The 72,089-nt window shown below is 34.3% G+C and overlaps 6 protein-coding genes and 1 pseudogene across 10 annotated transcripts; 4 read left to right on the forward strand and 3 right to left on the reverse strand.

Moving 5' to 3' along the window:
• Window positions 1–10,654: 10,654 nt before the first annotated feature.
• LOC114386889 lies at window positions 10,655–11,942 on the reverse strand (annotated as a pseudogene).
• A 7,469-nt stretch (window positions 11,943–19,411) lies between these two features.
• LOC114385703 lies at window positions 19,412–29,137 on the forward strand. 3 transcript variants are annotated; one of them, XM_028345741.1, is made up of 12 exons: window positions 19,412–19,543; window positions 21,962–22,052; window positions 25,918–26,206; window positions 26,305–26,517; window positions 26,609–26,875; window positions 26,974–27,669; window positions 27,768–28,021; window positions 28,110–28,277; window positions 28,349–28,453; window positions 28,554–28,626; window positions 28,724–28,819; window positions 28,920–29,137. In XM_028345741.1, exons 3-12 carry the CDS (start codon window positions 25,922–25,924, stop codon window positions 29,025–29,027), a joined length of 2,265 nt encoding a protein of 754 aa, XP_028201542.1. In that variant the 5' UTR covers window positions 19,412–19,543; window positions 21,962–22,052; window positions 25,918–25,921; the 3' UTR covers window positions 29,028–29,137. The 3 variants fall into 3 exon arrangements, 2 of the variants coding, with proteins under 2 accessions (XP_028201542.1, XP_028201543.1); XM_028345742.1 differs by lacking the exons at window positions 19,412–19,543; window positions 21,962–22,052 and having other exon boundaries at window positions 25,886–26,206; XR_003660999.1 differs by lacking the exons at window positions 21,962–22,052; window positions 25,918–26,206; window positions 26,305–26,517; ... (6 more) ...; window positions 28,724–28,819; window positions 28,920–29,137 and adding an exon at window positions 19,863–19,936.
• On the forward strand, window positions 22,588–24,777 carry LOC114386254. The gene is made up of 2 exons (XM_028346217.1): window positions 22,588–24,163; window positions 24,239–24,777. The coding sequence occupies exons 1-2, from the start codon at window positions 22,588–22,590 to the stop codon at window positions 24,775–24,777; spliced, it is 2,115 nt and encodes a 704-aa protein (XP_028202018.1).
• LOC114386255 (WD repeat-containing protein 91 homolog) lies at window positions 29,073–31,836 on the forward strand. The gene is made up of 9 exons (XM_028346218.1): window positions 29,073–29,090; window positions 29,458–29,568; window positions 29,671–29,765; window positions 29,878–29,940; window positions 30,121–30,196; window positions 30,271–30,379; window positions 30,789–30,901; window positions 30,980–31,038; window positions 31,690–31,836. Exons 1-9 carry the CDS (start codon window positions 29,073–29,075, stop codon window positions 31,817–31,819), a joined length of 774 nt encoding a protein of 257 aa, XP_028202019.1. The 3' UTR covers window positions 31,820–31,836.
• A 2,289-nt stretch (window positions 31,837–34,125) lies between these two features.
• Window positions 34,126–36,349, forward strand: LOC114385704 (light-mediated development protein DET1-like). 2 transcript variants are annotated; one of them, XM_028345743.1, is made up of 5 exons: window positions 34,126–34,544; window positions 34,617–34,781; window positions 35,598–35,708; window positions 36,001–36,077; window positions 36,158–36,349. In XM_028345743.1, exons 1-4 carry the CDS (start codon window positions 34,512–34,514, stop codon window positions 36,013–36,015), a joined length of 324 nt encoding a protein of 107 aa, XP_028201544.1. In that variant the 5' UTR covers window positions 34,126–34,511; the 3' UTR covers window positions 36,016–36,077; window positions 36,158–36,349. The 2 variants fall into 2 exon arrangements, with proteins under 2 accessions (XP_028201544.1, XP_028201545.1); XM_028345744.1 differs by lacking the exons at window positions 34,126–34,544; window positions 34,617–34,781 and adding exons at window positions 35,265–35,344; window positions 35,422–35,522.
• Window positions 36,350–43,684: 7,335 nt separating this feature from the next.
• On the reverse strand, window positions 43,685–49,960 carry LOC114387504 (homeobox protein KNOX3-like). Of its 2 annotated transcripts, XM_028347702.1 has the most exons (4): window positions 48,398–49,960; window positions 47,836–47,941; window positions 46,518–46,756; window positions 43,685–44,306 (listed from the first exon to the last, which is right to left on the reverse strand). In XM_028347702.1, exons 2-4 carry the CDS (start codon window positions 47,861–47,863, stop codon window positions 44,115–44,117), a joined length of 459 nt encoding a protein of 152 aa, XP_028203503.1. In that variant the 5' UTR covers window positions 47,864–47,941; window positions 48,398–49,960; the 3' UTR covers window positions 43,685–44,114. The 2 variants fall into 2 exon arrangements, with proteins under 2 accessions (XP_028203503.1, XP_028203504.1); XM_028347703.1 differs by having other exon boundaries at window positions 47,836–49,960.
• A 9,402-nt stretch (window positions 49,961–59,362) lies between these two features.
• Window positions 59,363–59,683, reverse strand: LOC114386256 (scopoletin 8-hydroxylase-like). Its single transcript, XM_028346220.1, has one exon. It carries the CDS (start codon window positions 59,681–59,683, stop codon window positions 59,363–59,365), a length of 321 nt encoding a protein of 106 aa, XP_028202021.1.
• Window positions 59,684–72,089: the final 12,406 nt, after the last annotated feature.

Below are 72,089 nucleotides of genomic sequence, written 5' to 3' on the forward strand. Positions count from 1 at the left end.
GTCCGTTTACCCATCCCTAATTCTAAGACGGTTCTGCATAACCGTCTTAGAATGTGCGTTGTAAAAAGACATATTTTTAGTAGTGTCTTGTTGTTTAAATAGTATCATGTTAATATACAAAAATGAAAGATATATGAGTAAAATTTCGAAAAATAAAAGTATTTATGAGTAAAAATATATACAATATATAAATCAAGAGAAGCAAATTAGTGTTAAAAATGCCACTGTAATTATCCATTTATCCCTAATATTGTAATCATACCGTGCGAAAGCCTCACTATTGTTACGCTCGTTTTGTTGTCCTTACTTACAAATATTATATTAGAAACTTTTATAAAATATCCTAGTCATTACAAGAGAAAAAAACTAACACTTGCGAATTATAAAGAAATCGTGCAACTTAAAATATCCTGGAAATTTCTACCCGGAATTTTTGAAAACGATGTATTTTGAATGATTATATATATATAAGTATTATTCAGTGTATATGCATATATGTTCTTGGTAGAAATAGGAGTAGTGGGGGCAAGATACGCGGGTTAGGCTAATTAAGAAAGAGAAATCCATAACTGGGAGGTTATGGGTTAATTCTTAAGTAATTAGTCTAAAAATCATCGTTTTACGTGCGACTTAAAATTTAACGAAACCAACCTATGAACCACGCTCGGGGTTTTATTCTGAGCATTTTGATATATATATTGCGTACTTTCGAAAATTGGCCTTGACGGACGCAGAGAAACGCGAGGAACTGGAACCAGAGAAACGACACGCAAACCGAGGCAGGATTTTAGCGTTTCAAAGGTCAGATTTTTCTCACTTTTGTGGCTGAGTATGGGTCACAGCCAAAAGGGAAAGTGGGCCCTTTTTGCTCCACTCAAATGGAGACATGTGGCATTGCTTAAATAAAATAATAGAAAAAGAGAAAACCCTTTTATTTAAAACCAAAAAGCTATGTTCTCTCTCCTCACTCAGCCCCAAAAAAATTCAGAGGCCTTTTCTCTCCCTCTCTCACGTGGCTTTCTCTCTTCTTCCTCCACCATTGAAGCTCCACACAAAGCTTCAACCTTTGGTGCCCATTTCCGCTCCAAATCGCAAAAGGAGGGCATTTCCGGAGTCGTGAAGTGCGGGTCTACGAGTGGGACTTCGAAACTTCAGGTTTGGGTGGACTTCTTTCTCCTTTGATTTTCGTGGGTATGGGGTTTTGGGAGACATGATGGTTAGTCTTGCTAGGTTTCTGTTTTATGATGATTATTTGTGAAGAAATTTGTGGAAAGCATGTTGAAATTGCCATGTTTGGATGAGTTAAACATACCCATTCTGTTTTAGGGTTTTTATGATGATGCTTGTGATGTTCATGTGCTGAAATTGCTTATGGAAAACTGTTAGAGATGAAGGGTAGAACTAACCTAGGGTTAGAAAGTGAGAATGTGGTGTTAGGAGTGGAAAAAGATTGAATTTTTGAGGGCTGGAAGGCCAAATCTGGAATTGGTAGTATTTAGAGGTTAGAGTGAGTTAATCTTAGCTTGAAATGCCATTTAGGACTTATGAGAAAGGTTAGGCTGTGCTAGAGAGAAAAACAAATGACCAAAGTGAACAAAGAGTCATTTCTAGGGCAAATTTGGGTGTTGAAGAGTCAAATTTTGATTCGGTGAGATTTTAAGCGTAAATCCAGTTTGAGCAAGTTTAGATTGATGTTATGGACTGGTGTGAGGTGAGAGTTTGCTTCAAATTTACCTCATTCTCAATTTCACTTTTCAAACCTAGAAAACCCATTGAATTGAGGGGTATTGGACACATAGATTCTATGTTGCTGTGTTTTGAAGCTTGACTTTGGGTTAGACATGATTGATACATGATTTGGGACTTGTAGGAATTGATTTGGGCAAGATTGGATGAGGGGAAGTGTGATTTTCGAAATCTGCACTTATGCAGAATTTTGCTGTCAAAATAGGTGCAACAGGATTTTGGCTTTGTGCAGAAAAATGCTTGTGTGTGATTGGCTGTGAAAAGAGTAGTGCAGAATGAGTTCTGGATGTTTTCTAGTAGATCCCAACGGTCAAAATGTAGGCTCATGTACTAGAGACTTCCAGTAAAATTTTGGAGTCGATCCAACGGTTAACGAATTGGAACGAAGGCATTGTTACTGGGGTCTTTGAGTGAGAAAAGCTGTGATTTTGGTTGGTGTTTTGGCAGAGTTTTCTGCCTTTGCTCTGTTTTACTTGGCTGTGATAGCTTGTGCTGTTTGAATGTTGTATTACTTTGATGTTGGGGAAGCTTGGGAGGATTGATGGGGACCTGGTGTTGAGAGAAACGAGGATATGGGCTATGTGGGAGTACGTGAGCTCAGTTGGAGGTGGGCAACAGGGGATGGTGGGTTTATGCGCGCTTTGTGGATGTGGAAAACTTGTTGTGCACCATCGCCCGACCGCCACCTAGTACCACATGTGATGGGTACCCCATAATCCTACAAGCTTGAGATGAGGAAGTGTTGAAGGGTGAAACTTCCTGCTTTTATTCGTTGACCACAGAGTGGTACCTGGAGATATGTCGCGGGGGTCAGGAGACCTTGGGGACGTCAGGTGGGGTGCTATTGCCCAAAACCAAGCTTGACCAATCCCGACCCAACCCGGGCATAGTCAGTCAGTGAGAACCTGTGATGTACCTAAACAGGCGAGCTCCTGGCAGTCAACAGATAAAAGGAACAAAGACCACAAAGCAAGGAGGCTTGTGGTGGCTGGCCAGCTATGAACTTGTTTGATGTGTGAGATATGGCCTCTGGTAATCGATTACCAAGGGTGGGTAATCGATTACAAGGCTTAAAAATGAAGACAGGAGGCTAAGATGGTCTCTGGTAATCGATTACCACAGGGTGTAATCGATTACCAGGCTTGAAAACGAGGTCAGGAAACTAGGGAAGCCTCTGGTAATCGATTACCAGCCTGTGTAATCGATTACACAGAGGAATGGGTCACTGGTAATCGATTACCAGGTATGTGTAATCGATTACACAATGCATTTTTGCATATTTCATGTCCTGAGGCTGTGTAATTCGAGTTTAGCCTCTGGTAATCGATTACCAAGGCTGTGTAATCGATTACCAGAGATGAAAAGCCTTAAGATACCCCTTTTACTTGCATGTAGTGGTTATGAGACAAATTGTGTGCGGCGCAGTTAGACGTTCGTGAAAGAGTCTACCCCTTTCTTTTCTTTCTTGTAGATCGTGATGGCGGCGCAGCTAATCCATGATCGAGTGGAGATGGAGTGCCTAGAGGGAGCTTGGGAGACCCTCGAAGGCAACACGAGGTGCCGATTTCGGGGCACCATTCGATTCACGGCTACTTCTTTGGTGCATCTAAATGAACCTGCACGGACGCTTCAGCGCACTGTGGGGTGGATACTACCCACGCCTACACCATATCGTCTAGTGGAGCCAGTCTAAGTGATCGAGGTGACGTCATCCGAGGAAGACCCTGAGGAGGATCCCGAGGAGCTACCTCCCGAGCCTGCTGTGGATGCTCTTGACTTTCTAGAGGGTGATGAGGACCCACTTCCTGAGGTGGATTCTCCCGAGGAAGTCATGTCGGCATCTGAGGCAGACTTTACGGAGGATAGTGGCCCGGGGGAGATGGCGATCAGCGGAGGCTCTTCATCCTAGTGGACAACTCTTTGGATTAGTTTTGTATACTTTTGAGGGTGGGTGTATCTAGGACTGACTGTTAGGTTTACCTTTTTGTTTTTGTATGGGTAGACCTGTTGTATAGGAATTTGATGATTGTATACATGTGGCTGAAGCCACCACTATGGACACCTTTGCTCTGGATGACACTGTGTATTTTGTAAAATTCCCACATTTTTGGACAGCTTTAAATGATGAATGCATTTATGATCAATCTTGTTATTTGAAAAGAAAGCATTAGCAAATTTATTTGTAAAAGAGTTTATCGACCGTATTTTATTCTTTTATTTTCACGTGACGACCTAAAGTAATGGCTGATACATTCTTCCTTTTGAAACATCAAAATAGTTTAGAGATTATGAGCGGTAAGAAAGAAATGACTCCGAATAGAGTTGTGAACTGGCCATTCAGGACTCTATAGTGAGGACTTTCCTTCTAAACCTAGTTATGGTGAAAAGAGAAAGAAATGAAAAAGAAAAAGAAGAAAAAAAAATTTACCATGGTTTTTGTTATTTAAATTATTACTATTAAACCAGTCATTAATTTAGGGACGCCACAGGAGGCCCACGATCCAAGGCCTACGAAGGTTTGTATGAAAAGGGAATAATCCCTAAGTAAAGACATTGTTCAATTATAAAGTATGATATACTCTATTGACTATTTGTACATATCGCTCTCAGTCGAATCCTGACTAGAACGTTAGAGTGTCTTTTGGAGGTACCCCTTTTCAGCTACCACATTCGGACCAAGAAGGAGAAAAAGAGAAGCGTGAAGACCCCTCGACAGAAGGGAAACAATTCGATCAACATTTGACAAAAAATGCTATAACAATCAAAACTGTCAAGTTTCAAGTATGGTACCATACTATATTGTGCTACTCCAATACTGTTGTAGTGCTGCAACATTTTTTATAGAGGTGGACGTGAGTCAGTTTGGGTTGGGTTTGGCTAAGCCTGTGTGTGACCTTATCCAATCAAATTTGAACAGGTTGGTTTGGATCGGTTTTCCAAAAAAAATGAAACCCAATACAAACCAACCCGTTTGTAAACGATTTGGGTTGAGTTGAGTCAAAGGGTCAAAACATTTAATTTTACATATTCTTTTGAAAATGCAATATTTTTTATAAGCTAAATTTTTTATTAAATGAATTACTATAATACATTACTTATAATTGTTAGGTGTAGTCAAATAGGAAAAAAAAATCACGGGAGGAATCACATTGCTGTCAATTTGTCATTATCATCATATAGACTAACATACTATGTTAAACATGGTTTAAAAATTGAAATATAATAAACAAACACCACACCCACAAAGCCTAAAAACTCATAAACTAAAACTATTACATCATAGTTTGGAAATTTCAATGTTCTCAAATAATAAAATGAGTAATGCAATTGAAATTTTAACTAAAACTATAATAGTTTGAAACAAATTAAAAAGTGAAATAGATGTTCTACAACCATCTTTGTTGTACCATAATTGAACTAATTACTTATATTATATATATATATATATATATATATATATATATATATATATATATATATATATATATATATATATATATAATTTAATACAAATTAACGAGCCAATGGACCGATTAGTGGATGTAGCTATTAAAATTCGTGACCCAATCCAAAATTCAACTGGTTTGATTGATTCGGTTTGGGTCTGATCCAAACACAAAAATTATGGTTTGGATCAATTTGAATTTGTGGTTGTGGACACTCCTAATTTTGTAGCCAATGATACCAATAAAAATTATTGTCAAAAAGTTAAAAACCGTGGATAAAAATATAAACAATATGTTTATGATTTTTTAGTTATATCTCAAGTATTCTTTACATTTATTACCAATAATTGAAGATTTAATGGTCTATTGAACACATAATAAGTAAATAATATTATTTTATTTTTTCTCATAAAAAATATTATTTTAATTTTTAATATAATATATCAAGCGATATTAAACAAAAAGAAAAACTCAAATTTAATGTCATAATTCATGACTCATGATATATGTAATATTCAAATTTAACATGAAAGTTATTAAATTAAGTTAGACTTATTGTTATAGCTTGATTTAGTGTCAGCTATATAGTTATTTTTTACCTCATGTATTATGAAGCATTAGACTTTAGGAATCCATTATGTAAAACTTTTCTTAGAGCGGGTTCGATATTGCTCTATCTGTTGTCAAGTCTTCTATATTAAAACCAAAGATATTGGATGATCTTTAAATAAAAAATTATGATTTTAGATGATAATAAATGTATTAAATTTTATATAGACTAATGAATTTTATTGAGCTTTACATGAAACATATCATTCAATATACACAAAAGTTTGATACTGAAATCGTAACCTAGCCTCCATATACATATGTCTCACTAAACGTCCAAACACATAGGAACCTTTTTTTTATATAAATAGACCGTCCATATACACTAGAAGGCCGAGCTCTGATGTCACTTAAAGTATCTCCATATATATATGGACCTATTATAAACAAGACTCTTATACATTGTGGAAGAGATGAAAATCCAACATATCATATTTCCATCTCTTAGGATGCCAATGTTTCATCTTGAATACTAAGGATAATCTTGGTAAATTTGATTTTAAGTGTGATAATGGAATGTTGTTGGGATATTCTGAAACTTCAATGACATGCAAATTTATGACTCTAGAAACTTAGTTGTAGAAGAAACAATCCATGTGAAGTTCAATGACATAAAATCTGATAAGGAATTATCACAGCTAGATGAACCATTTATCTCAGATTGAATAGTGGTCTAAACTCAACAGACAAGGACAAGTCCAATAATGAGCAATAAGTTGAAGAGTCTAAGATACCCCTGGACGGTCCAGTAGAAGAACAAAGAGAACCAATTGGACGCAACTGTCAAATGAACCATCCGGACACAACCAAATAATTGGGAGCCCACAAGACAAAGTATGAACAAGGCCATCATTTCAACAAGGCAAGAGTGCTCTCATCTTAGAAGTAGAACCAAAGACAGTGAATAATGCCTTGGAAGGTGAAAGATGGGTCAAAACAATGCAAGAAGAACTTGACCTGTTTCATAAGAATGATGTTTAAAAGCTTGTAGAAATACTACCCCAAGACAAAATCGTTGTAGGAGTAAAATGGATGTTTAGAAACAAATTGGAGGAAACATGTAAGGTTTTGAGAAACAATATTAGGCATGTAACAAAAGGTTACTCACAACAAAAAGATATAAATTATAATGATACTTATCCACTAATTGCTAGACTTGATATAATTTGCATTCTATTGTCATGTGTTTTGCTCATAGTGATATGAAACTATATCAAATGGATGTAAAAAGGAAGTCCATGGTGCAATTGCTCATATGTTGTTCATGTAATTTTTTAAAACTCAAGAAAAAAAATAATATAATAGTAAAAAAATACATATAAATAGTATAATAGTAATATTTATGAACATTTAAACAAGATTCAATATTGTTGATAGATGAATGAGTTTCTTAAATATGTTGACAGACGTTTGATTCTCTGATCATGCATATAAAAAAGACTTTATTAGGAAATATAAAATTTACTTTCGGGATCTCTAAATCATATCTAGAGGATAAGTCTCATGATTCAGATGTGGAGATACATTGCTTCCATAAAAAAATGATTTACAAACACTTGGAATATCATTCGAAAATCAGCAGCTTGGGATAGAATCATTGGAACAGCCAGTTTGAATCTGTTGATTTCATGCGATACACTATTTCTAGCTCGGAATCAATCAAAGTCCTCGATCATGTTTGCTGGTTGTAAATATTATTGTTATTATTAATTTGGAAAACTAAAGACCCATATTCGCATCTAGATTTCTAGATTTAGCAACTTTAACATAAGTAGTTCAAAAGATAAAGTCAAAGATACATCTGAGAGACGACTTGATTGAGAATCTGCCAAAAAAGTTTATTAGTAGGTGACGAAGGTGAAAAGGTCATGGTTCTCCACTTCTCCGTCAAAGAGCATGATTGAAGAAATTAGTTTCCGAGAGGAACCTTCTGCTTCTGATTTCTGAAGAGTAGACTATTCTTGTTCGGTTTTAATAATATTATTACTTTTTTAAGAAAATCATAATTGTGTAGTGGGAACTGAGTCAGAGAAGATTCTTGCGTAAGAACTGAAATATTCACTACCAAGCTTTTTTTTTTTTTAACAAAAATGTGTAACTCGCTTTAGGTTCCAATTATAATATAAAACTATTTAAATATTTTATTTAACCTTTTAAATTTTTAGAATAATTAGTTCATGATATAACAAAGTTTTTGTGAACTAATGATATTGAATTTAATGCCAATGATTCTTCCGTTTTTCTAATAAAAAAAACGTTAATTTGTCATATATAAGTGAATTTTGGCTTTGTTCATGATTTGAAATTTAATTTGAATTCAAAGAATTTTGGACACATTATATATAATTAAATATGAAGGATTATACATTGGTCAAAATATTTGAAGGAGTTTCTAGAAATTCTCGGAGCAAAGAGTTAGACTTTGGATCTCCCTGTTCCTGTCGCAATCCTGTACGCCTACACAAACACAATAAAACATCTCTTTTCTTGATAAAAGGAAAAAGGTTGGACTTTATCGCCATTATCGAGATTTTTGTGCAAAAATCCAAACATTGTCTACGTAGTTTTGTCGACTAGAAAGAAGACCCAGAAAAGGAAGGATACGATTTTCAATTTTGGGTAACTAGTGTCCAGTATGGTACGTCTTAGTCACTCAATTTTATTTTTTATTTTTTACTTTTTAGAGTTGTTAAATAGCACTACTAGAAAAATGGCTTTTTAAGACACGCGATTTACGACGGTTATTTGAGGAACCGCTTTAGAAAGTGGTGCGGTGGCATTTTTGTAATTATTGTGTAACAAATTTCATTTTACGACGCACTTTCTAAGGCGGTTATTGAAAACCGCCTTAGAATGTTATGTTTTATAAAATTTAAGCCGGTTTTTAGAAAAAAACCGTCGTAGTTGTAAAAACAAATAAGGGAAATTGCTCCTAGACCTCACGGGTGTGCACGTTTCTGCTAGCTTTCGAGATTGCGCTGCTTTGAACCCTAGACCTTTGTGCTTGCTCCTTCGTTTTCTGCTTTGAATCCTAGACCTTTGTGTTTGAACCCTATTGATTTTCGCTTTCTGCTTGCATGAACCCTACTGATTTTCGGTTTCTGCTTGCTCCTTCTTCCATTGAAGCTCCTTCACCTGTTCTTCCATTGAAGCTTCTACCCCTTCTTCCATTGAAGCTCCTTCAGCTCTTCGACTTCATCGCTCCAACTTCTCCGCTCGAAGCTTCGTGAAGACAGAGATTGGTTAGTCAGTTACTAACTTTGTTAGGTTAAGCTTATTTTAACCTTGTTTTAGGTTAATTGGTTCGTGTACTGTTGAAGAAAGGTCACGGGTTCCATGTAATTTCTTTTAATGGTGTTGTAATGGTGTTGTAAAGATAGTTTTTTGGCTGAAATTTAGTTTGCTTTCATCTGAAAGCTGAAAAATAGGGTAATTCGGAAAGGACATAAGAAGTGTTATAAATTATTGTTTAACAATCAAGAGAGATTGAAGATACTGTAATCCTATTTGGAGTTGGGAATTTTATGCTTTTGTGGGATTTAAGAACTCTGTTTTGTACTCTTTGGTTTAAAAAAAAAAAAAAGAGTTAAATAACCCCAAATTCATGCTTAATTGCCCCTAGTTTTGTTTGGATAATGTTGGAGCTTGAATTGGAGTTTACTTTTACACCAAAATAGCTTTTAGGACAAAAGTTCTGTAGTGTGAAAATTTGGAGGGGTTAATCAGGTTTTGATGTTTTCTTATTCCTTCCTGTGAATATTCCTCTAGGAATGAATGACTCTAGATAGTATTCTTCTGTATCTATCATGCTAACTTGACTTATTTTTCTTTCTTCCTAACATGAACCTTTGTTTGCATTTGCTTGTAGGCTTGAGGTCTTTGACCGCGAGAAGTTTAACAATTGGGTGGAGAAGGGTGTAACTCCAGCCATTGAACCCAGTTTAAAGCTCTATGAAGATGTTTTGAATCTGGGATTCAAGGTTATTCTACTGACAGGACGGAGTGAAAGGCGCAGGAGTGTCACTGTTGATAATTTGATCAATGCTGGGTTTAAGGAATGGGACCAGCTCATACTAAGGTAATTCCCAAAACATATTTGCTAATTTTAGCAGAGCAAATGAAGTTTGTATATTAAATAAATGTTGTAAGATTGGAATATATGTGTATGTTCTGCAACCAGTTCTGTTTTACATGAACAATTTAATGCTTTTGTAATCTGGATAAATTTTGTTATTTTGTGTTTAAACCACCATATTGGCATATTTTGTGAATGACTAGATGCTGTTGTTGGATGATATTTCAGAAAGCTATTGAATGGTTATTATATTTTAGGTAGATGATGATATATTTGTCTTAATATCTTTGGAGAGCTAATGTTAAAATTTATTAATTAATTTAATGATACATTCTCGATTGTTTTAAGTAAAACAAATTTCTCTCCTTGGCATATTATCTCATTGTTGTCTGCGAATTTGTGTTTTCGTACACTGATAGAACTAATCCATATCATATTTTTGGGCCGGGATGCTGACAATACATACATATATTATCTATGGGAAAGCATTATAAGTTATGAAACTGATTCATATATACTTCTTATCAAGGGAATGAGTACAAATGTGGCCAGTCTTGTCTTGTATTTTCCCCTTATTTTGAGATGTTTCTCTTCAGCGATTCATGATATAGGGTCATATTTTCCTTTTCATTTGAATCATATGCCTTTAATATATGTTCTTTGTTGTGTCTGTAAATTCTGTATGGTTTGCCTTCATGTAGATTTTTTGGATTAGGCTTCACTGTTGCTGTTAATAAATTAACTTGCTATTATAAAATGGGAAAAAACAGGAAAAAAAATAAGAATAAATTTAACGCATTCCACTATAGCACCCTCTACAATATTTACATTCCTTATTTCCTTTCATAATTGATTCTTTCTAAGCAATTCATTTCCAGAATTTCAGAGTTCCACAACCTCTTCTGTTTGTTCTGTGCTGGCATAGACCTTTAATCAGATCTTTTATGGATCGATGAATGTTCTGAAATTTTGTTCAAGTGGACTGAAATACTCAATTTTTATGGATGAATTGCGAAGATACCTGAAATTTAGCCCTTTATAGTACAATTTTGCATCTCAATTTAGAGTAGGTTAGATGAATAGATTTTAATTAATTTTGTCATGTTTCCTAATCATAGGATTGGATTAATTGGCAGGGGAGATTAGATGTCCCAAACTCTATATCATGATTATATATAATGTAGACAGTTTATAGGGGTACACAAGGTAATGATAGTTGTCTACTTATTACCAGAAATAACTACATCATAGTCCACTTGTATTCTGGAGTCTTCTTCATATCTTTAGCTGAAGTGAGCCCTTATCTTTTTCTTGAAGTGAGTCCTCCAATAATTCTTTATCTCATTGTCAGTTCTTCCTGGCAAGCTTCTTGCAATTGTTGACCACCTGAAGTGATTAATTTTGATTTAGCTTCGCAGATTTATTATAAAAACATGCAAGTTCAAAGAGATTTGGAATTCATTTTTTTTTACCTGTTTCCCCACCTAGCATGCAGCTCTAGAATTATGCTTTCTTCTTGTGGTGTTATTTGACCCTTCTCGAGGTCTGGCCTCAGGTAATTCACCCATCTCAATCTGCAGCTCTTCCCATTTCTTTTTAGTCCTGTTAAGAGAATAATAAATGATCAATCATTTGGACAAAAAAAAAGATGATAAAAACAATTATGAAGAATGATACTCAAGAGTCAAGAGTTAAGAATAATAAATAACATGATCCCAAAAGGCCAAAAGAAAAACTTATGGTAAAGGGTAGTCAATTTACTGAGTTGAAGTTGGAAGCAATTTAATTGTTGTGTCACTTGTATTGTCAAAGTCAATTGATATTAGACTTAGGTGTAAACTATGTTAGGAATTAAGGAGCAAGACATATATAGTGTATAAAGTTTGGTAGGGACCTGCAAGCCTAGCAGCAGAGTTCCATTTGCCCTCACCATGGAACTTGACATACAGAATGAGCAATCTGTCCTCCTCAGAAGTCCAAGGTCCCTTCCTCCATCCCTCCTCTTCTATCACACCCCACCCCATGTTTCCTGCCATAACTTCCTAATACATACAAAAAGGTGCCTAAGTTGGCTCTTGGGTAAACTTTGTCTTCCAAATTCTATGGTACTGATTTGTGTTCAATGTTTGCTGCATATTTATACCTGCAGCTATGACTCAACTTGATCCTATCAGTCAATGTTTGTTGCATATTGATACCATTTTTTTTCATAGCATGCTAGGGTGATCAGATTATAATTTGCAAATGTTAATCCCGACAAAAATGAGTGTTTTAATTAAAATTAATATAAATATCAGGACAAAATCATATAATTCAATGAATGTTTAGAATAAAAGTGTTTTTTTAACCTTATTAGAGTATTTAGTTTCTTTGTAGAATTTTAAAATATTCCTATACAGTTTAGTCCTTTGAACTGGCTATATAATTAAGACTGATATTTAGTTTGATATTTGATCATATTTAAAGTTGTTTATATTTCTCTTTAAACTGTTCTTTATCTATTGAAAACAAGGCTTTTTCTTTATTTGACATTCATAATTTTTTTTTTTTGTATTTTAAGCTCAAAAGTCAAAAGGATATTACGGGCCTCCAAATGAACATAAGTCCATTGCTGAAGAAGTGCTAGAAACTCATAACTTAACCCAGATATTGAAAGCTGTCGTGACATACTTATTTCACCTGTTCGATCACTAGTTATAAACCTTACTTGTGACGTTTACTTAAGGGGAAAAAAAATCTGAACACCACCAAACCTAATAATAATGTTCCCATTCTTTTAAATTTAATAATAACATATAAAAATGTATATATGTACTAGTAATATCCGTGTGTGGTAAGGATATATGGATAATCATCTTAATAAAGTAAAGACCACAATATATATACTTGTACTGCTAAAACACTTTGTTTAACAGCTAAGCATGTGTGCGCACTTAAACGAAATTTTAAAAAACTAAAGGGCGAAAAATTGGATCATATGTGATTTCTTGTGTTTAACATTTTCTTCTTTTGTAGATGTGTAATTTGTTCTTTTTTGGGTGTCTTTTCAACATAGATTAGGATCAACGTTTTGCTATTGTTCGGGGACACTTGAGAGTATTTAAATTGAACCATTATTCTTTCGGACCTAATTGTTTAATACGATACAAATGTGATGTGGCGTGTCTTCTAGAAATCCATTTCTTAATGAGATCAAACTTTGACACTCGCCCAATTAACTTTGCACTTTCATAAAATTTAAAAGTTATGATATTATTTTTCAGATCAATCAGGCTTTTAGAAGATTGTGAATTCATCATCAGCTCAGTTCTAACGTGACTGGTAAGTCAATTCACAGAAAAACCCACTTAGCATGAAGCTTAATTGAGCCAATAATAGTTAACTTGCTTTTAGATTATTAATGGGTGAGAGTAGATGTGATTCAAATTGTTAATTGTATGATATATGATATATGATATGATTGTATCTAAATAGACGAAGTTCTTGTTGCTTAAATAATTTGGCCAGAGATTTTTTTTCTTTTAAAGAGAATAACAAGATTTTATTAGAAAGGGCTAGTAGGGAAGTTGATCTTAAGCCGTGTAAAGGAAACAAGAATGCTAAAAAACCAAACCATAAAAGGTCAAATTGTACAATGTCATAGACCTTTATCCTGTTTCATCTTCCCATAATATTTGGAATGGTATAGAATATAAAAGTTTTTCTAACTAGCGGGACAAATCCAACTTTCTCAGAAGATGGACAGAGTCTATACCATGGATTTTAAATCACTGAACAGTGTAGGAATGAATGACTGCTAGTCTCTGAGTAGGGAAAAGAAAAAACAAGAAAGTAGACAGAACCTTTGTGTGAGTCATGACTTGGTTTGTACATGTGCTACAAATCATATGTGATTAGTTATGTCAAGTGTTGTCCAAACTCTAAATGATGACTTGACCTTTGTGTGAGTGATGTATAATGGATAAGCAAAGGTGTCTGGCAATTAGAAACATGCCTCTTTCTAGAGATTCAATAAGAATTTGGAAGAATAATTTACGTGAATTGACACTACAATAATACAAATAGTAGCATGTCTATGATCTTAAGGTATGGGTTCTTTGCCAACAACAGCTATTCCTTTTAATCAAACTTGTCTGCTTTTATGTGTGATGTTTGGTCTTCATTCTTTTATGCTTAATAGGAACCAACTTTATTATTTGAGACATGCATTTATCAAACTTTTGTAGTATATAGAAAATCTATTATGTTATTAGCTTTACACACTTTCTTTCCAGTTATATCATTATCAAGTTCATAAAAATGTTAAGGAATTATTTTAAAAATATTTTGAGTCTTTATTTTGCATTGGCTAATGTAATTATCCCACAGGAAAAGGGCCGGCCACTTCCAAAATTTGGTGAATAGGATGTCAATCATCCAACCTCAGCTGAGGGTTTCACAGTGATTTTTAATAAGGCCAGGGATGAGAAAAAGACAGGTGGCAACCCAGATTCACCAGGAAAGACTGCCACTGATCCTCATAGCAAACCTGTAGTAGAGCCTGACAAAACTCAAACTGTAAGATGTTCTTGATGAATTCTCTCTCTACTTACCTGACAAACACACCACTGTTTTTATTTTTAATCTGAATACAACATATTTTGGTCCATCTGAACAGGAATTTTAACCATGCAAAAATGCTGATTGTGTTGTGACATGTGTGTCACGTCATGTATGCCTGTGTTCTTTGCATGAGTTGAGAAACTATTGGATGTGACATTTTCAGTAACTTGAGAAAATATGGTAGAACAAGAATACTAGCTTTGGCCTACTAAATTCAAGATGTATTAAAACTCTGATTTATAGTTTGTAAATTATAACCTTTGCTGAGTTTTCTTCCCCCTCTTTGTTAACAATACAAAGCCTTGGCATACTAAATCCATGATGTATTGAAACCATGATTTATAGTTTGTAAATTATAAACTCCTCTGGGTTTTGTTCCCCCTCCTCATTTTGGTATCAATCTCTGCCGACCTACTAAATTCATTCACAGTATTCACTCTTGGTTGAAATATATTTTTTCCTTATTAAGCTGTGATTAAGATCTTGTTAAAAGCATTAAAATGTCCAAAACAAAAAAGGAAAAGATGGCCTTAATTCAATATATCTTGAAGCAACAAGGCATGAAAACAATAGAAACATTGGTTCATCCTTCATACATAAAAGATAAAATATATAATAAAAAATAATTTAAAATATCAAATATTTTATTCATATGTCATTATATAACTAATAATAAAATATTTACATGTCTTAACTAAAATAATTAGTATAAATATTTTTAATTAGATATATTTTTCAACAATAAATATAAGTTATACAATGATTTTATACATATGTGAACTTTACTTAAAAAATCTCATTTTAATTAGTTACTTTTGTAGTAACTAAAAAGGGAATTTTATTATATGCTTCTAAATAAACCAGACAAGTATTTTCATAATTAGGTTAAAAATAAATAAACAATTAGATACATTTTAGTTAATCTGATTTTTCACATTTAAATATATATATATATATATATATATATATATATATATATATATATATATATATATATTTCTTTGAATGTGACTTGGGTCTAATTCAATCTCAAAAATTAGTTAAGAAATAAAAATTGTTTCTTAATTATAACAATTATAAAGTCTAATATAATTGTATTATTAGTCTATATACAACTTGCATTATTTTCAACTATTCTGAAAAGAAGATGTAGGAAAGCGGAAAAACAAAGACCATAAGTTAAGAAGGAAAAACACCAGGCCAAAAGGACAACATGTGGAACTGTGGAAGAGACAAGTAATTAATAGATAGATGGGAATAATAAGAAGGAAAGACTGCGACTCATGAGAGAAAAAGACTATTATTATTTTTCCCCCAAACAAATCCAAAAAGAGAGGGCCCAGAGACAAGCTTCCTAACAACCTCATTGACTCAGATCTTTATAGTTGTACCCAGCACACTTGTTTGAGCATCGTGAGAAGTAAATTCTCATGCTGAGAACATTCAAAACATTTAAGCTGGAACATCTAGAAAATTATAAGCATTTAAGCATGGCCAGGCTATAGATTCCCAATTTAGGGATGTCACCTAACATGAGTGAACTAAAATTACAGTAGTGTGCTGCTTATAGAATTTTGAAGCTGTTAAAGGGGGAAGCATAGCTTGGCCAGAATTTTTCCTCTACCTTAATTATAGGATTGTATTTATGTGGTTTCTCAGATCCCCATTTCAGATTCTTCTTCGGTTGAAGGACAACTTTTATTTTAACCGGTGTTATGAATATAAAGTATCTCCTAATTTTACCAATGATTAATTTCTATCAAAGAATTGATCCATCACTTTTAATAGAATTTCAAAGACACCTTTCTAGAAACAAAAAATTAAAAAAATATAATACAAAATGTGGAAGTCATTGTCTCATAGAGGACTGAAGTTTGAAGGATGCTGACGTTTACTACGAGCCTGCTTCACTGGGATGACAGGTCGATCGAAGTTGGAATTCTCAACTGAGGACGAACTGCTACTTTCAAAAACCGAAACTGGGCTGTAGGTGTAGGTTTGGAATTGATGCAAATCTTTTCCATTGGAAGTGACATTCTGGTGGGGAATGGTCTTTCCATATGCTGGTCCAGGAGCTTTTGCCAGGTTTTTTATTGGGGAAATCCCATTACTCTGCAATGCCAAACAATCATCAAACCAACAAAAAATGAAAAAAAAAAGAGTAAAAAACAAGAATCAGAAGTAACATATACACAATTTCCAGCTGTTTTATTGGGGATATGATTATTTGAATAAATAAGTGAAAGAGGAATCTATGCAATTTCTTCCAACATTTACATTTATACTCCACAAACCTAATCACAAGAAAGCACTGCTACTGTTCTAATATGTATACTTGTATAGTTATCAAGTATCAGATGCTGTCAGTCAAGTCATCATATCAGCGACTAAAGAGCCATAGTCCCTCAAACTACTTGCTGTCTTTTTGCGATTTCAATTTGCAATACTACATAGGATAGTCTTGTCAATTGTCACTTAAGAAAATCGGACTGCAGACAGTGTAAAACATTTTGTTTCATAACCCATTAAACAGTATACACATACACATAGGAAAACCCAATACCTATAATCAGCCACAGCTCACTTATCAACCACCTGACCATATGCAAGGAGTTTCTTCAATTAAATCCATAGGGAGACAGAAGTAGATTTGGGCAACGGATCTGATACTTAGAACTCCACCCCACCACTTACCAAATACAACCACATAAGACACACATTCATCTAATCATCCACTTCTTAGGAAAACAAATTTTTACATCTTTCTATGTTCGCATGTCATCCATTCACCATTCAAAATAACTAAACACTTAAAAATTCCAAGTATTGTTACCAGAACCTAATCACTTTGAGAGAAACACCCCAAATATATGAGAAATGAACTTTGACATATTTTAGGGTCCATGAAACTATTGAATATGTTTTTTCATATAGAATGTTCCATTATAAAATTCCCCTGTCTTCTTGATGGGCTAAAATGAAGTTTCTTTGTCCATGATTAAATGAGAGACTTTGACATCTCTGCCGCTTATTGTGCTTGCTTCTAGTTCTCACACAGTTGTGATTTATTTTCAAACCAAGTAGAGAGAATGATCAAGAAGCATCAAACTACAGAGAATAATTCTTTTGTTTGTCTTACGTCTTGTTTTGCCTGATATAATTTATAATTATTGAGTCATGACTAGTTTGAAAAGTTCAGTTCTAACTCTCAAAAGGTAGCAAACAGACTGATAGAGTCATGGAGCAAATGATTCGAGCCTCTCTGTTTTTGGTTTATACTAACCCTCTTAGACTGCTTTAGCAGCAGAAGGCATTGAATTGTTTTTCTGAAATTTTGCTTGATATTGTCTTACCTAATTTGGCTTATTTTTTTTTTGTGATTTAACAAATTCCTTGATATTATCCTTTGTTAATATACTCCAAGTCCAATGTGTCCTTTCAAAATCAAAGATTAGTCTTGTACGTTATATCCAATGTCATGATGGCGTCAATATCCAATCCATGATGACTTTGTAGCCAACATCATAATGAAGCTCCCACATAAAAAAGCCACTAAATATCAACTAGGAAGAACCAGACCGTAGAACAAGTCTGTAGTTGGATAATGTCCAGAAGAAGAACTGTTAATATTCTTTGAAAGCTCTAGACATGGTTTTATATATATATATATATATATATATATATATAGTGTCCCATTATATCTATCAATCGTTGACCTTTCCATACAGATTAATTCATATTGGAGTAATTCAAGTGTCATAACTTTATCGGATGTCATAATTTGAATGCTTCTCACTATAAACTCTTTAGTGGGGTTTAGTGTATCACATGCTCATAACTTTAACAGATATAGGAGAAGGACCCTACCAACTGGGTTCAGAATTCAGACAATGAATGGACCCAACTCAGCCATCAAAATCCAACCAGATAACGTACGTATTAATCCATCCCCACCAATGCCTACCTAGGTTCACAATCTGTATCTATCCTTTCCCCAAAATTCTCCCGCTCTAGTTTTTCAATATAAACCATTATATTATTTGATCGATAAATTCATAATTCTATTTGTACAACAAAATAACATTGGATGGATAAGATAAAAAATATATGTATCTAATCTAAACTGCAGAGTAGACACATAAAATTAATTTCCCCTCCTTTTTTATTCAAAATTAGCACTTCAGTCCCGGTAACCATTCTGTTCCACAGACCATGATTTTTGGTTCACAGCCATAAAAATCAAAACCCAATACAAGTTTTCAAATTTGCATTATCTACAGGAGAATAGTAGTAGTAAAAGTGAGAGTAACACACTAGCACTGATAGAAGAGCTAATTTTATTACATTGTAAGTATAACTTATTTTCTTTTTTAGGATAATTTTTCTTTTGGTTGAGAATTTTATAGGAATCTCTAATTTAGGAGTTTTAATGTGTGTTTCTTATCCATTTTGATAACCGCAAAAAAGGGAGAGAATGAATAAAATTTACGGAACAATTTCACAAGTCAAAAAGTCGCATTACTCCATAGTGTTGGTGTCTTCAACTGATAGTAATGCACAACACACTCTTATCTTTAGTCAGATTAGCATGCGTATCTAGAAATTTTGGATCGCCGAATTTCTTTTCTAATTTTTTGAAGCGCAAAATTATTAATTAATATTAACTTAGGGTTTATCAAAACCTAGCAACATAGTTTTGGTCGAACAAACAAAAATAATTAACTTCTGCAAATCATCTTGATGGAAAGCAAGTTAACAGGTTGAAGCTTAAAGAAAATAGTCTCATACTGTTTGTGGTTTTTATAAGTTTTCACATAGCAGAATGACTGCAGCACAAGCTATTTTTTTTTTCAAAATAAAATAAAACTTTTGTACTATTTAAATGTTCAATAATCCAACTTTTCTGACACCTCTCTGTATAATGTTGTAGGGTGATCTAAGTGATCATGAAAGCCTTGTTAAGGCAATCAGGCAAGTTGATGTTGTAATATCCACACTAGGTGGACAACAAATAGATGATCAAGTGAAGCTCATAGCAGCAATAAAAGAAGCTGGAAACATCAAGGTACATACATGCACTAGTCTTCTATAACAAAATAATTAACTTAATCACTATGCATGGTACTTCATTTGTCAAATGTACGCATATATTGGTGTATAGTATTAGTAGGTAAATATAAATATTAAGTATAACTCTAGGTGTGACTTGGAGAATAATTTGACAAAATCTTCAGTTTTATTTAAGGATTTTTATCTTACTCTCGATTTTTTCATATTTATTTCTCACGTGACATAGCCGACGAAAATCAAATTTCTTTTCTACCGAGTTAAAATGGATGAACACTTGAATCAGAGATATAAAGTTGTGTTTCTTTGATCATCAGAGGTTCCTCCCGTCTGAATTTGGGCTTGATGTGGAGCGTCACAATGCAGTTGAGCCAGTGACTAGCTTTCTTGAGAAAAAAGTGAAAATCAGTTATGGGAGTCATGGCATCACTAGCTGTCTTTTCATAGAGTCCTTACCTGTAGGCTGTAAGGAATAGAATAGAAGAAAAACCAATACCCTCAAATAATAGATGAGAAACTCACCTAATGCTTGTGCTGCAGTCATTCTTTTCCTTGGATCTTTATTTTGAAGTCTCTTAAAAAGGATTTACAAAAGAAAATTTTAAATTTTTTTGATTTATGTATCAAATTTATTTAGTAGGAAAAAACATGATTTTATTGTGATAAGATAAAACTCTTAAGTTGAAAAGAAAAAAAAGAGAATGCTACCAAAGTTTCAAAGAAAGGGACACAAGCATAATTTGTATAACCGGTTGCATGTAAAAATGAAGGAAAAAAATAACATGCTATGTCCAGGTGCAGTGAGTTGGATGAAACAAGGGCTAGTAAATCCAAAATTTGTTGCCAGCAGCTAAGAATAGACCTGTCTTGGAACGGTACATACATTAATGTGATTAGGTAGGTAGGTAGGTACTTTGTTCCTTTGGAAATCACTATCGACCCGGTCATGATCCCTTGAACATACTTAACATTGGGGAAAAGCTCTGGTATTAGGCCATACCAGTTGGTAAGCCCCATGCACTTGTTAAGTTTTAAGTTGGCCAGCTCAATGCTTATATTTAAAATTCTTGATAATTTTGTAATTGTAAGATGACCTATCTCGTACTCAACATAAATAAATAAATAAAAACTACACACAAAAAACAATAAAAAAATTGCTCTATAAGTAGGCATTGACCGATCACAAACCTCAAATGCACCTATAAGAAAATTGCTCTATTTGTGAATAGTTATATTGTTGACCTTGCCTGCATATTGTTTAGAAATGAGTCAGTTACTTTTAGCCTTTTCATCAAGTGATAAGTAACAGGATAACAAATAAGAAAAGGAAAGAAAGAAGGACATACCTTGAATCTGCAAAACAATGTTTTGGCATCCATAAAGAAGAATGAAAATGAAGATTGACATTTACCTTGGCCAAGAAGAAGAACTAGAAAATAGTTAATGAAATGGAGAAAAGTAAAACCAGAAAGTCATTACCAAAGACGTAGAAGGGCAAAAAAAAAAAGAAGGAAAATCCTAGAAGAAGTGCAGAACACATACTGCATTAAATCTATTAATGCAAAAAATAAACTCCCCTGGATCATGCCATCGTCAGCTAAAAGTCTTTCTATTAAATCTACTCCAAAAAATAAACTTTTTCACGATGGAAATATCATTTCTGAATACAATTTTGTGATGCAAACACCAATTTAACGTTGCTAGGGAAGATTCTTGATATTGACATACTTTATAGGGCAAAACATCAACTCCTCAAGCCTCTATTTTCAGTCCCAAAAAAAATGCTATTTTCTAATTGCTCTTGTCTTTAGTCAACTAGGCCTCTACCCTTTAGAATCAACCCATTGTTTCCGTTGATCTAAAAGCTAGCCAGCTAGGCAGCCAAAAATGGAGCAATCATAAATAATGAAAACAAATGAACAAAAGATATAATAATTTTCAAAGACAATAACAACACAAATGAGCCTCATGTCACTCATGAATGCCCTTACGTACAGGGAATTTAATTACTTGACTTTTGTACATAATTGACATTGTTATACACCTACAAAATCGGGCCTTGGTTAATGGATGTTGTACTGATTGAAGTAATATTTTTGTGTAATTCAAGCTCTAATTCAATGTAATTAAATTAGTGGGCACATAGAAACTCTGGAATGGTATTATTATCATGTGAAAGAAGCTTGTTGCCCTCAACATGTTAAAGAATACATGAGTATGCTTTTCCCTGTTCTGGTCAAGTTAAGATGTTAGGCAAAACTTAATTTGTTTCCATTTGACTAAATATTTAAATTATCCTTATTTCACTTAAAATAAACCTCTTTACTGGTTGTACTATTTTATAAACCTCAAACATGATGCATTGTTATTTGAGTATGATTGATCCAGCTGATAGTTTCCCCCATTGATGGTACAGATTATATGTCGTCATTACAACATTTGTGTTAGTGTTTTCCCTGTAACTGCATCCCCGCACTCGTTGTCATTGACACTGAGCATCTTTCGAGGTATGTCTCTATTTTTAAAAAGTGGTATGATTGTAACATGTCGTTGTTCAAATATCGATATTGTTTCATGTTACTAGTTAGTTGCATTATGAGTGAACCTTAGTTCCCCGTTCGAGATTCGATACATCGATTAATACGGATAGTTTGAATTAATCGATGTATTGATTCTTGAATTGTCCGTTTGGACAGTTTGGGATGACATATTTTTATAGTTGAATCATACGTAGAGGTAAATTATCTTTTGAATGATTTGAATAAATTTTGGTATACTGCATTTGACATTGTTCTTCGGGTGCATATTTGATCGCGGTGATTGTTCACACATTCATCGCTTTCATCTTGTGTACTTGAAGACCAATGCGAAATGCTGCCGAAATTTCATCAAATCACTCGAAAGAGATTTTACTTGTACGTTTGATTCAACTATAAAAAATGTCTTCCTGAATGGGGTAGGGCCACACCTTCAATGCAAAAAAGTGAGTTTAGCATGCATCACAGATAACTTATTCATTGTCATGAATAGCAAATACGAAACATGGATCGAAGTTGGATGAAAGCAAAACGCATCAGTGATGAGTATGAGAACGGGGTGGAACAATTTCTACTGTTTACGCAACTTAATGCTGAAAGTTTGAGGGGCAATTATTTTTGCCCATGTGTTAAATGTCTTAATGGTAGACGACAGTCAGTTGATGAAATCCGATCACATCTGATATGTTACGGCATCATTCCAAATTACACAAAATGGATATGGCATGGGGAATCGGCCGACATTCCAACTGTTTCTCAGTCTCAGGCGGTTCACGAAGACAGCGGAGAGCGTATAGAGGAAATGATCCGTGATCTTGGACAAGAGACTTTTGAGCAAGCGCATGCACCTCTGTATGATACAATAGAACGTGATTCCAACACGCCATTGTATCAGGGGTGCACATCTTTCACGCGGTTGTCAGCTGTGTTAGCTTTGGTAAACTTGAAGGCAAGATTTGGGTGGAGTGATAAAAGCTTCACTGAATTGCTGGTCTTATTGAAGAACATGCTTCCTGAACAAAACACTTTGCCGAAAAATCACTACGAGGCCAAAAAGATTTTGTGTCCAGTGGGAATGGAGTACAAGAAGATCCATGCATGCCCTAATGATTGCATATTGTATAGAAATGAGTATGCTGAACTACGGCAATGCCCCACGTGTGGGGTATCACGATACAAAGTGCAACACGATGAATTAACTGATGATGCAGGAACCAAAAATTGTCGTCCTGCCAAGGTGTGCTGGTATCTTCCAATAATACCAAGGTTTAAGCGATTGTTTGCTAATGCACATGATGCAAAAAACCTTTCATGGCATTCGGATTACCGAAAATCTGATGGATTACTGCGACATCCTGCCGATTCGCCACAGTGGAAGACAATTGATCGTTTGTATCCAGAGTTTGGGGATGAGCCAAGGAACCTAAGGCTTGCTCTTGCTTCTGATGGAATGAATCCTTATGGTAGCTTAAGTAGCAACCACAGTTCCTGGCCTGTTTTACTGATGATTTACAACCTTCCCCCATGGTTGTGCATTTTGCGTAAATACATTATCCTGTGTATGATGATCGCGGGTCCAAGGCAGCCAGGGAATGATATTGATGTGTATCTTACACCATTAATCGAAGACTTGAAACAATTGTGGGAAGAAGGGGTAGATGTGTGGGATGCAAATGTGCAGCAGACGTTCAGGTTACGCACAATGGTGTTTTGTACTATTAATGATTTTCCAGCATATGGAAATTTAAGTGGATACAGTGTGAAAGGGCATCATGCATGTCCTATCTGTGAGAAAAACACAAGCTTCATCCAACTCAAGCATGGAAAGAAGACAGTATATACCAGACACCGAAGATTTCTAAAAGCTTTTCACCCTTATCGACGATTGAAAAAAGCTTTTAATGGAAGTCAGGAGAATGAAGGCCCCCCAGAAGCATTAACTGGAAACCAAGTTCATGATCGTGTAAAGGACATTGTAACCGTGTTTGGCAAGTCCCAGAAGAAGACATCATCTCCCAACAACATGTGGAAGAAACGCTCAATATTCTTTGATCTTCCATACTGGTCTGATCTATATGTGCGTCATTGTCTAGATGTTATGCATGTGGAGAAAAATGTATGTGATAGTTTAATTGGTACTCTTCTTAACATTAAAGGGAAGACAAAGGATGGTTTGAAATGTCGTCAAGACTTGGTTGACATGGGAATACGAGAGCAGTTGCATCCCATATCACAAGGTCGACGAACATATTTACCCCCAGCATGCCACACACTGTCAACAGCAGAGAAGAAAAGCTTTTGTCAATGTCTGCGGAATGTCAAAGTTCCACAAGGATACTCTTCAAATATCAAGAGCCTTGTCGCCCTCAATGATCTTAAGTTGGTTGGCTTGAAGTCTCATGATTGCCATGTCTTAATGCAACAATTATTGCCTGTTGCGATTCGCGGCATCTTGCCTGACAAAGTTAGAGTTGCCATAACCCGTTTGTGCTTTCTTTTTAATGCCATATGTAGTAAAGTCATTAATCCTCATCAATTGGATGACTTGGAGAATGAGGCTGCCATTGTCATTTGTCAGTTAGAGATGTATTTCCCACCATCATTTTTTGACATCATGGTTCACCTCATTGTTCATCTTGTGAGGGAAATTCGGTTGTGTGGTCCGGTTTTTTTTGCGGTGGATGTATCCAATTGAACGCTACATGAAAGTGTTGAAGGGATATACCAAAAATCAATACCGACCAGAAGCTTCCATTGTAGAAAGGTATGTTGCTGAAGAAGCTATTGAGTTTTGTTCACAATACATGGAAACAGTTGAAGCTGTGGGGGTACCGAAAATTCGTCATGACCGGACACGAGGAGGTCAAGGGACACGAGGCTTCAATGTTGTTACCATGAGTCGACAAGATGTGTCACAGGCGCATTTGTATATCTTGAATAACACACAGGAGGTCGTTCCATACATACAAACTCACAAACAATATCTGACATCTATTAACCCAAAATTGAACATGATGAAATTGTTACAAGAGCATAATAGAACTTTCATGAACTGGTTTAAAGAAACAATAATGACTGATGACAATGCTTCCAAAACATTAAGATTGTTGGCTATTGGTCCGAATCTAAATGTCCCTACTTGGCAGGGGTATGACATAAACAATTATTCGTTCTATACAAAGTCACAAGATGATAAAAGTAGTGTGCAGAATAGTGGGGTGCTTGTGGAGGCTCATTCTGAGCACTTTTCTAGAGCATCTGATAACAACCCAATTGAAGCCTCAATGCCTTATTTCGGAGTTATTGAAGAAATCTGGGAGCTTGATTATAATCAATTTAGAGTGCCAGTATTTAAATGTAACTGGGTTAATGGAAATACCGGTGTTCATAGAGATGAAATGGGATTCACTTTAGTAAACCTTAACAAGGTAGGTTACAAGGAGGAACCATTCATAATGGCAGAACAAGCTAGACAAGTGTTTTACATCCAAGATCCAAATAATCGTACATTATCAGTGGTTCTACAAGGAAGGCCAATTGGTGTTAGGGAACAAATTCATGATGCATCCCTTGACATTTGTGAGACTCCTCATTTTTGCACAAAAATGCCTTCAATATGTGAACAAGCAGAGGTGGATGACGTACATGCGATTCGTAATGATCATGCTGAAGGTTTATGGGAGAACATTGCTCCTTAACCGCCTTGTATCAATGTAATGTTACAATATTATTTTATTTGTTATTGACTTATATGTAACGTTCATATTTATTTTGTGCCGCATACATGCTATTTTTAATCCTACCAAATTAATCTAAATTTGTTTCATTTGGACAGCGTCATGGTGACACCGCCAAGGTCCCCTCCGCAGTCAGATGGTAATTCGGAGCCACAACCTAAGAAGACACGACAAAGCACACGTCTTAGAAGGTTGACTTTAAGAGGTTTAGATCAGCCTAGACCAATAGTTAATGTGGATCCTGCAACTGGAAGAGCATCAGGCCCAGAGAAGCAAAAGTTCCACAGTTTTTTAGGGGTTGTAGCTCGAGAAAAGATCCCCATTGTCCACAGCAATTGGAAAAATGTGCCAGAAACTCTTAAGGACATGGTATGGGGGGACATTTTGGTAAGTCACATTAACAATTTGATGTATTCAAACATTGAGTTTATTTTCAAAAAAATGTTTACATGCACTAAAATTGACATGATGAATATGTAATGCAGGCTAAATTTGATATCCCAGAAGCTGAAAAGGCCAAGAAAAAAGTAATGTCCACGGTGGGCACTAGATGGAGGCAATTTAAGTCTTCGCTAACCACTAAATTTGTCTATGCTGACACACAAGCCGGACAGGAAGAAAATCCTTCAGCAAAATATGGTATGGATAAACAAACTTGGGACGAATTTGTTGCAAGTCGCAAGACCCCGGATTGGCAGGTAACATGTTTGTTCAATTTAGTTTAAATTTCTTTAGAAATGTACATTTTTAACAATTAAATAAATGCAAATAATATATTGTCAATGACAGGAAATTCGGAAAAAGGCAAAGGAGAGTCAAAAATACAATGACTGCCCCCACGTACTGTCTCGTGGGGGTTATGACTTGCTTGAGAAAAAAATGTTAGATGAGAAAACAAAGCAAAGACAACAGCAGGCACTTTTGACTGAGAATCCATTGTCTGATCTGGAGGAGCCGCCATCTCCCATTAAAAGGCACGTGAAGTGGAAAATGGCTAGAACCAAACGATATGGCCAGATGACATCAAAGGCAGCAAAAGAAATTTCGGATAGAATTGTGAGTTGCAGCATGATTATAATCAATTTGGAACTAATTTTTGTTTGCTTTATAATTACTACCTCATTAACTCTTTCAATATGTTGTGCTTGTTTTAGGACTCGTTAGAAGAGCAGACGACACAGGGTAGTTTTGTTCCCCATGGTCGGGATGACATCTTGAATACGGCCATTGGCAAACCGGAACATCCAGGTCGAGTTCGTGCAGCGGGATCTGGTATGACCCTTACTCAATTTTATGGTAGGGCAACACGTACGTCGAGTAGTTCCTCAGCAACACTAATGCAACAACAGTGGGCTGACATTATTGGAAACATAAAGGAACAAGTAAGGAATGAATATGAAGAACAACACAAGAGGAGTCTGGAGGAATTTAAGAAGGAGTTGTCCAGTCAGATCTTCATTCAATTGAGTCAGATGGGATCACAATACTCTCCCCTTATTGAGGTGGATTTACAGGCATTGGCTGCACGTCTTAGCACTAAAGGAAGTAATGTAGAAACTGCTGATGTTGACCCATCAGGCGACAAAAATGTGAGCTTAAAACCCACTATGGGGTTATACGTGCAACGACAAAATACTACAGTGTTGGTGGCCTTGGGGAAAATATGTGAGGGTGGATCAGCCATTCACAATGTCACTTATGCTGATGATGTTGTGAGGGTGAGTGTTGACAAAGTTATAGAAGGTGATGCCGAAGTGCCCTTCCCGACATCAGAGATTCAATATGTCAAGCAGGCTCTTCAAACATTCATTGCATGGCCAACAAATCTTGTGAAAAAAGTGTCACATGAGGTAAATTTGGTGTTATTATATTTGCTGCATGACATGTTTACATGAATATATGTTAGTTTATGAAATTATGTAAATTGTTGTTTTCATTACACAATTAGGAGTCCGATACTAGTCCAAAGAAACTTCCTGAAACAGATGAAAGAGGGACGAATGATTTTGACCATGATCCGTTGCGTCAACTGATTAAGAGCCTATATTTCATGTACGACACACCTGTTGAGTTGAAGTGGGATGGCAGCAAATTTGGGCTTTCAAATGTTGATGCTTCATTCTTCTTGACATTCTCTGATGTAAATGAAATAGTAGCTGGATACAAATGTTTGAACATATCTATACTACAGTTATGGATGTTGTAAGTAAATTTAATATGATTCATTGATAAGTAGTATTTTGTATGCTATGCATCAGTATCAATTTTTATGTATAATTTATCAAAGCAGGTTTTTGGATGAGTGGAGCTCTACTTTGGGTCATGCTTCCGTGTATGGATTCCTTGAGCCACAATCGATACACAATGCAAAGGATCGACGTGCTGAATGTGAGCATTACTTACAAGCATGGCTCAAGGAATCGCAACGAGAGGTGTACCTAGGAGCTTACTTAAATCAGTAAGTACTATTAATTCAAATGGTTATAAATAATGTTGAAGTTCTACGTACCTAATACTTGTTTCTTGTAGGGGCCATTGGCAACTGGTAGTACTGTGTCCTGCGACCAATGTTGTTGCATGGTTTTGTTCGTTACGTAAGAAGCCTGATACTCATATCAAAACTGCAATTAACAAGTAAAGTTTTGTATTGTCCCTCATATCATGCAGTGTAATATTTTGTGTCAACCATTTGTTATCGTCGTATAGATGTTGATCATGCTATTATTATAAGCAGTGCAATGAAGTCAGCAAACACAACCGCGGATGGTACAAATAATCCAGCAACTCCTAAGTGGGTTGAAGTCAAGGTTAGTGATGCAATTAATCATTATTTTCCAGTATTGATCTTCAAATGATAACCTCAATACAATTGTTAGATCGAATTATTATTTATATTGAATGTAGAGCCATGTACAAAGCGGAGGGTATGAGTGTGGCTACTACGTGATGCATTGGATGTGGAACATCGTCGGTGGGGGTTTAAAGAATGATTGGAGCATGGTATGTTCGGTTTAACATCTTCAAATTACTATTTTAGTAGTATTTTCATTCATTTTACATCTTCATTAAATACACCCTTTGTATTCTTCATATTTTGTAGTGGTTTCTTGATGGAACGGCGTTAGACAACGAAACAATTACAACGATTCGCCAGAAATGGGCAGCATATTTTCTTAAAGTTCAAAGCATTCAATGTACAAAGTCTTAGTTGACATAGGAAATCTTTTGGTTATTGTGAACATTACTGAGACAAATGTCACTATATTGGCTTGTATTTATTTGGAAATATATTTATGAAACTTTGTGTTTTGTTGTCTCTACCGCTTACATTTTTGCTATACCGCTTATTCTTTTTTTTAATAAGACAGCAGACATAAAATTCACAAACTTCTAACTGTTGTACATACTTATTCTTTTATAACTATAAAGAAGCAATGCTTCTTATTGGCAATGAGATTTCTTTGCCTCTATCAGATTTAGAGTGAATGATGGGGAGGACAACTACACAACTCTTCCAAGAATAGACCCTTCTGTGAGCCAAAGGATCCCGACACAACATGGTAATTTTACATTTTTTATTTATTTGTGAATGAGTTTAATTTTTCCTTGTTGAGGCTTTTGCTTTGTAGGCAGAATAGCTGGCCCTAGGCAAATCATATGATACATCAACTCCAGTGTCTAGAAATGCAACCATATATTGCAGCACTGAAATTTTGTCACTTGACTGGGAATGTAAATCAGACCGCTTGGTATGTGAATTGATTTATCATGGTGATTGAGTTTATTCAGTTGTAATGATTATGAGATGAGATTATGAATTAAATTATTAAGTTGTTCCTCTTGATAAAAAGCTTCTTATAGGTACATCCGATGGGTGCATTAAGGCATGGAATGTGGATGCAAAGAGAGTTGTCTGTGACCTCAACACAACCGAAGCATTTCCAAGGTATTTCCTAATTATATATTGGCCTAATATTCGCAGAAACATATTTAAACCTTGTATATTTTCCAGGTTTCTGTGTATTGCCTTTTTAACTCTCCTACTTGTGGTTTTACAGTGTATTGGACATAAAGTGCAGTCCTGTGGAACCTATTTTTGTGTCTGCAGCAGCATCTGGAGGGTATTTGTTAAATTTCTAAATATTGAATTCTTTGTTGAACTAGTAATTTAATTTATTGATTTGATCCTCTGTTGTAACTTTTAATAAAATGTTAGTCTTATTATGAAATGTATGTTTTGCTGTTTTGATTTCGGACATAAGGATGAACTATGGAATATGAGGACCTTACTTTCTTTGTAGGGCTGGTTCTAACTATATTGACAACCTGGGTTTTGCTTCACTTACTGTGTGGAACATGAAGACATGGAAAGCCATGGTATGTTCTTCTTTGTATAAAATGTTTTATGTTTATGTTGTTTATGGCTATTTTTAATTTTGGATTTCATAAAGACAGTCCTTCCTCTTGGAGAAGATCCACCAGCAATTACTTCTCTATGCTTTAATCACAATGGAAAGATTTTGGCAGCTTCTGCCGTTGATGGAATGATTCACATGTTTGGTATCCTTAATTTTGTTCATTTGATTGTTTCCTTGGTTTGATATACTTAGTGATTAATATGTGAAGTAAAATATAATGTAATTTTGTTGCTGTTAAACATATTTCCAATATAATTTGATTTCATTGTCATATTTCCATATTTCTATTGTTATTTGATTTCTTTCTAATTTCTCTTAATTCTTTAGTTTCTAATTATTTATCAATAATATCCATCACACTTAAATCCCCACAATTTCAACAATTGGTTGCATTTATTAAGTTATATCTTCCCTTGCTGGAGTTGCCAATTTGCTGGGATTTCTTGTTCAGTGAAATAAAATGGTGCATTTCTTTTAAAGATAAATGTATTTAGAATGTTCTAGCAGTGGCCACATGATTTGACAATCATGTCATCCTTAACTAGTCGAAGACATGTCTGCTGGTCTACAAATCACTGGCTGGCCTGCACATGATTCTTCCATCAGTTCAATTCTGTTTGGACCAGATGAGACTAGCATTTTTAGCCTGGGCTCTGATGGGAAGGCAAGTATTATAAATTTAATGTTATTCCAGCTTGTGAAATGGGTTGTACATTTATATTAATTTATTCTTTGTTGTCAGATTTTTGAGTGGAGTTTGCAAAATCAAGGTCAAATCCTGTGGTCGAGAGACTCTAGTAGGTATATTTCTAGTTTGACACCTTACACTTAGATGTACACTGTTTCTTTTTTCTTTTGTGCGGCTCAAAATAGTTTTTATTAGCCAAATGCAGGAAAATTTGATGCATGAAATAGAGGATTGTCATATCAGACTCAAGAAGTAAACAGACTTCATTATTTATGAATAAATTATAGAAATAATCTGGTTTTTTTAGGCCAGATTTTAGTACAAACTTCAACAAAGACAGGGTTTCTCCCTAACAAGGAATTTCCTCTTTCAAAATACCAGAAATTCCAATCAAGCATCTTAATTGCCTTCTACAAATTAGTCACACAACCTATATATAACTATCATGCAACATATAAATGCCTAATCCTAGATAACTTCCTAATACAGAATTATAACATCCTAATTACAATTTGGGCTTTGGGTCTAACAACTCAATAATATAAAATTGGTTTGGAAGGTTAGGATTGTCCGAGTCTTATAATGACTATATTGGCCATATTTTTTTTAGTCGATGTGGGGTCCCAATATTATAAGTGTAAATATTTTATTTAGAGTATTTGGCTTGCTTTCTAAAGCATTTTTATCCCGGTTCCTCCTATCCTTGGTTTTATACTTGTTTGAAGAAATAATTCACAGCATGACCTTTTTTTTTCCTTCCATAGGTTCTGTTACCCCCTCAATGATTCAAAATATTGCAGACATGAGATGGCATTAGATGCAAATGGGAGGAGACTCTTGGTAACATCCAGTTCATTTAGAGCACCCATATACCAGGTTAATGATTCGTGGTGAATTGTGATTAGACCATTGCCTTTAGGGATTATAATTATATAATTATCCATACATTGGTTTGACTTGTTACACCCAGTAAATTTTGGCTTTGAATATATCCGGTTATCTTGTTAGTTATCTGGAATTGTTGTGTCTGGTTGTCTTGTGTCAGTTTCATGGTCAAATATAAAATAAAAAATGCTATAGCATTGTTGTTTCCTTTAGCTTAAGCATGTGGCAGCCCTCCTTGAATTACAGTCCTAGCTTCTCTGTAGGAGACTCCTCACTATACAGAGAGCCTTGGTTGAAACCAGGGTTATCCTATCTTGTTGAAACATCTAGTGTCAAGGATTAACGCTTAAACCTTGAAGTTTATAACTAGAATGGTAATTTTCTTATAATTCCCCCCTCAGTGCTTAAACCTATTGCTGAAATTTATTTTAGTTATCAGACTGGGACAATAAGGATTGAATTCTTGATCACTAGGTCATGGAGATCTCATGCAGTCATACCATGTTAAGTACTAACTTTTAAAGTCTTACAATTTTTAAGTAGGCCCATGAGTATTTTTGATATCTTGCAATTTTGTCCAACTAGTTAAAATGGGCCATGGCTCATGTTTTGTTCTATATCTAATTAAACATTCCAGAAAATTTCAACCTGGAGACTCCTGGTCCCTAGGCCGTATCTTATGAAATGCCTTAACCTAATATAAGGCCAAACAAGTATATCTTGAAGACTCAAAGATCTCGACAAAAGGTTAGAAAATCTAGCTTGCCTTAATCCATTTATTATTAAGCCACTATTACAATATAATATTGGATTAATAGAAGAATTTTTTTTATTGAGTACACAAAATTACAATACTATAATTTTTTTGTATGTTTCTCTATAATTTTCAAAATAATATATTTTTTTAGTTTCTTAATTAATACATGTTAACAAGACTCATTTGTAAAAAAAGAAGTAAAGTAAAATAGAGTGATATTTTATAATTACTTTTATAAAAATAAAATAAAAACTTAACTTCACAAACTGAAAACTATTTCTCAATGGAATGTTTTCTGAAACAATGATTTTCTTTTTTTCCTTTTGTAATATAGAAAACGGTATTGTTATTTTGCCCAGCAAAAGTTCAATTGAATGTAGTGCAAAGCAACTAAAAAACACATTTCCATCAAAACTCTAATCTGCAGCAGCCAATATCAGCTGGAGGACTAAAGTCCAGCGGCTTGACAAGCAAACAAACAGAAGGCAAGTCTTGCTTAAGTTTGCTTTCTTCCATGACTCCGTCTTAAATGTCTGCCATTCATTTCTTGGATTGCGTCCATGACTACAATCTGTTCGAACTATTTCCTCAACCAAATCATTTTGCTCTCCTTGTGTTTAATTTCAGCAAGATTTTGGACTTTTATGTTTTCTTCTGCTTTAATCAGAGGAACAAGGCGTGGGTTTTCCTGCACATTTAATAGGTTCATTTTTTCTCACTTAAATAAAGCATTTCTTTTCTGTGATTCGTATTTCTTTCAGTTTCTGTTTGTGTCTCTTCTTTTGTTCACTATTTATTACATTTATTTGTTGCATTGTCTTCCTTCTTGCTTCCCATTTGCCAAGTGAGTGGAAAGGGGAAAAGAACAAGTTTTGCTTCTTATGTTTGCTTCAATTTATTTGAGTTTGAGATATTTAGGGCTACTGTAGAATCAGCTTCATATCTTCTCAACTTCGCAATCCAAAAGTTAAAGATAGATATATAATATAGATCATATGACATAACGTAATGCATACTTAATAGAATATAAATAACCCAATGCTCACAACCTCACACATTGCTTTTAGCTGTTGATAACTTTTTATAGGGATATAGTCTTTTTATATTGTATTACGATTTAGGAGATAAATATGCATCTTATCTAAACAGTAAATGAAGTTTGCGTCTCCATTATCCTCATCAAAGAAAAGTGGGAAGTCTGCTTCCTAGATGTCAACCATAGTAGCAAAACTGTCTAAATGAGCTTAAGTGCTATCGTTTGAAGGCCAAGAAAAAGATGAATTCCCCAAATCCAGAAGTTAGAATTAGATATAAGCTTGAAAAGGTTGGATTTCATTGCGACTGTAATTTTTAGTTTAAAGTTTTGTTTCCTGTAGCTCTTGTACCTTGCTTCTTCAATGTTGTTGATAATTTACTTTTATGATTTTATGATCTATGTTTTATGACATCCTCCAGTTTTCTAGCAAGTAACAATGGTATGAGCATTGTCCTGGTATTCACTAAATTAATGTGGCTCCCCCTTTCTTTGATGTATGGGCATTGAAATAACAAGAATGTTGCTACATATGGATTTGTATTTGAAATACCTCCATGAAATTCTATTTTCTATTTGGGGAAGTTTCTGTTAAGTTATATTTTTCTTTGAGACATTACTACTTCGAATATATTTTTTTCCAGTTACCTGGCTTGTTAGTATAAAATCACAATATACATCAACTTCGATAATAGATATTTTTAACATGGCCATTCACCTCATAAGTACAAACATGATTTAGTGCCTTAGATAGGCTGGAAAGAGGCATTGTTCCTTTCCTCCTTATTTTTTCCTCTTCTAACTTGCAGTCTTTTATTTTAACTTGGTTTATTTTAACTTACAATTTCTATCTTATTCTGAAAATTTTCCGAAATCTTGATCACCACCCAGCTTTTGTTGTTGTATATAACATGGATACAACTGAAATTGTATCATTTTATCAGGTAAATGTTTTTCATCATGTTTTATTTTCTTGGGTTTTCTGTGTTTTCTGACTCATTTTTACATCTTATCAGAATTCACCAGACGAGCTTTATCTGTTGTTTGAGCAGTTCTGTGACCACTTCCATGCAACATCAAGGAATTCAATGTATATGAATTTCATATCTTCTCATTCGAATAATATCCACGCACTGGAACAGCTCCGGAGCATTAAAGATAAGGCAAGCAGCTCTGCACAGGTAGTGTTGTTGGTTGTATCCTTCTAATCACTTGCCTCCTCTGTCCCTCCCTTCCTAGATAAAAGAAAAAACAAAAGACAATGTACGTGATGTGCTAATGTGTTCTGTGTATAAATTTTGTTTGTAGTTTTGCAGTTTGTGAAGAATATTTTTGAATCAAGATTCATTGTACGTACACATTACTTTTGAATCAAGAATATTTTGATAGAAAAGCTTTATACTCTATGATCACATCCCAGTGGCAAAAATATTTGCTTAGTAATATTCTAATTGATTAAAAAAAAGTTATAGGTTGTATACTTGTAATTGCATTTAATTCCAACCAAGACACGAGGACCAATCAAGTCATGGCTTGAGGAGTTATTTTTGTTACAGGATAGGGGAGGTTATTTTCAGCTATTGCATTTATATCTATTGTAATAGAAAAAAATTACAGAACTTATGGATGACATTCGTGAGAATGTCTCTGTGTTGACACTGCTTGCTGGATATGATTGTAAATTCATTTGCTCATATGATATCAACTAAGCCTGTTGATCGATATACAAGACCAGAATTTACAGGTAAGGAAATTGATCATTTCTATTAAAAAATTGTATATCAGTAAGAAATTTCTTTATTGGTATTTTTTATTTGATAGAGAATGGGCCGTTGGCAATTGATTCTAAACAGGCTATTAATCATATTAAGAGGAAGTATGAGTTGGAGAATATGGAAATTGTGAACAAGGAAAAAGAAAAGGTTCGATATGATTTCCTGGTATTTGTAGAATGTAATTTCCATCAACATGTTTCTAATTAATTTGAACCTTTATAGGCTGACAAAGCCATTGCAGAAATTGAGGCAAAGTGTGGCCAAAAAATTGAAGAATGCAAAGAAGAACAAAGGCAGCAGTTGATGCGCATTGAAGATGAACACACGTTGCTCGTAAGCATAGAAAAAGTCTTGAATTTAAAATTATTGGCTGCTTAGAAATATTCTATCATTGCATTCTATTACATGGGATCATAAGTGTTCTGATTTGTCTTTAGTTATATTTTTAATTACTTAATGTTCTAATTAATTGAAAAAACCATTTTTTTAAATAAAGTTACTATCTGATTAGTATTTGTTAGAGATGCAATATAAAGTCATTCATGTATCGTTACCTAGCAGCTTGAGCTTTTTGGATAGTTTGTTAATGACATGGTACGAAATTCTCTATGACTATGTGGTCTAGAGATCAAAGCATTGAGGTGTGAACTTGAAGATGAGTGTCAGAAGCTGGAAGAGGAGTTGCATCTTCAAAAATCCAAAGTATGGAATACCCTGATATGATAAATTAATTTCTTGTCATAATTTTTATTATTATATTTATTCTTTGGAATATATTGCAGGAAGACAGGCAAAGGGCTTTGTTGCAGTTGCAGTTGAAAGTGATGAGTGACAAGCCCAAAGAGGACCAAGAAGTGAATTCAAAACAGGTTTACTTGTGTTTCAATCTATTTGTTTGTGTCTGTCTTCAAATGGATGCCATATTTGCTAATTTTCATGTTGGGATACCTTTGGTAGTTTGGTTTGACAGGATATTCCATTATTTCAAAGCTTCCTAATTTTGTCTGGTGATGGTGTGTTTTTACAAATGCTAAAATTAAGATAGACTCCATGCTATTACTTACTAGTAACTGTTTCCTTTGAATTCTATAATTTGTTGTCTCAGACTCTCAGTCATAGCCTCTGCCAGGGAATAAATACCTTGAATTCAAATGTCAAATCAGACACTGCATTCAAAGGCGGTTATTACATAATAACCGTCTTTGAATGTTACATCTGGTCGACATTCAAAGACAGTTATTATGTAATAACCGCCTTTGAATGTTACATCTCCTCGAGATTCAAAGACGGTTATTACATAATAACCGTCTTTGAATCTCGAGGAGATGTAACATTCAAAGGCGGTTATTACATAATAATTGTCTTTGAATCTCGAGGAGATGTAACATTCAAAGGCGGTTATTACATAATAACCGTCTTTGAATATGTAACATTCAAAGGCGGTTATTACATAATAACCGTCTTTGAATGTCGATCAGACGTAACATTCAAAGGCGGTTATTACATAATAACCGTCTTTGAATCTCGAGGAGATGTAACATTCAAAGGCGGTTATTATGTAATAACCGTCTTTGAATGTCGACCAGACGTAACATTCAAAGGCGGTTATTATGTAATAACCGTCTTTGAAAATTTTTCACTTTCAAAGACGGTTGTTATAATAACCGTCATAAAAAGCAATTGCGTTTCAACGACGTTATATACAACGACGGTTTACAACCGTCGTTAAAACCACTTATTAACCGTCGTAAAAAGCCATTTTTCTAGTTGTGTAGGTTTTACTATTATATTATTTATATGTATTTTGTATAATTAATAACTTACTTTTCGAACTTAGTAATCCTAAAAATTTTATTAAATGAATCTCACAAGTACATTTTGAATGCTATCCATTTATGATATTTACTTTAGATATCTTATATTAAAACAATTTAATTACTCTTTAGAATGTCACGTCATATTTAAACAATTTATGCATGCACAAATTTGTTTCAATGGTTAAAAAGTTAAAAAATTCATATTTTTAAATAATTTTTTGGTTTACACTTAATTTTGTTTCAAATGAAAATATTGGTTTATTGATTATGTTTGATACAATAAAATACTTATTTAGTCGTAAGCAACCGTCTCCTATAGAAGATATGAAACTTATTTCAAAGAAACCCTCCATGCCATCTAAACTTGTTTCAATGGAAAGAAAAATTAAGTTACTATATCTTATAATAAGATACCCACGAAGATAATTGTGTTAAAAATGCTTTAACATATATCCAAATTCTTATATTTTATTATTATTATTATAAAAATATATGTACATAAGACCCCAATACTCTTTTTTTATTACATAAAATTTTCTATTTTATTTTAAATACTTTAAGAACCAATGCTTAGATACACAATTAGTACTTCATTAGCTTTCTCGTACGGATTCTAAGGACCAATCTTAATAAGAGCTAATCTTATTAAGTTTTCTCCTTCAATAAACATGGCTTAAGAGATAAGAAAAAAAGAGAAATAAAAAATCCATCCTATAGGTGATAGGAAAAAAAGGAAAGAAAATAAAGTAAATGAGAAGTGAATATATACTGGAATGATTCACAACTATATATACTACTTATTGTTCAGAATACGAGAGGATACTACTGCAAAAACGTGATTCTAAGACGGTGGAAAACAGGATACAACGACGGTGGACGACCGTCATTGTATCCAACGTCGTGGAAAATAAAACTGTTCAACGACGGATCAAAATCATACGTTGTCGAAAGGGATCCACTTTCAAAGATGTTGCTTACGTAAGCAACGTCTTTGAAAGTTCGCAAACAAAGACGTTGCTTACCTAAGCAACGTCTTTGAAAGTTCGCAAACAAAGACGGTGTTTACGCCAGCAACGTCTTTGAAAGTTCACAAACAAAGACGGTGCTTACGTAAACACCGTATTTGTTTACGAACTTTCAAAGACGTTGCTTACGTAAGCACCGTCCTTGAATTACATATTATTTTTAATTATTTTTATTTTTCCAGAATGATAAATCATCAGAAAAAATAAAAATAATTAAAAATAATATATGTTAGCATTGTAATTAATATTAATAATAAAATTTATTTATAAAATTAATATTTAAAGGATAGATTAAATCAAAATAAGAGGTTCACAAATTATTTATATTTAATCTATCATTTAAATATTAATTTTATAAATCAATATATATATATATATATATATATATATATATATATATATATATATATATATTAATTACAAGACTATAACCAAAAAAAATTGTTAAAGACAATTTCATACAAAAAACAAGTTATTATAATTTTAGGATATAAAGTTATTATAATTCGTAAGAGAAAATCCTAAATTAAATAATTATTTTTCAGAAAAATTAAGAGAACGACGTACCTCGACTTTGACAGGATAGATGATTTTATCTCTTACAGCATACTGAAAGAAAAGCTGAAAAAACAAAAAAACACAACAAGAAACAAATATTTAAAAATTCTCAAATTCGTATTTATAGATTTTAAACTGAAATTTAAAATCACAAAAAAAATTTGAAACTTATGAGACAAGATAACAACAATTCATATTAAGAATACGCTAAATAGATAGGAACTAAATTAAGAATGTACTATATGTAAAAGGATCAAATTAAGAATGTACTATATGTATAGGGATCAAGGTAGACTTTGGATCTTTGTTACTTGCTTCAATTACTTTGATAAAGTCTAGCTAACATTGATTCTTCAGCAATTAAAGATACATACAAGTATAGTAATATACATGTTCAAAAGCAACTTAGTAAATGATTAAGACATCCAATGATTATAATAAACTTTATGCCAAGGTAATTTCCAAATACCCTTTGCTCATGTCCACAACCATATAATCAGAGTGGCTAAGACGTCTATAAGAAGGTATGAATTTACCGGACAAGAAGTTAAGTCAATGGCCAGCTTTACCAACTAAGGGTCACATGCTATATCCACTAGAGTTGCTCCACCCTGTTAGCCCAAAGGATTAGAAAACATACTCATTGACATTAGTATGTTAGTTTATATTGAAATGTGAAATATTTTACAGGGGAAATCAAGAAGTTACTATCTACAACTGATTTCTTATTAAAAATTTATGCATAGGCAATGACTTTCACATACCAAAAGCAAAATAGACAAAAGAGTAAGGGGGTTTCTTAGGTCTGGGGTTCAAAACAATATAATTTTTTATCTTGTAGTTTATCGGTAACAGAATTTTATTTTTTTTCCATGTTTATATAACTTATTGATTAGTGGGCAATTTAAAATATTTAGTGGACCAATAATGCATATTCCAAAATAAATTTTAAGGTAGAGAGGGCACTTGCCCCAAGTCCTAGCACACATCTGCCACCAGAAAGAAAGTATAACAAAATCTAGTTCACTATTTGATGTATATTGTTAGAAATCTAGTAATTATGTGTTGGCTCTTGATCAGCTGTATAATTTGTAAAGCTTATCCATTACATTTAGAATAAAATTATAAATAAGAGTTAATACTCGTCTGCTCAATGAGATATTTCTGACACAAGATTAGCAAGCTGGAAGATATTGCATAGATGTATGCAAATTTTATACTCAAATACTCAGAAAAATTGTTATTTATTTAAACAATTTGGAAAGCTACTCTAGTAATTGTGCAGGTGTTGTATTTCTAAAGCTGTTACAGAACCTATACCAACAATGTCAACTGAAAGACCAAGGCAAGGCCAAAGTCTAGGCAACCTAATAGAAGGTACCTCAATACATATGTGCCAAATGTCTCGAGTTTTGTTCAAATCAGGATCCAAAACCATTTCTATCATGCCACCATCCAATGCGTCAATACTTCCCCTAAGTGTGGAAAACAAAAAGGAAACCGATATTTTTATGGTTATATCGATTTAAAAAAACTAGAGTCAGAGCATAACGTTTAATGGCTGGATAATTCAGGCAATATTGCAGTCAAGAAAATATATCTTATCAAGACAAAGTGCATTATGTTGCAAAATCACTTTGCACCTCATCCAAAAAAACCAACATATAGTCAAGCCACATAAGAGAACTCCAAATAATTGAAGCTATATTGGATGCAAAAGATAAATTGGTCTTAAAAATGGGCAGAAGGTATGAAGTATGGAAGGATTAACTACAAATTATGGAACATTGGAAAGATGTAGCAGTTTGCATCCTCTTCAAAATTTCATTAGGACCTTAAATGACACAGAAAATCCTGCAAAATTGACTTACACAAGATGGGGTGGGGTGGGGTGGGGTGAGGGGGCTAAAGCTTTAATTTGATTGAGAACAAGAAAGATTGAACTGTAGGCCATTTTGTCAATCAGATTAACTAAAAGCATAAGTTAATAAGTATGGGCCAATGAATGGTTATTATAAATATATAACCTTAATACCCATCAACCAAAGCTACAATAAAGACTAGTAATGTACTTACACAATTACACTTCCAATGAATGGTTATTATAAATAATAGTCTAAGTTTTTTGGAATTTACTATTCCGCTCATGAACATCATAATTATTGTTGGGCAGCTCCAATTCTCGAAAACCCAGACAAAATTGTTCTAATTTCTAATTAACTCCATAGTCTTGAGCACTTGCAACACACTGCAAGAATGCAGCCCTGCAGTGAGGTTTTTAATATATTAATGATAGTTTTATCTAAATTTTAATAAAGTGTGTTAGTATATGTCATTAAATATTATATATAATAATTATTAATGTTAATATATATTAAAATATTTTTATCTTCACACATCTCTTATATTATTTAAATTTATAAAAATATATTTTATATCCACACATGTTTTCATTTGATATTTTTCTTTTAAGAAAATTAAAATTTGATAATTCATATATAGCCATGTTTTATATTCTTTCACTTATATTCTGTCATGATCACTATAAATGACTATCCTCTTCTTCTGATTCCTCTATGCACTACTTTCTTTACTGGGGCAACTCATGACCAATCCTTAGATGGGATATGTAGAAGGCAATGAATATTATACAACTAGTTGAACCCCCAACCCATGAATATTCACCTAGAACCATTGTCCTTCCAATTAGCCTACATGTTTTCTTTCTTAATTATTATTCACATTCCCCCTTCCATAAAGCAATTAAATGTTTTGAAATTTAAGTTATTCCCTACTCTAAACTCTAAATATTATGCATATGCACATACAATATCAATTAAATGTGTGAGTGTGTCTCTCTTGAAATAGCACCTAAACATTATCTATGATTAGCCCACACTGTATAGAAAAAACACTAAAACTTTCCACGATAAGGTTTTAGAGTTTAGATCCTAAATTCCACTAGAACCACGAAGATAAGATTTTAGAGTTTATACCCTAAATTCCACTCGAACAAACATGGAGGTGTCTATTACATACGAAATTGCAGGCACTTTAGAGCTCAACCCTGATAGGCTGCGTGAGCTCAAAGCATTTGATGACTCAAAAGCTGATGTTAAAGGCCTTGTTGATGAAGGGGTCACAAAGATCCCAACATTGTTTTATCATCCCCTGATGCAAAGAACCAAGTTCACGCCACCAAGAGATTGTTGGCAGAATACGGAAGCAGATGAGAAATAGGGTTTATTTTAGGTTGTGAACCATGGAATTTCAAGTCCTGTCAAACTCACTTTTGTGAACCATGGAATTTCAAATTCATTGGAGTTAAAAATCACCACTTAAAAGGTAATATGTACTTCCAAACATAAATGAAAATAAAAAGACAAATCAACAGAATCAAAATATCAACCGGAATTCAAGCAACAAACTCTATATCTTGTTAAACAAAAAACTGTAGGCATCAAAGAACACAAACCTGGAAAGCGATAAATCTTCTTCTTCTTGTCGCAAAATACAATTAGCTAGGGGTCCCAACCCAGCCTATGAACCACCGAGGGAGGAAGTTTCTGAACATAGAAGTTCCTGAAAAGTCAAAATTGGGCAATATTAGTGCAACGAAAATACAATATCTCAAACCACCACACCCAACTCTTCATGCAACGAGGCCGATGTTACCTCCGTAAACAGTGTCACCGCAATGACCTTTGGGTTCTCAAAAAAGCTGAAAAACTCACTCGTTTCGTTCAGACGTACTCACGAAGAACAAGAAGAACGCGCGGGACAACTTTTATAATATATGGTTCACGACGGTGTAAATTTCAAACCCGTCTTTGTATTTAGGGATTTCAACGACGGTTTAGATACACCGTAAATTTTTTTATAATTACAAAAATGTCCCTATCTCCCTTTCAAAGACGTTGTCAAACGAAAACGTCCTTAAATATGTAAAATATTTACCAAAATGTCACCGCTCCTAATACAAAGACGGTTGTGTTGCGACCGACTTTGAAAGTACATCGTAAAAAACATTTATTTTAGTAGTGGGATAAAATATAGGGAAAAAATTACCACTGAACCACTAGTAAATTACACAAATGAATTTGATATTGTACTTAACTCAAAATATTAAGGAATTAGGTTTTTGGGTGCTTCACTTACATGGTGCTCAATTTATCTATTCTTACCCAATGTATCGTGGGACTTCGCATTTACATTTTTACTTTAATATTTTTTTTCTTTAAATGAGTTTTTCCACATAGTATATATGTTTCCCCTCATGGTTCTCAATATGTTCTAAGGTTGGTTTGGTGATAAAAGGAGAAGAGAGGAAGGGAAAACTCATGAGAATTTGATTCCCTCCGCTAATAATTAACAACTAACATTTGCTAATAACAAATAAATTATTCATTATGATTGTCGTCAACATGCATTAGATACTTGCAGCACTATTAACTTACATCAACTCGTGGACATGCTTCCTGACCATAACATTACCAAAACACTTTCAATCTCCATATATGAATTAACTGCTAGGAAGACTTTCGATACAGGTAATTTAGATGTTTGGATCCTCCATTAATTTTATTATATACTTGTCTTAGCCGGTCACCTAGTTGAACCATTCAGTTCTAATACAACTTTTTAGAATTTGAGGAGATAAATCAAAACATTGAGAGATCTCCACCAATCATCTACGAACCAATAAACTTGATATCAAAATGATAAATGATAAGATCACTTGTCATTGGACAAATAAACCCTTTTAGATTAGAGTTTTTTGTATTGTTAATCATTTTTCTTTTTCTTAATTAACCTTATTTTAAGGATGATAAATTTTACAAAACACAATGTTGTATAATTATGTCATTTCATAATACAATAATAATTATGAAATATTAGAAAGAGTGTATTTCAAGAAAAGATCGAATGCATACTTATTATCTCAATTAAAACTACGTATAACGAAATTCAGGGTCCTTTGTCTACTTGACTACAAGGATTTCGTACATAATGAAGATGGTGGCTAGGGTTGGAGACCAAAAGAAGTCCCTCACCATGGGAAAGTTTGTCCAATGGTTAGATAAATTACTTTTTAAATAGAGTGGCACAAATCCATCATGGCAAGTAATATATTCCACATGAAAAGTAAAGTATCCAATCCCTTTGTGCATTCTTCTGAAGGCAACCTTGTAAAGGGAAAGGGAGGAGATATATATATGCGGCTAGTGCTGAGCAATGTTCTGAAGGTGTCAAGTGCAATGACGGAGAACACACTGACGACACTGTGGAGCGTATGTTATCTATTTTAAGATCATAAGGCGCATAGGTGGTCACCCAGGTCAATAGCTTGTCCAAGATTTTGTTGTTGATATAGAGAAATTGCGTGACTTTGGGTATTGCCACATGCGCAACGTACGTTTTTCACCATGACTTGATGTGAAGAATCTCCTCGTCGACGACCAACGTGGTGAAGGATCAAATATATGACCGTGCAGATTGTTTGCTTTGCATTCTTTGTGTGACCCTTGCTTCTGTGGCAAAGATGTTTGCAATGAAGAAGGGTTACGATAGTGAAGAAGAGTACACAAAGTGGTGATCATGCAATGTTCTTGTAAACCAATTATTTCAAGATCTATCATTTAACCATAATGCTGGTCATTGACAAATTTTGATTCAAACAAGTTCAGAATGATCTATTATGGACAAGAAATAATAATGATAATAATAATAATTCAGTTCACTGAATAAAGATAAGAATTAAATTAAAATAAAACATTGGGGTTCACAGGGACATCCTACATCATAACCCTATAGCTTAGGGATTTATCTATTCATAGACATTGGGAAGCACAAAATCACACAAGAAAGTATAAAGAGCAAAAAGGGAGAGAAACCTTTACAAGAATTTATCCCCATTGTAATCTTTACATTCTTCCCCAATCTGCAGCTCTCTTAAAGGTTCTCCCCAGTCAGAGAAAAGTAAATTCTAAAATAAAACTGAAGATCTAAAAATAAAACAAATACATGGGTGTTCAGAAATTAACTTTCCAATGAGAATGTGGTCACTCGCAAACTCACCCTTCTCAGTGTTTATAGGAATAAACACTTAAATAGATAAGCAAATGTGTTACCATAGGCTTGTACATCAACCAAGTCACACCATAAAATCAACAAGCAAAAGTAGGGGATATCCATGGGATGTAATGGGGTTAATGCTCAAATGTTAGGTCTCTCTTGTTTCATTCTTCTTATTTATTGTTTCAACACTGAAAAAATCACTTTATTGTGCAAATATTCTTCTTTCTTTTTTGATGAAGAGAAAAGGTGGGAGTGAAGGATCCCATGATTCAGCAATAGCGGCTCTTATTTCTTGAGGACATGCCTTCTTGATGAGGACATGAGGGTTTATATCACTTCTCATCATAGACTGGTGAAATGATATGAAACACAAACTCTAAAGGTCAAGAAGAAGAAATCCTAACAATCCCCAAATTTTCACATGCAAGCAGACAATTAATACATACATGCATTTTATCACAAGTTCTAGACAGACACTAACTTAGAGGTAATCACATACTGCACAACAAGGGGGTCTATATAATCTAGCCTTGTTCTGGCTTATGCCTCACAATTCACAGATTAGGGAGTTAGCCTTTGTGATATGCTTTTGCAATGTGAATAGTAATGCTAACTATTGTATAAGCTTATGTTAGAAAAATACCCCTAGCTTCAGTTACTAAAATTAACCTTTTTTTAATAAGACAATAAAAATAATGCAAGAGAGCCACACATCATATATCAGTCAAAACAAAAAGGGTAACTTAAGTTTCAGGGTAAAAGATTGGGGGCGCGGGGAGGGGTGGGGGGTGGGGGGGGGGGAAGAGAAGAGAGGAGTACGAGAGGAAATAGATGGTTTCTCTAGCGAAGATTATCAACTCATCTGAGATTGAATTTGTTATATTAGATGGATTAGATACTTTACTTTCAATGTGGAATTTCCTATTTTAAAATGCATCTTATTAAACTTTTTTAGCTGGGTTCCATGAAATCACTACTGCAAAAAAAAAATTCTACGACAGTTACAAAGACACAAAACTGTCTTTGTAGTTAATGTTGTGAAAAGTCAAAACTTTCTACGACGTTTCTTAAAAACCTATATTAAAAAAATTATTATTCTAAGATAGTTTTCTGAAAAAAAAAAAAAAAAAGATTTTTCAAGATAATTTTTGGAAAAATCGTCTTAGAATGTATTTTTTTTAAAAAAAATTATTAAAGCGTTCCTACATTATAAACCAATTATTTACTTGCTTTTGGTCTAAACCTGTTCATTTAGCTAAGGCAACCTTATCCGTGTCTTGCATAGGTCAATGAGAACATAGTTAAAGATCAAAACATACCCAAGCTAGACTTGGTTTTACACAAATGCTAAATTAGTACGAATCTTAATAGTGTATTTTAATGAACAATAATACAAAAGACTCATAAATATTATTTATTAATAAGTGTTTTTACTATAAATTTAATCATGAGACTTATTTAGAGTAAGAAAAAAGATTTTTTTTATAAGTTTCATCAAAAAGCATTTTGAAATAATCTAAAAATATTATAGATGCTACAAACTAATTTGAGAAGCTCTATGTAATTATAATGAATGTGTTAAAGAGTAAGCAAGACTAGTAATGTACTAAACATAATTCCACACCAATTTTTGTAACACGATTCTTGGAAGAAAAGATGTTTACCGTTGGGTATGGCCATTTACAGTTAATATTCCACCATGCAAGTAAGATTTGCTTTGCTTCTTTTGGCAGTTTTTCTTTCTTCTTCTTTTTGGAAATTTCATGCTTCAGATTAATAATATAACCGCTATATCTACGTAGAAGGTTATCCTTTAGCTCTTGAACTTCATTCATCCCCTTGCCCTCAATTGCCTCTTTCTCCATCCTACTACGATATTTTCCTGGTGATTCAGTAACTTCATCTATCACATGAAAACACAAATTGTTAAGCATAAACCCAATACAAAGTTCATTTGCCCATCATGAACCAATATGCATTTGGTTGTTTGATGTACATGTCCATTATTCAACCATGGTCCCACCATGAAAAACATTGCACCTTCACGGAATTGTACAAACAAGGAATCAATTAATTAATTAATCAGAAAAAATTTTCACACAAGGGCCGGGGAGGGTCAAACTTTTGGAGAGTCATATGTATAATTTTTAATCTTATTTTTTATTGTAATTCATTTTACACTCACTTAAAAACTTGTTTTACTCTCCCTTGATCAATTAGGTGGAAGAAGGACAACTTTTTCCTCTAAGGATTTCCTTTTTACACCGAAGCAATGGCTCTGTCCTTAGCTATACCCCACTGTTTGTTAAAGAAGACGTTTTTAACAAAAATCAGTCTAGTACTTCTTTTTCTCTAGTTTGAGCATTTTAAATAATGAATTTATTATTAAGTAAGGATTATTTTTATTCAAATTATTCTATTAAATGGTGACTAAATAAAAAATCATTGTTACATAAAAACAATGACAAGTGACAATTAACAAAAATAACCTAGATAAAAAAAATTTAAGAAAAAGACTTTCAAAAGGAATAAAAATGGTCACATGTCCAAATGGGCCATTATCCGCACAGTTAGTCAACTTAAACTGAAAAGAAAAGAAGCCAAAAATAACTCTACCTCACAGTTACATTTTAAGCAAGTTCAACATTTGGCATTAGGTGAAGATTGATTTGTAGACCAGAAATGTTTAATCACTCTAGGAATGAAGGACATTAATTATTGAGTAAGGAATGCAATAGTCCAATCCATTATTCATTCTAATAAAATTTCTAATTTGATGCTTATATATATATAAAAAAAATCTTATTTATCATGTGCCAAAGTGTCCCTCGGAGTAGCTCTATTATAAATCCTAGCTAGCTAGATAGATAATAGCAATAAAACTATAATATATAAGACACACAACAATAGCAACTAATTAGTAATTTACTAATGTTAGTGCATATATATGGGAGAGGAAGAACAATTTTCAAATGCACTCACCTGATTTTTGACATACCAAAGATACCATGGTATTTTAGTTGACAACTTAAGCTGTGCAAGGGCATATCTTGTTGTTGTGACAGACACCATTGAGTCCATGTCCCCACTGGATTAGCAAAAAGTGTCAAACATAATTAATATGTATCTACTCATTAATCATTGATTTGGATCCTCTCTAGCCAGCTGCACTATCTCATGTAAGAGATAAAGAGACATTGAGGCTATAAATGAGACTTGCTAAAAAATTTAGACGCAATTCTTTACATGCTTTTCATATAATTCTCTAATTAAAAATTAAAAATTAAAGTTTCACTCCAATATCTTATACAGACTTTTCAGTATTACGTATATTATTAAAGTGAAACTCTAACTTTAACTAAATGATTATAAATAAGTTATGTGGCATGCCTCCAAAATGCACAGTGACATGAAGTTTGCATTATCAAACTAGATGCTTCCTGTTAAATTGGCATACAAACCATTGTACTTCATCCATGTAAAACAAGTTAGCTAATGCAAAATAATAAGTAATATTCAGAGCTTTAAAACTATAAGGAAATACCATGGGTTTGAGTAGTTCTTCTATGATTTCTTGTGCTTGCCTCAGCCTTATATCAACATCATTGACTGGTAACTCAGCCTCAATCTTTGAAGCATATATATAAAGGACTGCCAATAGCGCATAAAATTTCTTCCCACATTGCATGCCCATCCAACGATATCTACATAAATGCCCACAAGACGAAGATCCATGCAGGTAAAAAAAAATAGCATACTTACTACCTAACAATTCAAACACTCTAGAACAACATAACATATTATCTTGTTGAGAACAACAACATCTAATTAAAGTCACTTACGGATCAAATATAACACCTCAAGCTTCTCTAACAATGATAGCACCGTCTGCCACATCCCCGATAAGAAGGAAGAGACTGTGTCAAATGTATCTAATGGGTTTACATAATACCAAATTATTATTATGTTTATTTATGATTTCAATTTGTAAGAAGAGTTTTAAAAAAAAATGAATAAAAAGAGAGTTAATAACATGATGTATTAGATAGAAATTGGTCAATACTATAAAGAGTTAAGGGGTACCCTACCACAAACCACCTTACCCTGCAAGTTATATGCTGCAACAACAAAATAGGGCCAAGTCTATGACATAAAATAGAAGGCAAATAACTCACACAAACACACTTTTCAACTTTCTAACCTAAAACAAAATGAGAACCATCCCCACAACAACCTCAACTACAATAGCACCCACAACCACCACATCATCGTTAACAACAAGTCCTTCTCAACACTCCTCGACATGGCACTCTCTGGTTCTATACCTGTTTGGAGGACTGGCTACAATGCTCGATCTTATAGCCTTTGCGCTTTTGATCTTAGCCTGCTCCTACTGGAAATTTTCTGGTCAGTTACTGAACGAAGAAAACACTGAAAGGGACTTGGAAAATGTTGTTAGTGGTGAGAAACAGGGTGACTTTGCAAACAAGGAATCAATTAAGGTGTACAAGGAGAAGATTCTCGTCATTATGGCTGGAGATGACCCCAATGTGTATACCCTCCATCACCAACCTCAACCCCTCCTCCGTTTGTGGTGGCCTCGCATTCATCATGTCGCTGGACTTCTCCACCGTCAACAACCCCGACAGCTTCCTCAACCTCCAAAGGGTTGCACGTTTGTCTCGTACTTAAATGTTCGGCCAAAAGATCTGATTTTGAAGATGGATCTCGATGTGGGTATGTACGTTAAGGATTTCATGAATGTGGGGTTTTTTGGGTCTACCCAACGTAGCACCGAGGTTCACAGTGTTGAGTGGTGCATAGCTAAGGAGGTGACGAGGTCGACGACGGTTATGTGGTGGGTCCCATGATTCGGGCATGGCTGAAGGGAAGGGAAAGCGAAAGAATGTGGTGGTGTCGTGGTTAGGGTTTGTGAGTGTGTGAGTGTGGGCAAGTACGGGTCTAGCAAAATTCGAAGGAAAAAGGGTTTTAAAGCTCGAAGTCGCAACCATTCACTTCTAAGATAGTTTTATTAAAACTATCTTAGAATGTCAGTCTTCTAAGACGATTTTTATAAAACCGTCTTCGTTGAATAATAAAGTATTTATATAATTGTCATTGCGTGACATTCTAAGACGATTCCGTATAACCGTTTTAAAATGTGCGTCGTAAAATATAATTTTTTTTAGTAGTGAATAGTCATACCATTCATTTTAAAAAGTGATATATCTAACATTGTACAAACTTTCCCATGGTCCCCACCCTAGCCAACAATTTTATATTTTCCATTAGGGTCAACTATTCATTTAGGTACCAAGAAATAGTTCAATTTATCATAGGCCCATTTACATCATAAGTCCATATAACTAATACTCATCATTAATTATAAGGTAACATAATATTTATTTCAATATATAATAGAAATATTATTTAATAATCTAAAATTAATCCAATGATTAAATAATGTTAATAAAAAAATCCAACAATCTTCTACTTTGATAACATTAGTTTATAATTGTAGAGATAAAATAATTATTATAACAAAATATCAATCATGATAGAAATAAAGATTAATAACCTAAAAAAATAAACACTTTTGTTCTTCTTTTGAAACCTATCCTCATGCAAAAAATTTCGTAAAAAATCAGGTACATGCCAAAAGAAGAACAAAAGTTTAGGAGATATAAGTTGTTCAAAAGGAAAGGTTGGGGTAAACAATATAACTAGACAAAAATACATCAAGGTATGTAAGGGGATAAGTCTAGGCCATCCAGGTTCCTATAGATACTATACACTAAAAAACATAAACACAAAGCAAAACATATAGACCACCCAACCTTTAGTGACTATGTCTAGCATCCATCTGCACTATCGATATGACTTTCTTGTGATCCTTTTTGCCTGTTCACTTCTTAAAACCAAACAATAAAACACAAACAAGAAGAATGGAGGTTTTGTGGTAAAGTACGATAGAGGCAAGAGAGTAAACACACGTATAACACATGCGTTCTTTAACACATGCATATCGAATGGTATATCCTTATTGTATGGCTGAAAAAAGTATTCAAGAATATCTCATGGAAGTATATTAACAATTAGTATAAAGCAGGGCAGTATGTACCCCTCAAACACAGGTAGTCATACATATATACACTAGTCATTACACAAAACTAAAATCATTATAGCCCAAATATATCAAACAATCACATACCCACAAAGTTAACAATGCAATACATGATTCGTATGTTTGTCATACTCATTACTACTCTTCCATCATTTAAGGTGGGGGTGGGGAGGGGGGAGAGGAGGGTACCCAAATAGTATTTATATGATGCCTTTAACATTAAGCCATGGAATAACCAAGAGACTCAAGGTGGCACTAAGCCTAGGATATCATCAAGTCTAGGGTGGCACTAAGTCTGGGAAGTGACACAAAGCCAAGGAATGGACACTATGTTCTAGGAGTGGCACTAAGCCTAGAGGTGGACACTAAGTCATAAGATGTCGTGGTGCATGATTTATTTCAATATCTTTCTCTTTGTATTAGAGATGAGATGAATGAAATAAATTTTCATGGAAAACACTTGTCCCTCAATTGTAAACCTTTCCCTTTTCATTTCACAATTATTTTCTCAACAATAAAACAAAATCATAAGCCTTCACTAGAAAAATTGTTTAACACTAGTTAAAACATCAAATATGATTTTTTTAAAAAAATTAGGAGTATTGTATACTAAGGGCCCATTTCTTTACACTTATTTGATGAAATAAAAAACTTTCTATTTTTTAGTATATTTTTCTGAACTGTTTCTACTTAAAAAATATTTTTTTGCTTATTTTAATAAGCAAATCCTATTTGCTTCTTAAAAAAATACTTATATAAAAAATATTTATTTTAAAATTACTTATTTTAAATTTAAACAAGCTCACCTTAAGTAATATGATAATAAGTTTATATAGATATAGATATAAATGTAAGTAGGTAGTAGTAAAGGAAAATAGTATAAGTTTACTAAGAACAAAAGCTGCACATAGCCAACAAAATCGTATATAGATTAGCTTGAAAACAATTAAGACCAATAAAAAGAACAATTTGGATGTGAAAAATCACAAAAGTAAAAAGCTCATTGTTCGGGGATAAAAGTTTATAGAGATCTTCACAAAGGATCAAGAAAACACTATAGTTTTTTTCATAATTTTTCAAATCACATTTGCCTCAAATCAAGTCCCATTCCATCACCAAAACAAACAAACTACATAATTGGAAAATTGAAAATTTTTTACATACATCAATCATCGTGACCATAAATTGCACGATTACCACGTAACATAATCCAAAAAGTGCTCTTTGAACAATTGAGTCAATTGCTTTGAGTCGGGGTTTGCCGAGTAGTGAGAGAGTAACATAGTTCTCTTGACGTCATAATTAATTACTAACTATAACAATGACAACGAGTAAATGCACCTTATATATAGCTGAGTTGTAATTTGACCATTTGGAATTAAAACCCCAAAAGTGTTGAGGCAACTCCTAGCCCTCTCTGTATGCAAAAATGAATAATATCCCTCACTTTCCATTTATCTTAGGGTTTGTCCACATTAAAATTTTTCATTTGTGGCAGATTGAATAAAATAAAAGCTATTCACATCTACAGATTTTTGCTGCAATTGCAATTATTGTTTCATGTATTTTCAATGTTTCTTTATTTAATAGTATTTATTCAATAATAATTTGAATATAATATACATTGTCTGGATTGGTTTTGTTTTTAATTTACACGTTTTGGTTCATTCAATAAATAGACAAAATATAAAAAAATTTGCAAAAACAACGTTGATTATGTCAAAACCGATGTTGTATTGTGTTATACAACATCAGTTTTGACCACATCGGTGTTGATATAACCGATGTTGTACGATGCATTACAACATCGGTTTTGACGATGTTATTTTTGCATTTTTTTTATATTTTGTCAATTTGTTACTATATTACATCGATTTTGGGGAGAACCAATGTTGTATAGTGGATTTCAACATTGGTTTTTATAACTAATTTTAAAAGTGACTTACTTTTAACGACGATCATTTCAACATCGATTCAAAACCAATATTGAATGTTCATAAAAATCAATGTTAATGGTCTATTTTCTGGTAGTGTCTCTTATGCCATAACTTAGAATCAAGTTCAGTCTTACTAAAATTGTACTTATGTTCAAAAATCAAATTATTCAGCAGGAAAACTTCTTTTTCTCATCTCTACTTCAAACAATTCATGACCACCAACATTAGTAATTACACAACTTTTTTCTTTAAACAACAAGCAATAACCACTTTGTATCATTTGACCTATACTCAATAGGTTTTGATCAATTTCATGCACAAAAAGAACATTAGAAATATGTTTTATACCTGTCATAGCTTGGATCCCCACAACTCCTTTACTCATGATAACAAGTTTGTCTTTGCTTCCAATCTTCACCGATCCTCCAGCTGGGTTTAGTTATAAGAAAAAATATGATTTACTTGTCATGTGTTGAGTGCAGCCACTGTCAATATACCAAGTGATCTCATCCTCCAAATTCTTTGTAGTGTTGGCCATGAACAAAAGATCTTCACCATTTTCAGCTTTGGTGAGATTTGCCTTTTGAGTGCTCTACTTTTTTTTCTTATTTTGTTGTTGTTGTTTCAGCCTGCAAAACCTTTCTATGTGGCCATTCTGTTTGCAATATCTACATTGGATTGATGATGGTGTCTTCCCTTTACACCAGCAGTCACTCTCCTTGTGGTTGGTTCTCTTGCAAATCCCACTTGAAAATTTTTCTCTCCTCTTTGAATCATTTCTAGAGTTTTCTCCAACATATTTCTTGAGAGCAAAATTTGTTGTCTCCTCATGTTTGAGAAGCCTCCTTTGTTCTTGAGCTTGAAGAACATTTACTTGCTTTGTCAAGCTTATTATGGAGAGATCCTTTGACTCTTCAATTGAAGAAATCTTGGGTTCAAACCTTTCTGGTAAGACAACCAAGACTTTCTCAACTATCCTACTCTCTAGAAATTTTCCCCTAAGTAATTTGATTTGATTCATAACCTTCACCAATCTGGTCATGAAATCTTTTATGTTTTCAGCCTCATTCATCGTCAAACTCCCTCTTAAGGTTGAGAACTTGCATTTTCTTGGCTTTCTCATTTCCAAAGAACTCATCTTGAAGCTTCTCCTTAATCTCCTTTGTTGTATCCAAGTTTGAAATTCTCATAAAAACATCATCATCCACAATTGGGTGCAAGATGGTAAGAGCCTTTGCTCTTTTAGCTACTTGCTCATTGTGAGATCTGCCGATCAACAGTGAGATTTTCTTCTAAAGCTAGTGGTTCAGCTATCTCCATTGCTTCCTAGAGATAATATGCTTTCAACTGACCTCTCTTCTTCATAGCCTAGATTTTGTAGTTTTTTCCCTGTAAATATAAGAGGTGTTGCTAGTGGAACATTGTTAGAAGCCATCTATGAGGTTGGGTAATCTCAAACAGGTTGGGTTTTCTCTCTTACTCTATTTCTGGTTTCTATTTTCTCTCTTCACTTGGGTTCTCTCACTGGTCCCTCAAGATCATAAATGCTCTAATACCAATTGTTGACACAAGAAGCTCACAAATTCAGAAATTAAAGAAAAATGCTCTAAAAAACAAAGGACCGTCGAGTCAAGTTCAAGTAACATTCAATGATCTCACAATTCAAAAAGGTATAGAGCTTTCATTCACACAACACGTAGTGCTTGTCCAAGTATGCATACAAAAAAAGTCAAAACAACAATTACTTCAACCAATCTACTTAAATGCACATCTACCCATCTTAAACGCTAAGTGCAATACTTGTACTTTAGTTTTAAAGAGTTTGGCTATTGCATCAAGCATAAAAATTACTATCAGAATATAGCATAGGTATCAGACATAAGACATTATAAAATTTTAGTAGCATTAACAAAGGAAACAAAAATTTCTTAGTTATTGTTCTTTATACTAGTTAGGCAGAGTTGATCCTTGCAAAATCAAGTGACTTCTTTCGATCAAGAGCATTAGCTGAGTAGTTTTTCTTGTAATCTTTGATCATGTAATTCAAGTCTGCGTAGCACCCGACACCTACTGTGAGCTCTTTATTTGGACATGGTGGGTAGTAGTCCATGTTAACTACCTTCACACCCCTAAGGCAATTAATTTATGCATCATCTAGATTCTAGTGAGACCGAGCCTTATCAACATTTTCTCAATGTCTCTATACATTTTGCATGATAACTTCAGATCCTCAAGTGTCGCTTCCCTAAAAATATAGAAAGAAATTAAATATTTTATACCAATACATGGTATTGTAGACCAATATTAATTTAGTTTAAGTGGAACTGGACTCAAATTCCTTAAGAGCAAGGTATCGATTTAAGTTGTACATGGTTAAAATCTGGATAGAGGGGAAATCCTACCAGGACTCTATTTGAATAAACTTTTTTAGAAGTATTTCTAGAAGACAAAAAGGAAAAATGAAAGAAAAAAAAAACTTATGCATGAGTTAATATGTGGTAACATATTAGAGTCTGAATAAATTATGAATAACTAATACATGCATTAATATGATAAGTTTGATAACTTTTATAATTACATTTTTAAAACTCATCAATTTTATTAGTTAATAGTGTAACAACATTTAGACTGACAATGTAGTACAAGTCTATTAAGCTTGTAAATCAATCAAATGTTAGATACATTGAGGGGGTAATATAGGGAAAAAGTATAGTAGAAGCGAGGTCTTGCTTCAATTGATTAGGCCAATATTGAAGAGCTTCTTCATCGCCACTATATACCATACTAACATATAGTCTTTCCATTACAAGGCCTCCTCTTGCTCTGGCACAATGTTAGTCCCATATGTTACCTTTGGGCTTGGGCTTACCAAGGTGCAGTAAACTATATCTCTAGTTTATGTGGATCTCATTCAGAGGCCCTTTTAGGTTTGGCTTTCAAATGAAAATAAAATTAAAATTTGATTCATTTGTTTGGGAAAATAATATTTAAACATAGGATTTAGCTTGATTAATAACAAGTACTCAAGTAGCTTGAATTAGCTTGTTTAAAAGAAACTAAACTACTAATCACGATAATTTTGTGGTTACCTAAGGATCAGATTTGGACTTTGGAGTTTGTTTTCAATATATTTCAACGAATGTGATTTTAAATGTATTAGTGTTTTGATCTGCATGTGCTTTTGCAGAAAGAGAGATATGACAAATGTTGATATATATCCTTGAACTCATTATTATCAGATGCTTAAGATTCATGTAACATGAAATGAAAAGGAAACAAATTTCCTAGTTCTTATTCTTTATACTAATTAGACAGAGTGGATCCTTGCAAAATCTATGATATTCTTTACCCCGATATACATATTTATATAATAAAATACACAAAAATATGGAATTACATAAAATAAATTTTATTTTCTAAGCATAAAAGAGTTCATGTGGGTAAAAGGTTCACATCCACGTTAATCATCAAATTAAAAACTTATCAAATAAGGGTATGAAAACATCTCTGGCCCAAAACAAGACTGTCTAAGTTTTTTTTACAAAAGGAAAGCAAGTTAAGAAGCGGAACAACATAAAGTAACATGTTCAAAATATTATGCAAATAATATAGAAACTCATGTCCCAATGTCACATCCTACCAGAACATTGTGTCTCAGCGTCTTCCAAGACGAGGTTCTTTAAAGTCACCCACTTAACCATCTACTCTCACGAATACGAGGTTCAAGATCATCACAAAATCCAAACACAAACAACACACAGGAAGTGATTTATCACATTCCTAAACACATAAAGATAAATGAAAGTACAACACAACATCTCGCACTCACACAATTCATTACATACCATCACGTAACAAGTCACAATGATCATTACATGTGTTATGCAATAGAAACACTAAGACTTAATCTTATATGCATTGTGGTACCATATCAGTGAAAAACCTCATCGGGCTCCTAGGAGTACATAATAAGACAAACCACACACTGGAAGTCAGGTCACTCTCATTAGGTGAAATCATAGGGAGACCAGTCAGGGTCACATTTTTTTGCGAGACTGCTCCAACCATGTGGGATCGACACAAGCTTAAAGGAGCACTCAAACTGGATATATTTACCCCCAAGGCCTAGACTCCAAAGATTCCCTTAGGGTCTCTCTCTCCTGATTCAGATCCAACCCATAAAACATTTTAACACGCGAACTCTATTTATGAACTACACAAAAACACACAACTCCTCAATTGTTTTCAAAATAATTTTAAATCATCGTGCCTCAAAGTAATTAAACACGTTGGGTTCCCACAGTGGATCCCATCACCATACTTGTCACCCTTAAAGGATTTTAAATTTGTGCAATTGTACAATTCATAACTCATAACTCAATGCATACAATATCTCAATACACATGTATCTCAATTTATCACATATACCCAATCTCGATCACAATGTTATAATCCCAAAACAACATGTTATCACACATCATGAATCATATACACATCACACAATATTAATATATACATGACACAAACACAAATATTACCTATGAACTATGCAATACACACAACTACTCAATTATTTTAAAAATTATTTTAACTCGTTACGCATCAAAGTGATTAGACTTGTCAGGTTTCCTTAGTGGAGCCTATCATAAAACTTGCCGACATTAACTCAATGTACACAACATCTCAATACACATGTGATCTCACAATTTAACACATACTCAACTTGTCACTTACACACAATTCATCTCACTTCCATAATCCCAAGATAACACATTATCCTGCCTAATGCATCATATACATGTCACACGGTAATAATATTAATATGTTATGTTCATACGATTAAACTTCTCAAACAATTTCACATAATCATATTTTTCGCAACGTGGGCCACGACGGGACAACGATAAAAAAATAAAAAAAGGTCTTCCAAAAAGGAAAACTGAGGAGTTGCCACCCACCAACACTTATTTAAGGAAAACGTCAAGAAAACCAAAAAGGATAAGGAATGCTCTATGGTTTGAGAAAAAGGATTCAGAAGTTGTTTACACACAATGAAGGTGTTAGCACCTCATGTGCCTGTCATGAAGATGACAACCTTTAATTGAGTATGCTAAAAATAAAGTGATTTTTTAATTATTTATTTTCCCTTGAGAACATGAGTTATGATTGTTATATTTTTTGTTTATTTAGAAAAAGAAAACAAATTTTTGTTTTTTAGGAAAAAAAAGGTAATTTTATGTTTTTTTAGATTTTTAGGTCGACAAGGGATTTGCCCCCACTCCTATGTATTCTCAGGTGTAATGAGGAAATCAGACTTACGTAGTTCTTTGGGCAGAAAATAACTTGTGTATTAGGTTGATTTGTTTTTTAAAGATTTGTTTTAATTGTATGAAAAAGAGTTGTTAAGGCATTGGACCTTGAAACGCCATTGAATTTTAAGAAAATAGCGGAGAGAATCGCTTAAGGCATTGGACCTTGAAGCGATCTCGAGTAATGTGCAATTTTTATGGTGAAACAGGAGAATTGAGTGATTATTTGTTTGTGGAGGAAAGGGAGAACCTCAAGTATACTTTGTAAAGTCAAGCAAGTTAGAGATCCAACATGACTTTCAGGAAATTTTACTCACGTTAATGAAACACTACCAAGCAAGTCAGAGACCCAACATAGAGTGCACAAAATGTGAAAAAAGATTTTGTCTTTGCGATAGACTTTGCAAAGTCAAGCGAGTCGGAGACCCAACATGACATTCACTAAATTTCCCACGCGTTTATTAAAACACTGTCAAGCAAGTCGGAGGCCCAGCATGGAGTGCACGGAATGTCAGCATGTACTAAAGAATACTAACATAGAATTTCAAAAGGATTAACATAGCGTTAAGTAATCAATAGACGAGACACGCACAAATAAATCGAATGTGAATAGAAAGGGATAAAACAGAAGTAGGGAATGCACTTAGTAATTAAGGGTGCGGGGTTAAAACATGAGAAAAATAAATAAGTGACGAAATATTTATAATACACTACGAACTAACCAGACAATGATAAATAAAAAAAGGATAATAGAGCCAAACAGGAAAAAAAGTGGTGTAAATAGTAATTTTAGTGGGGGTGTGCATGTAAATGGAGATGTGACTAGTGATATTTATTTTATATACACTAGATGGTATTAATAATTATACGTTATCAACCAATTAAATAACACCTAATTAAATATAAATTTTAAATGATTATAATAAAAGTCATGACTTGATAATCCAAAATGTATCAGTATGTTTCAATCAACTTCTATTTTCATTAGTTTTACACCTTGAGAAAATGATATTACCTTTCAAATGAGAATTATATTAAGTGAAGGCTTTTGAAATGAGTTCATAACCGCCAATCAAAAAATGGGTTTTAACTTCCAATTGCAAATTTTAATTCTTAAACTTGATTTATTTACTTGAATCTCAGATTTCAAGATACCAAACCTCTAAAATATCACCAATATTGATGACCAGGGCTCTAGGGATTGGTGGAATTTCCAACCACTCTCCTTTTCCAGCATCATTGTCTTCTTCCATTTTAACATATAAGTCACCAATTCCATCTTGCAGCAACACTGTAATAGTTCCCAAGTCTGAGTGACGCCCTACACCAACTGTAAGCTTTGGACATGGTGGGTAATTGTTCATGTTAACTATCTTCACACCCAGGATTTGCTCAATTCTTGAGCCATATGCTAACACCCCAAGCTTACTAATCAAGATTTTGACGATACCTCTAACCATCATGGATTATAGTTTCGAATACTCAAGTGCTACTTCCCTGAAATATACAAAGAAATATGATAACTGCTAAATAATTGTGAATTTATATGAGTTAAATAGTCAAATTTTGGCTTAAAATTAATTATTTAGCAGTTATTTGTAATTAAAAGTTTAGAAAATTAATTAAATTGAATTTCTGGTTGCAAATGCGAAAAATGAGGATACATTAAGCAAAAGTGGCAACAGAAAGGAAGAAAAAGAAGAAATTCTGAAGCAGGCCCAGTCCAATAGGGGCGCTAAGCGCGCATCAGGCGCTAAGCGAGCAACTAACTGCAGGCGCTAAGCGTGGCGTTAAGCACGAAGGCAGAAACCGTTACGCGCGCTAAGCCCAGCTAGGCGCCCAGCGCGCGATCCAACAGAAGCACAGGCCCAGCGTGCATGGCGCGCCCAGCGCGCGATCTGAACGCGCTAAGCGCTAGGTGTGGCGCTGAGCGCGATTGCGAAGGCCCATAAGCCCACTTCAGCAACTATAAATAGAGAGGCAGTCCCAAGGAAACTTCACCCCATCTCAGAGCACTACTCTCAGTACTTTAAGCCTGAGCTTTCCTTCCTCTCTTCTTATTCTTTGTTTTATTAGCCCCATTCTTCTTTCATCCCCAGTTGTAAGCCCTCAATGGCCATGAGTGGCTAATCCCCTAGCTAGGGCCTGGCAGGCCTAAAAAGCCAACGATGTACAATGAGCTTCAAGAGTTATCAATGCAAAGGAATTTATTCCAGGTTTTTCTGTTCTATTTCTTTTCTTGTATTCTTGCATTCATTCTTAGATTTCTTTTTGGGTTTTATTCGCTCGGGAGAGGGTAATCCCCAATAAATATTTAAGATTCAATGCATGCATCAGTTTTAGGGGTTATACGCTTGGGAAAGGGTAACACCTAATAGAACATCTTAAGAAAAGAATCCTTGGGTTAGCATTGCTAGGCATAGAATGATAACCCACTGCCCATGCATTTAAGCAACATCTAGCACTTAATCTTAATGCATTTTAATTATTGAATCTTCGCAAAGGCATTTGTGAGATAGGTGGTTAAAATAGGCTTGCCAACGTGAGGCATCAGGGGCAAGTAATTAACAGATGTGGGTAGAACTAATACCAGTGCATTGGTAATGAATATCATATTTACATGCATCGTAGGCCAATTGGGTTTGTCTGGTCTTGGCATCTTTATCAATTGTTTTTTCCTTTTTACTTATTTGTTTTAGTGATAGCACTCTATTCCTACTTTTATTCCTGTTTTTTACTATTTTACTCTCACTTACAAATTGAGAAGTATTTAATAAGTGCAATAAAATCCCTGTGGACACGATACTCGGACTTCCGAGGTTTACTACTTGTAACGATTTTGTGCACTTGCCAAAGTCTCAACAAGTTTTTGGCGCCGTTGCCGGGGATTTTATTTTCGCACTTAATTACTATCAGTTTGTAAGCCCAACTCTTCTTTTCTTGGCTTATTCTATCAGTATTTTCTCTTTACTTATATTCTTTCTTTCTTTCTTCTATAATTGCACGGGTAGTGCCTTTTTGTTTTTATGCGACTTAGGACTGCATCTGGAGACGTTGTCCCTATCAACTTGGAAATTGAAGCCACTTGTCGGTGTAACAACGCTGCAAGAAGAAGAAGGGAACAAGACATCGAAGGAAGCAGTCACACATCACCTCCTCTTTCTCCACACCTCGCTGAAATGGACGGGGAACCGGCACGAAGAGTCACCCTAGAGGATTTCTCCAACACCGCCACTCCTCAGTTCTTCATGAGCATTGCAAGACCGGAGGTGCAAGCCGCAAATATCTCATACCCGCATTCCCTTATTCAGCTAATCCAAGGGAACCTCTTCCATGGTCTTCCAAGCGAAGATCCATATGCTCACCTTGCCTCGTACATCGAAATATGCAACACCGTAAAAATTGCTGGAGTCCCAGAAGATGCGGTACGTCTTAACCTCTTCTCTTTTTCTCTAGCAGGAGAGGCAAAATGATGGTTGCACTCTTTCAAAGGCAACAGCTTAAGAACCTGGGAAGAAGTAGTGGAAAAGTTTTTAAAGAAGTACTTCCCAGAGTCGAAGACCGCCGAAGGGAAAATGGAGATTTCCTCTTTCCATCAATTCCCGGATGAGTCCCTCAGCGAAGCACTAGACCGTTTCCACGGGCTGTTACGAAAGACACCGACACACGGATATAGCGAGCCGGTACAATTGAATATATTCATCGATGGCTTGCGACCTCACTCGAAACAGCTACTAGACGCATCCGCAGGGGGAAAAATCAAACTGAAGACTCCAGAAGAAGCGATGGAGCTCATCGAGAACATGGCGGCTAGTGATCAAGCAATCCTTCATGATCGAAGCTATGTGCCTACAAAAAGAAGCCTTTTGGAACTTGGCACGCAAGACGCGACATTGGCACAGAACAAGCTGTTGACGAGGCAGATTGAAGCCCTTACTGAAACCCTCAGCAAATTACCTCAACAGTTACAAGCGGTAAGTTCTTCCCACTCTTCTGTTTTGCAGGTAGAAGGATGCCCCACATGCAGAGGAACCCATGAGCCTGGACAGTGTGTAAGCCAACAGGATACTTCTCGAGAAGTAAACTATATGGGCATACCAAATCGCGGATTCCAAGGTTACAACCAGGGGAACTCATCTGGATTCCACCAAGGGGGAGCAGGACTCAATCATGGGCCACCAGGATTCAATCAAGGAAGAAACTTCACGCAAGGTTCAGGGTGGAGGAATCAGGGAAACCAATACAAGGAGTAGAGGAATCAACAACCATACCAACCGCCATACCAGCATCCTAGCCAGGGCCCCAATCAGCAAGACAAGCCCACTAACATAGAAGAACTGTTGTTGCAATTCATCCAAGAGACACGGTCCCATCAGAAGAGCACAGATGCAGCCATTCGGAATCTGGAAGTTCAAATGGGCCAATTGGCACAAGACAAAGCTGAAAGGCCCACTAGAACTTTTGGGGCTAACACGGAGAAGAATCCAAAGGAAGAATGCAAGGCCGTGCTGACTCGAGGGCAGAAGAAAGCACAGGAGGAAGGTAAGGTTGAAGAAGAAGACCGGACAGAGACACCAGAGGAAAGGACAGAAGAAGAAGAGAAGGTGGCATCACCACCTACAACCAAGAGCCAGAAAGTGCGGGAAGCCAGGAGAGAAGAACTGCCAGCCCTACCACAAGATCTCCCATATCCTGTGGTGCCCACTAAGAAGAACAAGGAACGCTACTTCAAGAGTTTCTTGGAAATATTCAAAGGGCTGGAGATCACTATGCCATTCGGGGAAGCCTTACAGCAGATGCCCTTTTACTCCAAATTTATGAAGGACATCCTCACCAAGAAGGGGAAGTACATTGACAATGAGAACATTGTGGTAGGGGGTAACTGCAGCGCTATAATACAGAGGAAGCTACCCAAGAAGTTTAAGGACCCCGGAAGTGTTACCATCCCATGCACCATAGGGAAGGAGACGGTGAACAAGGCCCTCATTGACTTAGGAGCAAGCATCAATCTGATGCCCTTGTCAATGTGTAAAAGAATTGGGAATCTAAAGATAGATCCTACCCAGATGACGCTTCAGCTAGCAGACCGTTCGATTACACGACCGTACGGGGTGGTAGAAGATGTCCTAGTCAAGGTACGCCACTTTACTTTCCCGGTGGACTTTGTCATAATGGATATCGAAGAAGACACAGACATTCCCCTCATCTTAGGCAGACCATTCATGCTGACTGCCAACTGTGTGGTGGATATGGGGAATGGGAACTTGGAACTGAGTATTGACAACCAGAAGATCACCTTCGACCTCTTCAAAGCAATGAAGTATCCACAGGAAGGTTGGAAGTGTTTCAGAGTAGAAGAGATTGATAAGGAAGATGTCAGTATTCTTGAGACACCACAGTCTTCACTGGAGAAAGCAATGGTGAATGCTTTGGACTGTCTGACCAGTGAAGAGGAGAAAGATCTAAAGGCTTGCTTGGAAGACTTGGATCGACAAGACAGTGTTCCGGAGGGAGAAGCCAAGTTTGAGATGCTAGAAAAGAAAGTTCCGTCTGAAAAGAAGAAGGTAGAGTTGAAGATATTGCCAGATCACCTAAAGTATGTGTTCTTGGAGGAAGACAAGCCTGTAGTAATCAGCAATGCACTCACGATAGAAGAGGAAAACAGGTTAGTAGATATCCTCAAGAAACACAGGGAAGCTATTGGATGGCATATATCGGATCTCAAGGGAATCAGCCCTGCTTATTGCATGCACAGAATAATGATGGAAGAGGATTACAAGCCAATCCGGCAACCCCAGAGACGGCTAAATCCGACAATGAAGGAAGAGGTCAGAAAGGAGGTACTCAAGCTCTTGGAGGCGGGACTCATATATCCCATCTCTGACAGCGCTTGGGTAAGCCCAGTACAGGTGGTTCCCAAGAAAGGTGGAATGACAGTGGTGCGGAATGAGAAGAATGACCTGATACCAACAAGAACTGTCACAGGCTGGCGAATGTGCATCGACTATCGCAAGCTGAATGAGGCCACCCGAAAGGACCACTTCCCTCTACCGTTCATGGATCAGATGCTGGAGAGACTTGCAGGGCAGACGTATTATTGTTTCTTGGATGGATACTCGGGATATAATCAGATTGCGGTGGACCCTAGAGACCAGGAGAAGATGGCCTTCACATGCCCTTTTGGCGTCTTTGCTTACAGAAGGATGTCATTCGGGTTATGTAATGCACCAGCCACATTTCAGAGGTGCATGCTGGCCATTTTTTCAGACATGGTGGAGAAAAGCATCGAGGTGTTCATGGATGACTTCTCGGTTTTCGGATCCTCATTCGACAGTTGCTTGAGGAACCTAGAGATGGTACTTCAGAGATGCGTAGAGACTAATCTAGTCATGAACTGGGAGAAGTGTCATTTCATGGTCCGAGAGGGCATAGTCCTGGGCCACAAGATCTCAGCTAGAGGGATTGAAGTTGACCGGGCAAAGATAGATGTTATAGAGAAGCTGCCACCACCACTGAATGTTAAAGGTGTCAGAAGTTTCTTAGGGCATGCAGGGTTCTACAGGAGATTCATCAAGGATTTTGGTACTGTATATCATTTGGTTTAATGTCTACATTTACTAAACAAATAAAAAACTTGAAATTTAGGGACAAAAATGTTGAATCTCAAGTACCCGTGAATGTGCTTGTTCTAAAAAATTGAAACTTTTTGGGGCAAAACTCCCCATCCAGCAACACCCAGGCCATCAATCATAGTTGTGTGTGAATCAATTCCCATCATTTGTGTTGAACACAACTCTACCAAGGTATTCTAAATTAACCTGCAAAATTAAAATGACAATATTCAGAAAAGAAATTTAAATCACAGGATGAATTTTTTTTTCACTGCATGTAAAATTAAAAGTATTCTATATCAGCAAAATTAGTATTCAAATTAAAAGTATTCTATATCAACAAATTGATTTTGGTACTGCATATCATTAACAATTCAAATTGATTTTGGTACTGCATATTATCAAGAAGAAGAATATAACAATTCGAATTGATTTTGGTACTGCTTATTATTATTCTATATCAGCAAAATTAGTATTCACCATAAAACTAAATAGAGATAACATCTTATCAAGAAGAAGAATATAACGATTTAGATTGATTTTGGTACTGCATATCATTTGCTTTAATGTCTACATTGACTAAACAAATAAAAAACTTCAAATTTAGGGGTAAAAATGTTGAATCTGAAGTACCCGTGAATTTGTTTTAGTCTATTTTCTGCGCTTGTTCTAAGAAATTGAAACTTTTTGGGGTAAAAATAACAAAGAAAAATGATAAGCTAACATGCATGTAAGAAAGGATGCATGAAAACAGCATCGAAAGAGAAGCCGAACCTCGTCCAACACAAAAAAACAAAAATCTAACATGCATGTAAGAAATCATATATGAAAACAGCACCGAAAAAGAAGGCAAACCTTGTTTGTATAATGAAGACGAGAAAAAACTTGAATAATAGAAAGTCAAAAGTTACACATTTATAAAAGAAAATACAACAACAAAGCTACCATTAAAAAACAGAACGACAAAAGTACCATGAACAGAGAAAAATGATAAGCTAACATGCATGTAAGAAAGGATGCATGAAAACAGCACCGGAAGATAAGCCAAACCTCGTCCAACACAAAAAAATGAAAAACTAACATGCATGTAAGAACACATACATGAAAACAGCACCGAAAGAGAAGGCAAACATCGTTTGTATTTGGAAAGATGAAGAAGAACAAAAAAGATGAAAGCGATTAACCACGCAAAGAAGCAAGAAGCAAACGATAGCAGGTGTAAAGTGTGGTAAATTAGACATGTAACCACCCAAAGAAGCAAGAAGCAAATGGGAGCAAGTGCAGAGTCTAGGAAATTAGACACGTGTAAGAAGCAGGGGAGTGGGAAATGAAAGGGCTAAAAGACCGAAAAACCAAGGAAATGGACAGGTATCATAGCCTTAGGTAGAGGTATTTTAGAATTTTTCAGAGACTTCTCTTTTATTAGATAGTATATAGACTTTTCCCTCTCTCAGTTGGTTTATGAGGTTGAGCCCTGTAGCTGAAAATTTTCAATTGCATCATGATTACTCGACAAACAAAGGCTAGCGTTGATAGCTACCATCATTTGTGTCTTTGCATCTCTACCGGTTATTAGAGTCTAAGATACTGGATCTCTTAAGGAAGGTTTTGATTTCAACTCTTTTAGATAACAAAAACATGATTGGTAGGAAAATTTTTATTAAATATAATTTCTAACAAAAATTAGTCATTAACATCGATTAATGTTATAGTATAAAAAAATAATGATACATAAGAGTTGGATTAAGAATCAGATTACTAAAATTTAACTTTTAAGTTTATTAACAAATAATTATTTCTATTAGTTTATAAAACAATATACAGTTCCATATTTTAACAAAAAAATTCAACATATATCTCTTTTATTTAAAATTAAAAAGTCTCTCACTAGGTCTTACTCACTGAACAAATCCTTAACAAAAAATACAGTCCCATATTTTGACAAAAAAATTCAACATATATCTCTTTTATTTAAAATAAGAAAAAGTCTCTCACTTTAGGTCTTACTCACTCTGAACAAATCCTTAACAAAAATGTAAAGGACTAAAGTCATTTACATTATTCCTCGTTGCTCAATCTTGTAAGAAACGGCAGACCATAGAGTGCATATCTTTTTCTCACATCAGGATCGTCAATTTTGAAAAGCAGCGTAGAGTTTCAATGTGACTTGATATTATGTTTTTTTGTGTTAATTGCTTTTCGGAGGACAAGGACAAGAAACACTGATCAGTGTTAGCCGTACATACAGACAAGCTTGCAATGGGATGTGATTATGAACTTTCATGGTACCCTGGTCTGTTAATCACATTTAATAAGTATTAACGAAGTGTTTGCAATATATTGACACGTCTAAATTTTAGCAACACCCTTTATATTATCTTTGTAACATTCTTTATTATTTTTTATTATTATTTGACATTTATTAAAAATTATCAATTTTAATAGATTTTATTTTTCATTTTAATTTTTTTATTCATTTAAAAAGTGTAATCCATCAAAATTGATGGTTTTAATAGATTTTAGCTAATAATAAAGAAAGACTTAGAAGAAAATATCATTCTTAAGAAATATTAACTTTTTAATATTGAATGATAATAACTTTCAATTAAACTTGAAGTTAATTAAGATCTCTTTTCTATAATGAACAATAGGATTAAGACTATTCCTATATCTTTGTATGCATACCAAGATTTTCTCATAATTTAATATCAAAATTTTACAATATCACAATTATGTATGTGATTTTAAAACTATGAAATAAGTAATTGTTTTAGCTTAATTGCTGATTTTAATTTTAAGTATTGAGTACACAACTATATTTGATAATTTGTTTAAATTTATTTATTAAAAAATATTTATTTTAAATTTAAGCAAATTCACTCACTAAATACTCAAAGAGAACGTGATTACAAATACTATCTTCATCTAACGAGCATAATTACTTGTCGTAAAGCATAAATATATATATATATATATATATATATATATATATATATATATATATATATATATATATATATTCTAAAAAAAAGTACGTGATTGCCTAAAAAAAGTACATGATACTTTTTATATAAATAAAATATATTATGTACACTTTATGTACGTGGAGTAAAAAAATTATTCCAGTATAAAATTTCTCCAAATTGAGTCATTACTGAAGTCTAAAATGAGTGGCTAAAGTTTTATCTATCTATATGATTATATAATTTAAAGTGTGTGACTATATATATCCCATTAAATTTTAATGTCAGCAAAGAAAGAAAAATAGAACGGATACTTATTTATTTTATAAACCAATTAAATTTACTCGTGGGAACTAAATTTCTTGTTCTTTATAATAAAAGAAGTAAAAATTTAACTAGAATTAAAGTTCAGCTGATTGAAAGTCTCCATCAGGATTCACTGTCATCATAGTTGGCGCTGAAGCAAGCTGCACAATCTATATAATGCTAATTGCATATGTACCTTCCAACAAGAGGTGTCATATGATAAGATAATATTCATACGCGTTAAACGTTTCTAGTAACCACATCACCTTGATTAAGCAAGCTTGGACAATTGTAAGAAAAATTGAACTTTAGTCACTTCAGGCGTTGTGCTGGTGAAAAGTGGTGGTTCTCGTGAATAACAATTCCAGCAAAGAATTTAAATCACAATACGCGTTTTTCTTTGTCCTGTTGCCATGAAGCCATATTAGGTCCCGTAAGAACAATGACGTACGATCAAAATTAAAAAATAAATGCATTATTAGTATGTTTTGATAGGGGGTGAGAAATCCAAAATCATGGCGGCAGGAAAAATTAATAGCAAACTTAGTGTTATATATAGAAAATCTGAATTGATTTAACACAACTGAAACCAAACAAAACAAGCTAGCATAGCAGTGTGATAAAAAAAAACGATTTAGTGTAATTACAATTTCTTTGCTGTACTCTTACAAAATTACAATTGAGTATTAGCACTCAAATAAAAGGATTGCAACTTTTGTGAAACGGTAATGAAAACAGATCGACAACCCGGAAAAAGAGTAGACAGTTAACAAAACTTTCGGAATTCAATTGTAAACCTTGAGTTTTGTGGCGTGCCGTGCTTGAAGTTGAACATGGAGTTAAATATGAGAGTATAAATCACTTAATTTTATTCCTAATTTCTTATCAAGTGACTTGTCTTAAGAATGAATAATAATGGTCTATCACAAGGCCAATTAACCTCATTTTATTCTTAGAGATGATTTAATTAGAAATCTCTCTTTAGTTCCTAGTATAAAAATATTTTTCAATGATAATCACACTAAAATAACATGCTCATGGATGATCAAGTCATACACAAAACAATAAATATAAAAAAAAGTAATGAAATAAGAATAGCATTAAATGAATAGTAAAGATAATTACATCAAGAGTTTTTGGCACCCAAGCTCCAACAATGGGTAGTTTCACCTCTGATTGTCATGAGAGGTCGAAAATTGAGAAAGAAATGGGGAAAATGGAAGAAGTTCAATGAAACAATTCAAACTCATCCTTCACCAAGCCCTACGTTGATATGCCTTTAATTCCAATGAGAATGTCATTTTATATTGGCCCAAGACCCTTGTCTTGTCACTTCACTTTAGACATTGCTCGTTGGATGAACTTTTCGCAAAACCCAAAAGTAACATCTTCGGTAGGCTTTGCTCAGTGGGCAAACTCTTCTGAGTTTCCAAATTGAATTATATTTTTCTTCTTTCAAAGGGATTTGCTCATTGGGCGAGTTCTTCAAATGACGTGACCCTTTTTCTCCACTCCTATGCTGCCACATGGCGTACTCTACATCAGCCTCTTCGTTGGGCAAACATAGCTTGTTGGGCGAGCTTTCTTTCAATGACAACTTCCCTTCCTCTTCTTGGTGTTTGAAACTCTAAGAAAACAAAACAAAAACTAGTAAATGCTAAAAAAATTATTTACCATACTAGAGTTCTATAAAAGCATTAAACTAATAAAAAATTAAGGAAAAAACATATAATTGTTGTGTGAAACTAATGCCAAAAGTAATCATGGACAAAAATTATGAAAGTCCCTCAAATTTAAGCTTTGCTTGTCCTCAAGAAAAAGAAAAACTAAATTATATTGACTAAAAACTAAGCAACCCTACACATGCACACATGCACACACAGACGTACACCCACGCACACACACCCACACACACACGCGCACACACACACACACACGCACACGCGCGCGGACACACACACATACACACACCCACAGAGAGAGAGAGAGAGTAACCTTTATACTTTGATGCTTAGCATTTTCCTTTTTGTGTACGTGATAACTGTTAAATATGAGTTATTTTGATAATAAAAATATATTGAAAATATCTTTAAAAATATTTATTTAGCAGTTATCTTTGACTTAAATATTAAGATTTGATATTTTTCTTATTTATGACTTGCATATATGGAAAGGAGAGATTAAAAGAGAAAAAGATTGAGAAAATATTCAAAATATTAGGAAGTCTCAGGAAGATATGATTAAAAGCAAAACAAATCCAAAAAATATCAAAAAAATATCACTGAGGAAGATTTTTAACATTAGGCCCAAGTCCACTCTAACAACTATAAAAAGAGAGTCAAGTCAAGGAGAAACACGACCATTGAACCCCCTCCAGTAGGGGTTTCATTTACTCCCTTTCTTTCACCCCTCTTATCCCATAAGTTCTTATACCTCATCCATTGTAAAGCCCTCAATGGCCATGAGTGGCTAAACCCCTAGTTAGGGCCTGACAGGCCTAAAAGTCAAGCGATGTATGATGTACTCACTATTTATCAATGCAAAGGTGTTTTCTATTCTATTATCTTTTCTGCTTTTATCTTGCATTATTCATCTTTATATTCTGTTAGGGGTTAGACGCTTAAGAAATGGTAACTTCTAAATAAGATTTAAAGAACATATGCATGCATTGGTTTTAGGGGTTAGACGCTCGGAAGAGGGTAACTTCTAATAGAACAAAAAGAAAGGATTTCATAAAAAAATCATTGTTAGGAATAGAATGATAATTTTATGCTCATGCATTCTTGCAAACATCTAGGATTCATACTTCATTCATTTTATTTTTTAAGTCTTTGCAAATGAATTTGGAAGATAGATAAATAAAATAGGCTTGTCATCGTGAGGAATCAGGGACAAGTAATAGAACAGAGTTACCTAAATTGATAAAGAAAAATCATAAACTCATACATCCTAGGAAAACAAGGCAGACCAGGTCTCAACCTTATCAAATTCTTATTTTATTTAATTTTTATCTTTTACTTTTCTTATCTTATCTTTTATCTTCTATTTTCTTTTATCTTTATTATATCTTAATTTAAATATTTTATATTCTGTATCACCTATTTTTATCTTTAAATCTTTTATCCTTTCTTTTAAATCTTTTTCTTATCTCCTATATTTTCTTATCTTTATTTTAAATTATTTATCTATAGCTTGTAAATTGAATTTGCATTAATCTAAGTACAAACAAAGCCCCTGTGGATTCGACACTCGAACTTCCGAATACTTTACTACTTGTGATAATTTGGTACACTTGTCAACGAGTTAACAGTATGTTGTTGTTTCCAAACAACCCTCCCCCAAATTTGGAAGCCTCAAACTAGATGATAAGCTCTCATATTCCCTAAGGTAAGGTGGACATATTGTTTTTCATTTATACATTAGGCTTAAAGAGGTGACTAAGGGATTCATCATTCATACACAAAAGGTCGGCTTTTTGGCTAATGTCACAACCTACCCTACGACAGGACGACAAAGGCAAAATAGATAAATCAAAGCGTCCGTCTCCAAGGGAGAAAACGAGCGAAGTCGTCACCAACGTTTATTCGAGGAAAACGTTAGAAAAAACAAAAAGAGGTCTGCGCATTTTGAAAATAAGGGTTTGCGAGTTGTTTATGCATAGGGAAGGTATTAGCACCCCACGCGCCCGTCATAAGGCACAGAAGCCTTTAATCGAGTGTGTAAAAACATGACTTCAATATTATTTATTTTCCCTTTTTATATTTTTTATTTTTTGAGATCGACAAGGGGGTTGCCCTTGCTCCTATGTATCCTCAGGTGCGATGAGAAATTTAGATCTACATAGTTCTTTAAGTCTGAATGTTTGTGTGTTAAATTGATTTTTATGTTTTTGAAAGATTCATTTTAATTGCGAACAAAAAGTCGTTTAAGGCGTTGGAACTTGAAACGATGTTTCAAATTTTGAAAAGTGGAGAGAATCATTAAGG

This window comes from Glycine soja, chromosome 15 (assembly GCF_004193775.1).
Source record: "Glycine soja cultivar W05 chromosome 15, ASM419377v2, whole genome shotgun sequence".
Taxonomy (NCBI): Eukaryota; Viridiplantae; Streptophyta; class Magnoliopsida; order Fabales; family Fabaceae; genus Glycine; species Glycine soja.

Bases quoted from the DNA above. Each gene is read 5' to 3' on its own strand.
- LOC114385703 (XM_028345741.1), top strand. From the start codon at position 25,922: ATGGTGACACCGCCAAGGTCCCCTCCGCAGTCAGATGGTAATTCGGAG. The intron at 28,627-28,723 runs GTTAGTGATGCA...TATTGAATGTAG, and splicing joins CTAAGTGGGTTGAAGTCAAG to AGCCATGTACAAAGCGGAGG. The intron at 28,820-28,919 runs GTATGTTCGGTT...CATATTTTGTAG, and splicing joins TAAAGAATGATTGGAGCATG to TGGTTTCTTGATGGAACGGC.
- LOC114387504 (XM_028347702.1), bottom strand. From the start codon at position 47,863: ATGGTATCTTTGGTATGTCAAAAATCAG. The intron at 46,757-47,835 runs GTGAGTGCATTT...TTCATGTGATAG, and splicing joins TTTGGTATGTCAAAAATCAG to ATGAAGTTACTGAATCACCA. The intron at 44,307-46,517 runs GTAAACATCTTT...TCTTTGCCACAG, and splicing joins GTAAATGGCCATACCCAACG to AAGCAAGGGTCACACAAAGA.
- LOC114385704 (XM_028345743.1), top strand. From the start codon at position 34,512: ATGGATACAACTGAAATTGTATCATTTTATCAG. The intron at 34,545-34,616 runs GTAAATGTTTTT...ACATCTTATCAG, and splicing joins AAATTGTATCATTTTATCAG to AATTCACCAGACGAGCTTTA. The intron at 34,782-35,597 runs GTAGTGTTGTTG...GAACCTTTATAG, and splicing joins AGGCAAGCAGCTCTGCACAG to GCTGACAAAGCCATTGCAGA.
- LOC114386256 (XM_028346220.1), bottom strand. From the start codon at position 59,683: ATGGTTAGAGGTATCGTCAAAATCTTGATTAGTAAGCTTGGGGTGTTA.
- LOC114386255 (XM_028346218.1), top strand. The intron at 29,766-29,877 runs GTATTTCCTAAT...GTGGTTTTACAG, and splicing joins ACAACCGAAGCATTTCCAAG to TGTATTGGACATAAAGTGCA. The intron at 31,039-31,689 runs GTATATTTCTAG...TTCCTTCCATAG, and splicing joins TGGTCGAGAGACTCTAGTAG to GTTCTGTTACCCCCTCAATG.
- LOC114386254 (XM_028346217.1), top strand. From the start codon at position 22,588: ATGGATCGAAGTTGGATGAAAGCAAAACGCATCAGTGATGAGTATGAG. The intron at 24,164-24,238 runs GTCATTGTCTAG...TTAACATTAAAG, and splicing joins CTGGTCTGATCTATATGTGC to GGAAGACAAAGGATGGTTTG.